The following is a 71,410-nucleotide window of genomic DNA, read 5'->3' on the forward strand; positions in this document are numbered from 1 at the left end:
GTGGGGTATATCAGTGCTGCAGTGAGGGGTGTTGTGGGGTATATCAGTGTTGCAGTGAGGGGTGTGGGGTATATCAGAGTGTTACAGTGAGGGGTGTGGGGTATATCAGAGTGTTACAGTGAGGGGTGTGGGGTATATCAGTGTGTTACAGTGAGGGGTGTGGGGTATATCAGAGTGTTACAGTGAGGGGTGTGGGGTATATCAGAGTGTTACAGTGAGGGGTGTGGGGTATATCAGAGTGTTACAGTGAGGGGTGTGGGGTATATCAGTGTGTTGCAGTGAGGGGTGTGGGGTATATCAGTGTTACAGTGAGGGGTGTGGGGTATATCAGAGTGTTACAGTGAGGGGTGTGGGGTATATCAGAGTGTTACAGTGAGGGGTGTGGGTTATATCAGTGTTACAGTGAGGTGTGAGGGGTATATCAGAGTGTTACAGTGAGGGGTGTGGGGTATATCAGTGTTGCAGTGAGGGTGTGGGGTATATCAGTGTTGCAGTGAGGGGTGTGGGGTATATCAGTGTTGCAGTGAGGTGTGAGGGGTATATCAGTGTTGCAGTGAGGGGTGTGGGGTATATCAGTGTTGCAGTGAGGGGTGTGGGGTATATCAGTGTTACAGTGAGGGGTGTGGGGTATATCAGTGTGTTACAGTGAGGGTGTGGGGTATATCAGAGTGTTACAGTGAGGGGTGTGGGGTATATCAGAGTGTTACAGTGAGGGGTGTGGGGTATATCAGAGTGTTACAGTGAGGGGTGTGGGGTATATCAGTGTGTTGCAGTGAGGGGTGTGGGGTATATCAGTGTTACAGTGAGGGGTGTGGGGTATATCAGAGTGTTACAGTGAGGGGTGTGGGGTATATCAGAGTGTTACAGTGAGGGGTGTGGGGTATATCAGAGTGTTACAGTGAGGTGTGTGGGGTATATCAGAGTGTTACAGTGAGGGGTGTGGGGTATATCAGTGTGTTACAGTGAGGGGTGTGGGGTATATCAGAGTGTTACAGTGAGGGGTGAGAGGTATATCAGAGTGTTACAGTGAGGGGTGTGGGGTAAATCAGTGTTGCAGTGAGGGGTGTGGGGTATATCAGAGTGTTACAGTGAGGGGTGTGGGGTATATCAGAGTGTTACAGTGAGGGGTGTGGGGTATATCAGAGTGTTACAGTGAGGGGTGTGGGGTATATCAGTGTTACAGTGAGGGGTGTGGGGTATATCAGAGTGTTACAGTGAGGTGTGTGGGGTATATCACAGTGTTACAGTGAGGGGTGTGGGGTATATCAGAGTGTTACAGTGAGGTGTGAGGGGTATATCAGAGTGTTACAGTGAGGGGTGTGGGGTATATCAGTGTGTTACAGTGAGGTGTGTGGGGTATATCAGAGTGTTACAGTGAGGGGTGTGGGGTATATCAATGTGTTACAGTGAGGGGTGTGGGGTATATCAGTGTTACAGTGAGGGGTGTGGGGTATATCAGTGTTGCAGTGAGGGGTGTGGGGTATATCAGAGTGTTACAGTGAGGGGTGTGGGGTATATCAATGTGTTACAGTGAGGGGTGTGGGGTAAATCAGTGTTACAGTGAGGGGTGTGGGGTATATCAGAGTGTTACAATGAGGGCTGTGGGGTATATCAGAGTGTTACAGTGAGGGGTGTGGGGTATATCAATGTGTTACAGTGAGGGGTGTGGGGTATATCAGTGTTACAGTGAGGGGTGTGGGGTATATCAGTGTTACAGTGAGGGGTGTGGGGTATATCAGAGTGTTACAGTGAGGGGTGTGGGGTATATCAATGTGTTACAGTGAGGGGTGTGGGGTAAATCAGTGTTACAGTGAGGGGTGTGGGGTATATCAGAGTGTTACAATGAGGGCTGTGGGGTATATCAGTGTTGCAGTGAGGGGTGTGGGGTATATCAATGTGTTACAGTGAGGGGTGTGGGGTAAATCAGTGTTACAGTGAGGGGTGTGGGGTATATCAGAGTGTTACAGTGAGGGGTGTGGGGTAAATCAGTGTTACAGTGAGGGGTGTGGGGTATATCAATGTGTTACAGTGAGGGGTGTGGGGTAAATCAGTGTTACAGTGAGGGGTGTGGGGTACATCAGAGTGTTACAATGAGGGGTGTGGGGTATATCTGTGTTACAGTGAGGTGTGTGGGGTACATCAGAGTGTTACAATGAGGGGTGTGGGGTATATCAGTGTTACAGTGAGGGGTGTGGGGTATATCAGTGTTGCAGTGAGGGGTGTGGGGTATATCAGAGTGTTACAGTGAGGGGTGTGGGGTATATCAATGTGTTACAGTGAGGGGTGTGGGGTAAATCAGTGTTACAGTGAGGGGTGTGGGGTATATCAGAGTGTTACAATGAGGGCTGTGGGGTATATCAGTGTTGCAGTGAGGGGTGTGGGGTATATCAGTGTGTTACAGTGAGGGGTGTGGGGTATATCAGTGTTACAATGAGGGCTGTGGGGTATATCAGTGTTGCAGTGAGGGGTGTGGGGTATATCAGAGTGTTACAGTGAGGGGTGTGGGGTATATCAGTGTTACAGTGAGGGGTGTGGGGTATATCAGAGTGTTACAGTGAGGGGTGTGGGGTATATCAATGTGTTACAGTGAGGGGTGTGGGGTATATCAGTGTTACAGTGAGGGGTGTGGGGTATATCAGTGTTACAGTGAGGGGTGTGGGGTATATCAATGTGTTACAGTGAGGGGTGTGGGGTAAATCAGTGTTACAGTGAGGGGTGTGGGGTATATCAGAGTGTTACAGTGAGGGGTGTGGGGTATATCAATGTGTTACAGTGAGGGGTGTGGGGTAAATCAGTGTTACAGTGAGGGTGTGGGGTATATCAGAGTGTTACAATGAGGGCTGTGGGGTATATCAGTGTTGCAGTGAGGGGTGTGGGGTATATCAATGTGTTACAGTGAGGGGTGTGGGGTAAATCAGTGTTACAGTGAGGGGTGTGGGGTATATCAGAGTGTTACAGTGAGGGGTGTGGGGTAAATCAGTGTTACAGTGAGGGGTGTGGGGTATATCAATGTGTTACAGTGAGGGGTGTGGGGTAAATCAGTGTTACAGTGAGGGGTGTGGGGTATATCAGAGTGTTACAATGAGGGCTGTGGGGTATATCAGTGTTGCAGTGAGGGGTGTGGGGTATATCAGTGTGTTACAATGAGGGGTGTGGGGTATATCTGTGTTGCAGTGAGGGGTGTGGGTACATCAGAGTGTTACAATGAGGGGTGTGGGGTATATCTGTGTTACAGTGAGGTGTGTGGGGTACATCAGAGTGTTACAATGAGGGTGTGGGGTATATCTGTGTTACAGTGAGGGGTGTGGGGTATATCAGTGTTACAATGAGGGGTGTGGGGTATATCAGTGTTGCAGTGAGGGGTGTGGGGTATATCAGTGTTGCAGTGAGGGGTGTGGGGTTATATCAGTGTTGCAGTGAGGGTGTGGGGTATATCAGTGTTGCAGTGAGGGGTGTGGGGTATATCAGTGTGTTACAGTGAGGGGTGTGGGGTATATCAGAGTGTTACAGTGAGGGGTGTGGGGTATATCAGTGTTACAGTGAGGGGTGTGGGGTATATCAGTGTTACAGTGAGGGGTGTGGGGTATATCAGTGTTGCAGTGAGGGTGTGGGGTATATCTGTGTTACAGTGAGGGGTGTGGGTATATCAGTGTTACAGTGAGGGGTGTGGGGTATATCTGTGTTGCAGTGAGGGCTGTGGGGTAAATCAGTTTTACAGTGAGGGTGTGGGGTATATCAGTGTTGCAGTGAGGGGTGTGGGTATATCTGTGTTACAGTGAGGGGTGTGGGGTATATCAGTGTTGCAGTGAGGGGTGTGGGGTATATCAGTGTTGCAGTGAGGGCTGTGGGGTAAATCAGTGTTACAGTGAGGGGTGTGGGGTAAATCAGTGTTACAGTGAGGGGTGTGGGGTATATCAGTGTTGCAGTGAGGGGTGTGGGGTAAATCAGTGTTACAGTGAGGGGTGTGGGGTAAATCAGTGTTACAGTGAGGGGTGTGGGGTATATCAGTGTTACAGTGAGGGGTGTGGGGTAAATCAGTGTTACAGTGAGGGGTGTGGGGTATATCAGTGTTGCAGTGAGGGCTGTGGGGTAAATCAGTGTTACAGTGAGGGGTGTGGGGTAAATCAGTGTTACAGTGAGGGGTGTGGGGTATATCAGTGTTGCAGTGAGGGCTGTGGGGTAAATCAGTGTTACAGTGAGGGGTGTGGGGTAAATCAGTGTTACAGTGAGGGGTGTGGGGTAAATCAGTGTTGCAGTGAGGGGTGTGGGGTATATCAGAGTGTTACAGTGAGGGGTGTGGGGTATATCAGAGTGTTACAGTGAGGGGTGTGGGGTATATCAGTGTTGCAGTGAGGGGTGTGGGGTATATCAGAGTGTTACAGTGAGGGGTGTGGGGTATATCAGTGTTACAGTGAGGGGTGTGGGGTATATCAGTGTTGCAGTGAGGGGTGTGGGGTATATCAGAGTGTTACAGTGAGGGGTGTGGGGTATATCAGTGTTACAGTGAGGGGTGTGGGGTATATCAAAGTGTTACAGTGAGGGGTGTGGGGTATATCAGTGTTGCAGTGAGGGGTGTGGGGTAAATCAGTGTTACAGTGAGGGGTGTGGGGTATATCAGAGTGTTACAATGAGGGCTGTGGGGTATATCAGTGTTGCAGTGAGGGGTGTGGGGTATATCAATGTGTTACAGTGAGGGGTGTGGGGTAAATCAGTGTTACAGTGAGGGGTGTGGGGTATATCAGAGTGTTACAGTGAGGGGTGTGGGGTAAATCAGTGTTACAGTGAGGGGTGTGGGGTATATCAATGTGTTACAGTGAGGGGTGTGGGGTAAATCAGTGTTACAGTGAGGGGTGTGGGGTATATCAGAGTGTTACAATGAGGGCTGTGGGGTATATCAGTGTTGCAGTGAGGGGTGTGGGGTATATCAGTGTGTTACAATGAGGGGTGTGGGGTATATCTGTGTTGCAGTGAGGGGTGTGGGGTACATCAGAGTGTTACAGTGAGGGGTGTGGGGTATATCTGTGTTACAGTGAGGTGTGTGGGGTACATCAGTGTGTTACAATGAGGGGTGTGGGGTATATCTGTGTTACAGTGAGGGGTGTGGGGTATATCAGTGTTACAATGAGGGGTGTGGGGTATATCAGTGTTGCAGTGAGGGGTGTGGGGTATATCAGTGTTGCAGTGAGGGGTGTGGGGTATATCAGTGTTGCAGTGAGGGGTGTGGGGTATATCAGTGTTGCAGTGAGGGGTGTGGGGTATATCAGTGTGTTACAGTGAGGGGTGTGGGGTATATCAGAGTGTTACAGTGAGGGGTGTGGGGTATATCAGTGTTACAGTGAGGGGTGTGGGGTATATCAGTGTTACAGTGAGGGGTGTGGGGTATATCAGTGTTGCAGTGAGGGGTGTGGGGTATATCTGTGTTACAGTGAGGGGTGTGGGGTATATCAGTGTTACAGTGAGGGATGTGGGGTATATCTGTGTTGCAGTGAGGGCTGTGGGGTAAATCAGTGTTACAGTGAGGGGTGTGGGGTATATCAGTGTTGCAGTGAGGGGTGTGGGGTATATCTGTGTTACAGTGAGGGGTGTGGGGTATATCAGTGTTGCAGTGAGGGGTGTGGGGTATATCAGTTTTGCAGTGAGGGCTGTGGGGTAAATCAGTGTTACAGTGAGGGGTGTGGGGTAAATCAGTGTTACAGTGAGGGGTGTGGGGTATATCAGTGTTGCAGTGAGGGGTGTGGGGTAAATCAGTGTTACAGTGAGGGGTGTGGGGTAAATCAGTGTTACAGTGAGGGGTGTGGGGTATATCAGTGTTACAGTGAGGGGTGTGGGGTATATCAGTGTTGCAGTGAGGGGTGTGGGGTAAATCAGTGTTACAGTGAGGGGTGTGGGGTATATCAGTGTTGCAGTGAGGGCTGTGGGGTAAATCAGTGTTACAGTGAGGGGTGTGGGGTATATCAGTGTTGCAGTGAGGGCTGTGGGGTAAATCAGTGTTACAGTGAGGGCTGTGGGGTATATCAGTGTTACAGTGAGGGGTGTGGGGTATATCAGTGTTGCAGTGAGGGGTGTGGGGTAAATCAGTGTTACAGTGAGGGGTGTGGGGTAAATCAGTGTTACAGTGAGGGGTGTGGGGTATATCAGTGTTACAGTGAGGGGTGTGGGGTATATCAGTGTTGCAGTGAGGGGTGTGGGGTAAATCAGTGTTACAGTGAGGGGTGTGGGGTATATCAGTGTTGCAGTGAGGGCTGTGGGGTAAATCAGTGTTACAGTGAGGGGTGTGGGGTATATCAGTGTTGCAGTGAGGGCTGTGGGGTAAATCAGTGTTACAGTGAGGGGTGTGGGGTAAATCAGTGTTACAGTGAGGGGTGTGGGGTAAATCAGTGTTGCAGTGAGGGGTGTGGGGTATATCAGTGTTACAGTGAGGGGTGTGGGGTATATCAGAGTGTTACAGTGAGGGGTGTGGGGTAAATCAGAGTGTTACAGTGAGGGGTGTGGGGTATATCAGAGTGTTACAGTGAGGGGTGTGGGGTATATCAGTGTTGCAGTGAGGGGTGTGGGGTATATCAGAGTGTTACAGTGAGGGGTGTGGGGTATATCAGAGTGTTACAGTGAGGGGTGTGGGGTATATCAGAGTGTTACAGTGAGGGGTGTGGGGTATATCAGTGTTGCAGTGAGGGGTGTGGGGTATATCAGAGTGTTACAGTGAGGGGTGTGGGGTATATCAGAGTGTTACAGTGAGGGGTGTGGGGTATATCAGTGTTGCAGTGAGGGGTGTGGGGTATATCAGAGTGTTACAGTGAGGGGTGTGGGGTATATCAGTGTTGCAGTGAGGGGTGTGGGGTATATCAGTGTTGCAGTGAGGGGTGTGGGGTATATCAGAGTGTTACAGTGAGGGGTGTGGGGTATATCAGAGTGTTACAGTGAGGGGTGTGGGGTATATCAGTGTTGCAGTGAGGGGTGTGGGGTATATCAGAGTGTTACAGTGAGGTGTGTGGGGTATATCAGAGTGTTACAGTGAGGGGTGTGGGGTATATCAGAGTGTTACAGTGAGGGGTGTGGGGTATATCAGAGTTACAGTGAGGGGTGTGGGGTATATCAGAGTGTTACAGTGAGGGGTGTGGGGTATATCAGTTTTACAGTGAGGGGTGTGGGGTATATCAGAGTGTTACAATGAGGGCTGTGGGGTATATCAGTGTTACAGTGAGGGGTGTGGGGTATATCAGTGTGTTACAGTGAGGGGTGTGGGGTATATCAGAGTGTTACAGTGAGGGGTGTGGGGTATATCAGTGTGTTACAGTGAGGGGTGTGGGGTATATCAGAGTGTTACAGTGAGGGGTGTGGGGTATATCAGTGTGTTACAGTGAGGGGTGTGGGGTATATCAGAGTGTTACAGTGAGAGGTGTGGGGTATATCAGAGTGTTACAATGAGGGCTGTGGGGTAAATCAGTGTTACAGTGAGGGGTGTGGGGTATATCAGAGTGTTACAGTGAGGGGTGTGGGGTATATCAGTGTTACAGTGAGGGGTGTGGGGTATATCAGTGTTACAGTGAGGGGTGTGGGGTATATCAGTGTTACAGTGAGGGGTGTGGGGTAAATCAGTGTTACAGTGAGGGGTGTGGGGTATATCAGTGTTGCAGTGAGGGGTGTGGGGTATATCAGTGTTACAGTGAGGTGTGTGGGGTATATCAGAGTGTTACAGTGAGGGGTGTGGGGTATATCAGTGTTACAGTGAGGTGTGAGGGGTATATCAGAGTGTTACAGTGAGGGGTGTGGGGTATATCAGTGTTACAGTGAGGGGTGTGGGGTATATCAGTGTTACAGTGAGGTGTGAGGGGTATATCAGAGTGTTACAGTGAGGGGTGTGGGGTATATCAGTGTTACAGTGAGGGGTGTGGGGTATATCAGTGTTACAGTGAGGGGTGTGGGGTATATCAGTGTTACAGTGAGGGGTGTGGGGTATATCAGAGTGTTACAGTGAGGGGTGTGGGGTAAATCAGTGTTACAGTGAGGGGTGGGGTATATCAGTGTTACAGTGAGGGGTGTGGGTTATATCAGTGTTACAGTGAGGGGTGTGGGGTATATCAGTGTGTTACAGTGAGGGGTGTGGGGTAAATCAGTGTTACAGTGAGGGGTGTGGGGTAAATCAGTGTTACAGTGAGGGGTGTGGGGTATATCAGTGTTACAGTGAGGGGTGTGGGGTATATCAGTGTGTTACAGTGAGGGGTGTGGGGTATATCAGTGTTACAGTGAGGGGTGTGGTGTATATCAGAGTGTTACAGTGAGGGGTGTGGGGTATATCAGTGTTACAGTGAGGGGTGTGGGGTATATCAGTGTGTTACAGTGAGGGGTGTGGGGTATATCAGTGTGTTACAGTGAGGGGTGTGGGGTATATCAGTGTGTTACAGTGAGGGGTGTGGGGTATATCAGTGTGTTACAGTGAGGGGTGTGGGGTATATCAGTGTTACAGTGAGGGGTGTGGGGTATATCAGTGTTACAGTGAGGGGTGTGGGGTATATCAGTGTTACAGTGAGGGGTGTGGGGTATATCAGAGTGTTACAGTGACAGGTGTGGGGTATATCAGTGTGTTACAGTGAGGGATGTGGGGTATATCAGAGTGTTACAGTGAGGGGTGTGGGGTAAATCAGTGTTGCAGTGAGGGGTGTGGGTTATATCAGTGTTGCAGTGAGGGGTGTGGGGTATATCAGTGTTACAGTGAGGGGTGTGGGGTATATCAGAGTGTTACAGTGAGGGGTGTGGGGTAAATCAGTGTTGCAGTGAGGGGTGTGGGGTAAATCAGTGTTACAGTGAGGGGTGTGGGGTATATCAGTGTTACAGTGAGGGGTGTGGGTATATCAGTGTTACAGTGAGGGGTGTGGGGTATATCAGAGTGTTACAGTGAGGGGTGTGGGGTAAATCAGTGTTGCAGTGAGGGGTGTGGGGTAAATCAGTGTTACAGTGAGGGGTGTGGGGTAAATCAGTGTTACAGTGAGGGGTGTGGGGTATATCAGTGTTGCAGTGAGGGGTGTGGGGTATATCAGTGTTACAGTGAGGGGTTTGTATAAGTTTGTTTTTATCTGTAAGTTTGTTTGTGTGTTTGTGTGTTTATACAATTAGCTTAACATCCATGGTAGGAAAGAAAATGGAATCCTTACTCAAAGATTCAAAGTAACATTCGCTCCACACAAGTGCCAGGCAATGACAATCCCCAACAAGCGAGACTCTAACCATCTCCCCTTGACATTCAATGGCATTAGCATCAGTGAATCCCCCACTATCAACATCCTGGGGGTTACCATTGATCAGAAACTGAACTGGACCAGCCATATAAATACTGTGGCTACAAGAGCAGGCCAGAGGCTGGGAATTCTGCGGCGAGTGTCTCACCTCCTGACTCCCCAAAGCCTTTCCACCATCTACAAGGCACAAGTTAGGAGTGTGATGATATACTTTCCACTTGCCTGGATGAGTGCAGCTCCAACAACACTCAAGAAGCTCGACACCATTCAGGATAAAGCAGCCCACTTGATTGGCACCCCATCCACCACCTTAAACATTCACTCCCTCCACCACCGGCGCACCGTGGCTGCAGTGTGTACCATCTACAAGATACACTGCAGCAACTCACCAAGGCTTCTTCGGCAGCACCTCCCAAACCCGCGACCTCTACCACTTAGAAGGACAAGGGCAGCAGACGCATGGGAACACCACCACCTCCAAGTTCCCCTCCAAGCCACACACCATCCTGACTTGGACCTGTATCGCCGTTCCTTCACTGTCGTTGGGCCAAAACCCTGGAACTCCCTTCCTAACAGCATTGTGGGTGTACCTACACCATATGGACTGCAGCGGTTCAAGAAGGCGGCTCACCACCATCCTCTCAAGGGCAATTAGGGATGGGCACTAAATGCAGGTCTAGCCAGCCAGCGACGCCCACATCCCATCAATGAATTTAAAAAAAAGATGAAATAGAGAAACATCTGGAAACTAAAAATATAATAGAGTAGTCAGCATGGATTCCAAAAGGGAAGGTTATGTTAGATCAACCTTACTGAATTCTTTGGAAGAAGTAACAGATAGGGTAGAAATGGGTAACACAGTCGACATAATATGGGACACCTGGGAATCCCTGGTCCAAGACCGCACAAAGTGGAGGAGAAGCATCCAGGAACATGCCGAACACCTCGAGTCTCTTTGCCGGGAGCAAGCGGAAGCCAAGCGCAAGGAGCGCACGTCAACCCAAGCACCCCGCCCACCCGCCCCTTCAACCACCGGCTGCCCCACCTGTGACAGAGACTGTAGGTCCCACATTGGACTCATCAGTCACCTGAGAACTCATTTTTAGTGCGGAATCAAGTCATCCTCGGTTCCGAGGGACTGCCTGATATATGGTTGGATTTCCACATGGCCTTCGACAAGGTACCGCACAGTCGACTCACGACTAAGGTCAGAACGTGTGGAGTCAGGGGACAAGTAGCAGAGTGGATAGCGAGCTGGCTACAGAACAGAGAGTATAGGTAAGCATTCGGATTGGCAGGCGGTGGGAAGTGGTGTTCCACAGGGATCGGTGCTGGGACGAATGCCGTTCGCCATTTTTGCTTAAACGATTTGGACCCGGGCATCGGAATTACGATTTCAAAATTTGCGGGCGGCACTGAACCAGGAAGGTGTCGTTAATACAGAGGAGGATGGCGGCCAAATACAGGAAGACATTAATACACTTGCAGAAGGCGCGGGTAATTGGCAAATGAACTCCACTCTGATAAGTGTGAGGTGGGACATTTTGGTTGGAAGTATAAGGAGGCCACCTGCTCCTTGGAAAATAAGGAGGTGAAATTGGGTGCCTTTGCGCCTCCCGTTTGCGCCCCCAGTGCTTTGCGACCTTCGTCCGGAGATCGTAACGTCGCCAGCGCGATTTAGTGCTCCACTTCCTTCTTGGGGCGCTAAAACTCAGTTTTGCGGCCGCCGGTGATAATTAGCACCGAGCGCTAAAGTTAGCGCCCAGGCGATGTTAGTGCCCCAAAATGGTCGATGCCGAACTTTTCCCCCTAAGTGGCTAAATAGGATAGAGGAACAGAGGAATCTGGGGGTACAGCTACACAAATTACTCAAAGTAGCGCTGCCGGTTAATAAAGCCATTACAAAAGACAAACCAAGCATTGGGGTTCATTTAAAATAACCACAGAAAACGCTGGAGACACTCAGCAGGCCAGGCAACATCCGTGGAGAGAGGAACAGAGTTAACGCTTCAGGTCGAAGACCCTTCGTCAGAACTGAGAAAAAAGCAGGAAATGAAACGGATGAAAAAGCAAGTTTGGGGGCTGGGAAATGGGGGAGGGGATGAAAGAACAAAAGGGAAGGTCTGGGAGGGGTGAAGAGATATTAATTGGCCCAGAACTTCGGGTCTCCACGGGTGAGTACACACGGGGTACTCACCCGTAAGCCCAATGGAAGTGACGGTTTCGTGCATGCACTGCGCATGCCCGGGAAACCGGCACTTCCGTTCCCTTGAAAGAAGGGGTTCAGAGGTCGAACACGTGCGCCGGAGAGGCTGCGCGTGCGCATCGAACTTACGTTTTTTTTCCAGGTTTTCCCGGGAGGGTAAGTCTCCAGGAGTTACACATATAAAAAGCAGGAGCAAGGCCTGCTTTTAACAAGGTAAGTGGTGAATTAATTAAAATTAACACATTTTTTCCACAGGTTTATTATTTTTAAATACTTTAAAGAAAGGTAAGTTTATTTTTAGCCCCGTTAGAAAATGTAATTAATTTTTTCAAAAATTTTAATTATTGTTTAAAATAGTTATTTTATATAATTTATAGTTATTTTAAAAATGTGATTTAAAAAAAATGTATTTGAAGTTTTAGTGATGTTTTGGGGCTTATAGTATTTATGGTTTTGACAGCTCTTCCTGTCAAACTTATGAATGGGCATTTCAATTCAATTCAATTCAATTCAATTTTATTTGTCATATATATGCAGCAGACGTGTGTACTGCACAATGAAATGTTGATTTTTACGAGTCCTCCCAACATTGGAATAAATGTCACGCTACATGTAACCCCACCTGACGTAGAGTCACCCAGACTCGAGTCGTCGTTGGCTTGTTCTCTCTACACAGATGCGGCCGGACCTGCTGTGATTTCCAGCAAAGAAAATGTTTTTTGGTCTGTTTTTTGTTTTTCATACAGACTCCAGCATCTGCAACATTTGACCCCTTGTGACCCCACCTCATTGTTTTCCTGACTGACCTGTTTGGACACCATTCACACCTTTGATTGCTGTGATTATCTCTCTGCCGAGGTGTGATAAATGGCAGTTAGAAAGATTACCTGTAATCATCTGGCATTATTCACTGACTATATAATCTGTGTCTTTATGCATCTCTCCACTTCACCTGACGAAGGAGCAGCGCTCCGAAAGCTTGTGATTTCAAATAAAACTGTTGGATTATAACCTGGTGTTGTGTGATTTCTTACATTTGTCCACCCCAGTCCAACACCGGCATCTCCACACCATGGAATAAATATGGCATAGCAATGATAAAAATACTAATAGAAATACAGTAATAATAAATAAAACAACAGTAATAAATAATAATAAATTATTTGTTCATGAGTCTTATGGCCTGGGGGTAGAAGCTGTTTCGAAACCTGCTGGTACGAGACCGTATGCTTCGGTATCTCTTACCGGACGGGAGCAGGGCGAAGAGGTTGTGGCTGGGGTGGCTCGCGTCCTTGATGATTCTCAGGGCCTTCCCCCGGCACCTCTCGGGGTAGATATCCTGCACAGCAGGTAGTTTAATTCCTATAGTATGTTGTGCAGCTTTCATTTCCCTGCTACCATTGGCTCTCCATGGCCCACGTGATCCCAGGGGACGCATCGAACTAACTGCGCCCCTGGGATATGCAAGCACTGTGCGCCGGCAGTTGGAGCGGGCCCAGGATTGGAATCGCACGCGGGCCCACAGCTCAACAGCCGGCGCACTAGGTAAGTGCAGGTTGGAGGCTTGCACCCGCGGGAAGCCCCCGACCCGAATTTCTGGGCCATTAAGAGATATTCAAGGCGAGACGAGATGGTAATAGGGCAGGTGAAGAAACAAAGGATGGCTCTCGATGAAATATGAAATGCTCTGGCAGAATGAGAGACAGCTGCCATGTGGGAGAGAAAAAAAAGGAAAAGGAAAGTGTGGATAAAAAATATATAAAAATATGATAGGGGCCGAGGTTATGATCAGAAATTGTTGAATTCGATATTGAGTCCGGAAGTGCCTAATCAAAAGATGAGGTGCTGTTCCTCGAGCGTACGCTGAACTTCCGTGGAACAATGCAAGAGGCCGAGGACGGTGAGGTCCGAGTGGGAATGGAGCGGTGAATTGAAATGACAGGCGACCGGAAGCTCGGGGTCCCCCTTACGGACTGAACGGAGATGTTCTGCAAAGCGGTCATTTCTTCTTCTTCTTCTTAGGCAGTCCCTCGGAACCGAGGATGACTTGCTTCCACATTAAAAATGAGTTCTCAGGTGACTGATGAGTCCAATGCGGGACCTACAGTCTCTGTCGCGGACGGTGGTTGAAGGGGCGGGTGGGTGGGGTGCTTGGGTTGATGTGCGCTCCTTCCACTGTTTGCACTTGGCTTCCGCTTGCTCCCGGCGAAGAGACTCGAGGTGTTCGGCGCCTTCCCGGATGCTTTTCCTCCACTTTGTGTGGTCTTGGGCCAGGGATTCCCAGGTGTCGGTGGGGATGTTGCACTTTTTCAAGGAGGCTTTGAGGGTGTCCTTGAAGCGTTTCCTCTGCCCACCTGGGGCTCTCTTGCCGTGCCGGAGCTCCGAGTAGAGCGCTTGTTTTGGGAGTCTCGTATCGGGCATGCGGATGATGTGACCCGTCCATCGGAGCTGATTGAGTGTGGTCAAAGATTCGATGCTGGGGCTATTGGCCTGAGCAAGAACACTGATGTTGGTGCGCCTATCCTGCCAATGGATTTGCAGGATCTTGCGGAGGCAGCGTTGGTGGTACCTCTCCAGTGCTTTGAGGTGCCTGCTGTACATGGTCCAAGCATCTGAGACATACAGCAGGGCAGGTATCACTGCTGCTCTGTAGACCATGGGCTTAGTGCCGGGTTGGAAGACCAGGTTCATTTCAGAGAAGTTATGTTAACCTTGTATCGAACCTTGGTTAGACCACACTTGGAGCACTGTACGCAGTTCTAGTCTCCATATGCCTTGGTCAAGGCACACTTGGAGCACTGTGCACAGTTCTGGTCTCCATATGCCTTGGTTAGACCACACTTGGAGCACTGTGTACAGTTCTGGTCTCCCTATATCTTGGTTAGGCCGTACTTGGAGCACTGTGCACAGTTCTGTTCTCTTACCTTGGTTAGGCCGTACTTGGAGCACTGTGCACAGTTCTGTTCTCCATATACCTTGGTTAGGCTGTACTTGGTGCACTGTGCACAGTTCTGGTCTCCATATACCTTGGTTAGTCCACACTTGGAGCACTGTGCACAGTTCTGGTCTCCACATAACTTGGTTAGACTGCACTTGGAGCACTGTGCACAGTTCTGGTCTCCATATACCTTGGTTAGACCACACTTGGAACACTGTGCACAGTTCTGGTCTCCACCTACCTTGGTTAGACCACACTTGGGGCACTGTGCACAGTTCTGGTCTCCATATACCTTGGTTAGGCCGTACTTGGTGCACTGTGCACAGTTCTGGTCTCCATATACCTTGGTTAGACTGCACTTGGAGCACTGTGCACAGTTCTGTTCTCCATATACCTTGGTTAGGCCGTACTTGGAGCACTGTGCACAGTTCTGGTCTCCATATACCTTGGTTAGACCACACTTGGAGCACTGTGCACAGTTCTGGTCTCCATATACCTTGGTTAGTCCACACTTGGAGCACTGTGCACAGTTCTGTTCTCCATATACCTTGGTTAGGCCGTACTTGGAGCACTGTGCACAGTTCTGGTCTCCATATACCTTGGTTAGACCACACATGGAGCACTGTGCACAGTTCTGGTCTCCATGTACCTTGGGTAGACCACACTTGGAGCACTGTGCACAGTTCTGGTCTCCATATACCTTGGTTAGACCACACTTGGAGCACTGTGCACAGTTCTGGTCTCCATATACCTTGGTTAGACCACACTTGGAGCACTGTGCACAGTTCTAGTCTCCATATTATATAAAGGACATAGAGAAGGTGCATAAAATATTTACTAGAATGATACCAGACTGAGAGGTTATAGCTATCGGGAAAGATTGAACAGGCTGGGGCTCTTTTCTCTAGAAAAGAGAACACTGAGGGGTGACCTGGTCGAGGTCTTTAGGATGATGAAATGTTTCGATGGGGTAGACGTAGAGAAGATGTTTCCACTTGTGGGGGAGACCAGAACTAGGGGCCATCAATATAAGATAGTCACTAATAAATCCAATAGGGAATTCAGGAGAAACTTCTTTACCCAGAGAGTGGTGAGAACGTGGAACTCGCTACCACAGGGAGTTGAGGCGAATAGTATCGATTCATTTCAGGGGAAGCTAGATAAACACACGAGGGAGAAAGGAATAGAAGGTTATGTTGACGGGGTGGGAGGAGGCTGGTGTGGAGCAGAAACACTGGCACAGACACGTTGGGCTGATTGGTCAGTTTCTGTGGGGTACATTATATGTGATACTATGTGTGTGTCTGTGTAAGTGTGTCTGTGTGTGTGTATGTCTGTGTGTGTGTGTCTGTCTGTCTGTGTGTCTGTGTGTGCCTGTCTGTGTGTGTGTGTGTCTGTGTGTGTGTGTCTGTGTGTGTGTCTGTCTGTGTGTCTGTGTGTCTGTATGTGTGTGTCTGTGTGAGTGTCTGTGTGTGTGTATGTCTGTGTCTGTCTGTCTGTGTGTCTGTCTGTGTGTCTGTATTTGTGTCTGTCTGTGTGTCTGTGTGAGTGTCTGTCTGTGTGTCTGTCTGTGTGTGTCTGTCTGTGTCTGTGTGTCTGTATGTGTGTGTCTGTGTGAGTGTCTGTGTGTGTGTGTCTGTGTCTGTGTCTGTGTGTCTGTGTGTGGGTCATGAAGTGAGGTTGGGATTTGGGTTGCTGTACCTGGAATCCTGGTTCACTTTAAGAAAGTCCCTGCGGGCTGTGACGTCGCTCTCGGAAGCCCTGAGCCTCCCCTTTCATGGGATTTCAGTCTTGTTCCTCCCCCGCACTCACATCAGCTGTAGAGAGAAAGCAGTCGGCTGGCTGAGTCACCAGTTAGTCCGAGACACAGAGCCGGCGAGCAAGCGGGACCGAGAGCGAGAGCAAGACAGAGAGAGACAGACAGAGAAAGAAAGAGAGACAGAGCGTGAGAGACAGAGTGTGAGACAGAGAGAGAAAGAGAGAAAGAGAGAGAGTGTGAGACACAGAGAGCGAGAAAGAGAGAGAGAGACAGAGAGCGAGAGAGAGTGAGACAGACAGAGAGAGAGAGTGTGTGAGAGACAGAGGGTGAGACAGACAGAGAGAGAGAGAGAGTGTGTGCGAGCCAGAGAGGGAGTGTGTGAGAGACAGAGAGTGAGACAAAGAGAGAGAGAGAGAGAGAGCGAGAGTGTGTGAGAGACAGAGAGTGAGACAGACAGAAAGAGAGAGAGTGAGACAGAGAGAGAGAGAGAGAGACTGTACAACTCCGCTATACTGGGATAGGGAAAGTGTGGGAGAGAGGCAGAAAGAGAGAGAGAGAGAGAGAGAGAGCGAGCACGGGAGGTCTCCGACACTGGCGACTGAAAGACAAACGAACCTGACCTACAAACCGGGGTGACCAAGTGGTGGAGAGCGAGAGCGGACAGAGGGAAGGAGGCGGAGGTGGCGATGAAGAGCGAGCTGTCTACCGTCCTGGCCCTCGGCCTGATTCTGTGCCTGTCTGGCGCCCCCGTCCTGCGGAGCGAGCGAGAAGCCTCCTCGAGTAAGTACCACCAGTCCGCGCTCCCCCCAACGTCCCCCTCCCCACGCTCCCCCCCCCCGAGAACTGTCACCCGTCTGCTCCTTCCTGATTGACAGCTCCCAGACATCGCCAGAGGGAGGAGAGAGAGAAGGAGAGAAAGAGAGAGAGAGACGGGGAAAGAGAGGGGAAATAGAGAGAGCGAGGAGAGAGAGAGAGAGAAGGAGAGAGAGGGAGGAGAGAGAGAAGAGGGAGATTGAGGGGAAGACGGTGAGGGAGAGATGGGTGGAGAGAGGAAGGGGAGAGAAGGAGTGAGACAGGGAGAAAGAGAGAGAGAGAGAGAGAGGCCGGGTAGAGAGAGAGAGACAGGGGAGAGAGAGAGAGAGAGAAGGAGAGAGAGAGACAGGGAGAGAGACAAGGAGAGAGGGAGAGAGAGAGACAGGGAGAGAGACAGGGAGAGAGAGAGAGAGAGACAGGGAGAGAGACAGAGACAGGGAGAGAGACAGAGAGAGAGAGAGGGAGAGAGACAGGGAGAGAGAGAGGGAGAGAGACAGAGAGAGAGCGACAGAGAGTGAGAGAGAGAGATAGACTGTACACCTCTTCTACTGGGATAGAGAGAGTGTGAAAAAGAGAGAGAGATTGTACTTCTCAATTATACTGGGATAGAGAGAGTGTCTGAGAGAGAGAGAGAGAGTCTGTACACCTCTCTGATATTGGGATAGAGAAAGTGTGTGAGAGAGAGAGAGACTGTACATCTTTCTGATACTGGGGTAGAGAGAGTGTGTGAGAGAGAGAGAGACTGTACATCTTTCTGATACTGGGGTAGAGAGAGTGTGTGAGAGAGAGAGAGACTGTAGACCTCTCTGATACTGGGATAGAGAGAGTGTGAGAGAGAGAGAGAGACTGTACACCTCTCTGATACTGGGATAGACAGAGTGTGAGAGAGAGAGAGAGACTGTACACCTCTCTGATATTGGGATAGAGAGAGTGTGTGAGAGAGAGAGAGAGACTGCACACCTCTCTGATACTGGGATAGAGAGAGTGTGAGAGGGAGAGAGAGACTGCACACCTCTCTGATACTGGGATAGAGAGAGTGTGTGAGAGAGAGAGAGACTGTACATCTTTCTGATACTGGGGTAGAGAGAGTGTGTGAGAGAGAGAGAGAGACTGTACACCTCTCTGATACTGGGATAGAGAGAGTGTGAGAGGGAGAGAGAGACTGCACACCTCTCTGATACTGGGGTAGAGAGAGTGTGTGAGAGAGAGAGAGACTGTAGACCTCTCTGATACTGGGATAGAGAGAGTGTGAGAGAGAGAGAGAGAGACTGTACATCTTTCTGATACTGGGGTAGAGAGAGTGTGTGAGAGAGAGAGAGACTGTACACCTCTCTGATTCTGGGATAGAGAGAGTGTGAGAGGGAGAGAGAGACTGCACACCTCTCTGATACTGGGGTAGAGAGAGTGTGAGAGGGAGAGAGAGACTGCACACCTCTCTGATACTGGGGTAGAGAGAGTGTGTGAGAGAGAGAGAGAGACTGTACATCTTTCTGATACTGGGGTAGAGAGAGTGTGTGAGAGAGAGAGAGACTGTAGACCTCTCTGATACTGGGATAGAGAGAGTGTGAGAGGGAGAGAGAGACTGTAGACCTCTCTGATACTGGGATAGAGAGAGTGTGTGAGAGAGAGAGAGACTGCACACCTCTCTGATACTGGGATAGAGAGAGTGTGAGAGGGAGAGAGAGACTGTAGACCTCTCTGATACTGGGATAGAGAGAGTGTGAGAGGGAGAGAGAGACTGTACATCTTTCTGATACTGGGGTAGAGAGAGTGTGTGAGAGAGAGAGAGACTGTAGACCTCTCTGATACTGGGATAGAGAGAGTGTGAGAGGGAGAGAGAGACTGTACACCTCTCTGATACTGGGATAGAGAGAGTGTGTGAGAGAGAGAGAGACTGTACACCTCTCTGATACTGGGATAGAGAGAGTGTGAGAGGGAGAGAGAGAATGCACACCTCTCTGATACTGGGATAGAGAGAGTGTGTGAGAGGGAGAGAGAGACTGCACACCTCTCTGATACTGGGATAGAGAGAGTGTGTGAGAGAGAGAGAGACTGTAGACCTCTCTGATACTGGGATAGAGAGAGTGTGTGAGAGAGAGAGAGACTGCACACCTCTCTGATACTGGGATAGAGAGAGTGTGAGAGGGAGAGAGAGACTGTAGACCTCTCTGATACTGGGATAGAGAGAGTGTGTGAGAGAGAGAGAGACTGTAGACCTCTCTGATACTGGGATAGAGAGAGTGTGTGAGAGAGAGAGAGACTGTAGACCTCTCTGATACTGGGATAGAGAGAGTGTGAGAGGGAGAGAGAGACTGTACACCTCTGGTACACTTGTGCTCAGTCTCGCGCCAGGTGAGAACAGAGCTAACTGAGAACTAGGCCGGGATGGGACCTGGGCCTTTCCTGCTCTGTGTAAGTGTGAGCTGAGGTCTCGGGGGGTGGGGGGGGGGGGGAGGATTCAATGTAGCCCCCCTCTCTCAGCGAGCAAGTCAGGAGGAAGAGTGTTGACACTCGGTACACAAGAGGTGAGGCCTTGACGGGAATAAAAAGCTGAAGAGGTGAAGCTTTACGGTAAGGGGACAAGAGTTAAATCCCTATGCAAATCAGCTCCTGGAAAAGTGTACCTGCCCTGCTCTGGGTGACAACAAGAACAATTCTTCTAACTCAGGCTTTCCTTGAACTCAACCACCCTGGCAGCAGATCAAAGGCTGACACTGCCAGCATCTGAACAGGTGCCAAGCCACAAAAGAGATATAATCCCAAGGCAAGGAGCCAGAAGGGGTGGGTCCCTGATGGTGAGACTCCCTCTTTAAAAGGGGTCCCTGATGGAGAGACTCGCTCTTTAAAAGGGGTCCCTGATGGTGAGACTCCCTCTTTAAAAGGGGTCCCTGATGGAGAGACTCGCTCTTTAAAAGGGGTCCCTGATGGTGAGACTCCCTCTTTAAAAGGGGTCCCTGATGGAGAGACTCTCTCTTTAAAAGGGGTCCCTGATGGAGAGACTCTCTCTTTAAAAGGGGTCCCTGATGGAGAGACTCTCTCTTTAAAAGGGGTCCCTGATGGAGAGACTCTCTCTTTAAAAGGGGTCCCTGATGGAGAGACTCTCTCTTTAAAAGGGGTCCCTGATGGTGAGACTCTGGGGAAGAAATTCAGTATCGGCCCGTTTGGGACGCAATTATCGGCCGGGCGTAAAGTTTTGCACCTGGCGCTAATTATCGCCACCGACTGCAAACTTGGCTTCTATCGCCCCTGGAGGTGATTGGAGCGCTAAATCAGGCGCTACACACCTGTCTTAAGGCGCTAACGCCGAGGAGCGAGGCGCTACCTCAGAGCGCTGGCGAAGCTCATGTGATGTCAGTAAGCAATGGAACACAGACACACTGGCGCCGGCCAGTTCTTCAAGGGGAGGGTCGATCTTGCTCTCCATCCACACCCTGCTCATTGCAGCCTTGAATCTCAGCCTGGAGAGACCTGTACATCAAATCTGCTGGAAAGAACAATGGAGAGGCCCAGGGAAAGAGCTCAGAGCGCAGCCCCCACAGTCTCCTCTAAATCGATACCAGGAAGGTCAAATCAAAATGAACCTGCAAAGTGCTGCTCAGTACCCAAAACTCCTTCACACACCATTGAATCTCTCCAGAAGTCTCTCTCTCTCTCTCTCTCTCAGAATGCGTGGTGCAAAAATGTCACCGACAAAAAAAGGCAGGAAGTGGTCGCCTTTAAATAGCGCTCCCCCAGTCCCTTTCTGACAGCATAACGCTCCCCTCAACCTGTCATTGCTAGTGGCAGGCGGTAAGGCAGGGGGCGCCACTCAATATCTGGTCCGGGGCACTACCGGTGCATTGCACGCTCGACTGACGTCACGATCTGCGGGCGCAGGAGATCGTGGCGGTAGTGTATAGCGCCGTCGCAAAATGTCTGGTCAATTTCGCGAGCGGCGCGAACATCGCCGCGCCCAGGCGCTAGTCGCTTTGTGCCCCATTAGCGCCATCTTAGGGCGCTAATTGGAGGTGCAAAGCAACCAAATTTTTCCACCTCTCTCTTTAAAAGAGGTCCCTGATGGTGAGACTCTCTCTTTAAAAGGGGTCCCTGATGGTGAGACTCTCTCTTTAAAAGGGGTCCCTGATGGTGAGACTCTCTCTTTAAAAGGGGTCCCTGATGGTGAGACTCTCTCTTTAAAAGGGGTCCCTGATGGTGAGACTCTCTCTTTAAAAGGGGTCCCTGATGGTGAGACTCTCTCCTAAAAAGGGGTCCCTGATGGTGAGACTCTCTCTTTGAAAGGGGTCCCTGATGGTGAGACTCTCTATTTAAAAGGGGTCCCTGATGGTGAGACTCTCTCTTTAAAAGGGGTCCCTGATGGTGAGACTCCCTCTTTAAAAGGGGTCCCTGATGGTGAGACTCCCTCTTTAAAAGGGGTCCCTGATGGAGAGACTCTCTCTTTAAAAGGGGTCCCTGATGGTGAGACTCTCTCTTTAAAAGGGGTCCCTGATGGTGAGACTCTCTCTTTGAAAGGGGTCCCTGATGGTGAGACTCTCTCTTTAAAAGGGGTCCCTGATGGTGAGACTCTCTCTTTGAAAGGGGTCCCTGATGGTGAGACTCTCTCTTTAAAAGGGGTCCCTGATGGTGAGACTCTCTCTTTAAAAGGGGTCCCTGATGGTGAGACTCTCTCTTTAAAAGGGGTCCCTGATGGTGTGACTCTCTCTTTGAAAGGGGTCCCTGATGGTGAGACTCTCTCTTTAAAAGGGGTCCCTGATGGTGAGACTCTCTCTTTAAAAGAGGCCCCTGATGGAGAGACTCTCTCTTTAAAAGGGGTCCCTGATGGTGAGACTCTCTCTTTAAAAGGGGTACCTGATGGTGAGACACTCTCTTTAAAAGGCGTCCCTGATGGTGAGACTGGCTAATCTCTTTGTATCAGTCGAGTAGTTCCGCTCAACTGACTCATCATTTAGATTGTGTGTCAGCGAGGGGAAGTGGCAATCTTCAATCTCTCTCCCTCGCTCCCTCTCTCTCTCTCTCTCTGTTAAATCTAGTCTACAGCACAGAAACAGGCCATTCAGTCCAACTGGTCCATGCCGGTGTTTCTGCTTCACACGAGCCTCCTCCTATCCCTCTTCGACATATCCTTCGATTCCTTTCTCCCTCATGTGCTTGTCTAGCTTCCCCTTAAACGCATCGATACTATTCGCCTCCACCGCTCCCTGTGGTAGCGAGTTCCACGTTCTAACCACTCTCTGGGTAAAGAAGTTTCTCCTGAATTCCCTATTTGATTTATCAGTGACTATCTTTTATTAATGCCCCCTAGTTCTGGTCTCCCCCACAAGTGGAAACATCTTCTCTACGTCTACCCTATCGAAACCTTTCATAATCCTAAAGACCTCGATCAGGTCACCCCTCAGCCTTCTCTTTTCTAGAGAAAAGAGCCCCAGCATGTTCACTCTTTCCCGATAGTTATAACCTCTCAGTCTGGTATCATTCCAGTGAATCTTTTTTTACACCTTCTCCAGTGCCCCAATATCCTTTTTATAATATGGAAACCAGAACTGTGCACAGTGCTCCAAGTGTGGCCTAACCAAGGTATATGGAGACCAGAACTGTGCACAGTGCTCCAAGTGTGGCCTAACCAAGGTATATGGAGACCAGAACTGTGCACAATGCTCCAAGTGTGGTCTAACCAAGGTATATGGAGACCAGAACTCTGCACGGTGCTCCAAGTGTGGTCTAACCCAGGTATATGGAGACCAGAACTGTGCACAGTGCTCCAAGTGTGGTCTAACCAAGTTATATGGAGACCAGAACTGTGCACAGTGCTCCAAGTGTGGTCTAACCAAGGTATATGGAGACCAGAACTGTGCACAGTGCTCCAAGTGTGGCCTAACCAAGGTATATGGAGACCAGAACTGTGCACAGTGCTCCAAGTGTGGTCTAACCAAGTTATATGGAGACCAGAACTGTGCACAGTGCTCCAAGTGTGGCCTAACCAAGGTATATGGAGACCAGAACTGTGCACAGTGCTCCAAGTGTGGCCTAACCAAGGTATATGGAGACTAGAACTGTGCACAGTGCTCCAAGTGCGGTCTAACCAAGGTATATGGAGACTAGAACTGTGCACAGTGCTCCAAGTGTGGTCTAACCAAGGTATATGGAGAGCAGAACTGTGCACAGTGCTCCAAGTGTGGCCTAACCAAGGTATATGGAGACCAGAACTGTGCACAGTGCTCCAAGTGTGGCCTAACCAAGGTATATGGAGACCAGAACTGTGCACAGCGCTCCAAGTGTGGTCTAACCAAGGTATATGGAGACCAGAACTGTGCACAGTGCTCCAAGAGTGTACCTGTAGCCCTAGGTCTCTCTGTTCCTCTACCCCATTCAGACATTGTTTTCGAAGCAGTATGTGGCCTACTTATTCTTTCTACCAAAAGGTACCACCTCACACTTTTCTATATTGAAGTTAATTTGCCAATTACATGCCCATTCTCCAAGTTTATTAATGTCGTCCTGTATTTTATCACTTTCTTCAATTCTATTTAACTACACTTTGTCTCTCGCTCTCTCTTCCTCACTCTCCCTCTCTCTCCCTCACTCCCTCTTCCTCTCCCTTCTTCTCTCTCACTCTCTCTCCCTCTCCCTCTCTCATTCCCTCTCTCAATCCCTCCCCCTCCACCTCTCAATATCTCCCTCTCCATCTTTCTGCCTCTCTATCTACCCAGCCACGCTCTCTCTGCCTCTCGCTCCCTCCCTTTCCCTCTTACTCTCTCTCCCTCCCAATCTCCCTCTCTCTCTTATAGCCTCTCTGCCTCTCGCCCTCTCACCCTCGCTCCTTCTATGTCTCTCTGCCTCTCCCTCTCTCTTCCTCCCTCTCTCTCTCTGGCTCACTGCTGACCTCCCCCTCTCCCTCTCTGCTCTCCCTCCCTACTCTCCCTCTCTCTCTGCCTCTCTGCCAACCTCCCCCTCTCCCTCCGTCCTCTCCCTCTATCTCTCTGCCTCTCTGCCAACCTCCCCCTCTCCCTCTCTGTCTCTCTGCTCTCTCTCCCTCTACCTCTTCCTATCTCTTTCCCTTCTCTCTCGTCCTCTCTCCGTCAATCTAATGACCAGACATTTGAAGGCCATGCCTGTCTGGCAGGATGTGGCTGCCGACTATCGTGCGAGTGTCCACATTCACTGCACCTCCTCGCCATTCAGAACTCTGACTCAGTGAGTTTGATGTCTGCACTAAAGGTTCCGAAATTCAGAGATACGATCTCCAAAGTCTATTCCTTCATGAAGTTGATCTAAATAAAGGCACTGTATCAAACGCACTGTGACACCCGGTCACAGAGGGGGAAAGGACATTGTATCTAACGCACTGTGACACCCAGTCTCAGAGGGGGAAAGGACAGTGTATCTAACGCACTGTGACACCCGGTCCCAGAGGGGGCAAGGACAGTGTATCTAACGCAGTGTGACACCCAGTCTCAGAGGGGGAAAGGACAGTGTATCTAACGCACTGTGACACCCCGTCCCAGAGGGGGCAAGGACAGTGTATCTAACGCACTGTGACACCCGGTCCCAGAGGGGGAAAGGACAGTGTATCTAACGCACTGTGACACCTGGTCCCAGAGGGGGAAAGGACAGTGTATCTAACGCAGTGTGACACCCAGTCTCAGAGGGGGAAAGGACAGTGTATCTAACGCACTGTGACACCCCGTCCCAGAGGGGGCAAGGACAGTGTATCTAACGCACTGTGACACCCGGTCCCAGAGGGGGAAAGGACAGTGTATCTAACACACTGTGACACCCCGTCCCAGAGGGGGAAAGGACAGTGTATCTAACACACTGTGACACCCCGTCCCAGAGGGGGAAAGGACAATTTTGAAAAGTGACTCTCCTTTTCGATCTTTGACCCTTGTTTTGCTGTCCACAGACTGCGCCTCTGACCAGTTTTGGAATGAAGATAATTTGAAGTGTCTCTCTTGCACCATATGCAAGAACCAGTCCAAGACCCCAGGATGTGACACGTGTCCTAAAGGTAAGTCTGATCTCTTCCAATATATATTTTTTTCTGCCATTTCAAAGCCTTGACAAGGTAAAGCGAAAGAAAGGACTTTGCATTCAGCGCCTTTAACAACCTCAGGATGAAGCGCTTTTTGAGGTGTGGTCACTCTTGTAATGTGCAGCCAATTTGCACACAGCAAGCTCCCACAAACAGCACTGAGGTAAATGACCAGGCAATTGAAGCTCGTGGGTTTAAAGGGACAGTGGTAGCAAGGATACCAAATTGGCTCAGGGACAGAAAGCAGAGAGCAGCGGTGAACGGTTGTTTTTCAGACTGGAGGGACGTATACGGTAGTGTTCTGGTACAGGGACCACTGCTCTTTTTGATATATATTAGTGAGCTGGACTTGGGTACACAGGGGCATAATTTCAAAGTTTGCAGACGACACAAAATTCAGAAATGAAGTAAAGTGTGAGGAGGACAGTAACAGACTTCAGGAGGACCCAGGCAGACTGGTGAAATGGGCAGACACAGGGCAGATGCAGTTTAATGCAGAGAAATGTGAAGTGATACATTTTGGTCGGAAGAATTCGGAGAGGCAATATAAACTAAATTTTAAAGAGGGTGCAGGAACAGAGACACCTGGGGGTGTATGAACACAAACCTTTGAAGGTGGCGGGAGAAGTTGAGAAGGAAGTTAAGAAATGCATACGGTATCCTTGGCTTTATGAATAGAGGCATAGGGCTCAAATTTCATTGGGTCATTGAGGCGGGATTGGAGGCGTGAGGGAGGTTAAAATTGCAAAATCAGGGGGGCACGAACCCATCCTGCCCCCAACCCACCTCCATGCCCGTTTCCCAGGAGGCGGGTACCTGACCTGTGCTGGGAGCTGCCTCCCTGAGGCGGGAAGGAGATTAGTGCCAATTAACTGCCTGTTAACAGGTAGTTAACAGGCAGTTTTTGGCCTAATCCCTATTTTTAGCCCTGAAGTGTGGGCTGCCCGATGGCTCCAAACCACGCCAAGTTAGCGAGGCGGACCGTCGGGCTGAGGGACTTGGAGGGTTCGAGATGTCAGTGTTCAGGTGAGTGATGGGTGCATGAGTGCAGAGGTAAGTGTGTTTGGTGTGTGTAAAGTGTTTAAATTAGTTTTACTTACCATTACTTACTAATGCAGGCTTCCTTCCTTCAGGTCTCGGGAGTCCCTCATCTCACCGGCACAGAAAGCAGAATGGCCGCGAGCTGTCAAAAGCTGCAGCCTCGGCTTTCTGTTCTGGAGAGATCTCTAAATCAGCCTGAGAGGAAGGAATTAACTTGGTGTACAGATTATCAGTGTTTGACAGCTTCACAGAGCCATCAACCGCTGATATTTCATCTGTCAAAAGCTCTTGACAGATGAAATGTCAATCTGTGACATCACCTGTTGCCGGGTGGCCCTTAATGGGCCTGCTGAGCCCGCTGGGCGGGTTCAACAAGGTCAATCAACGGAAAATCGAGTGGGTTGGCCACAACTCGATGGAGGCGGGACTACAACCCAAAAAGTAGGAGTCCCGCCTCCTAAACGCCACCATTGATAAAATCCAGCCCATAGAGTACAAAAGCAAGGAAGTTATGCTAAACCCTTTATAAACCACTGGTTAGGGCCCAGCGGGAGTATTGTGTCCAATTCTCGGCATCACACTTTAGGAAGGATGTCAAGGCCTTGGAGAGGGTGAAGGGGAGATTGACCAGAATGGTACCAGGGATGAGGGACTTCAGTTACGTGGAGAGACTGGAGAAGCTGGGATTGTTCTCCTTAGAGCAGAGAAGGTTAAGGGGAGATTGACCAGAATGGTACCAGGGATGAGGGACTTCAGTGATGTGGAGAGACTGGAGAAGCTGGGGTTGTTCTCCTTAGAGCAGAGAAGGTTAAGGAGAGATTGACCAGAATGGTACCGGGGATGAGGGACTTCAGTGATGTGGAGAGACTGGAGAAGCTGGGGTTGTTCTCCTTAGAGCAGAGAAGGTTAAGGGGAGATTGACCAGAATGGTACCAGGGATGAGGGACTTCAGTTACGTGGAGAGACTGGAGAAGCTGGGGTTGTTCTCCTTAGAGCAGAGAAGGTTAAGGGGAGATTGACCAGAATGGTACCAGGGATGAGGGACTTCAGTGATGTGGAGAGACTGGAGAAGCTGGGGTTGTTCTCCTTAGAGCAGAGAAGGTTAAGGGGAGATTGACCAGAATGGTACCAGGGATGAAGGACTTCAGTGATGTTGAGAGACTGGAGAAGCTGGGATTGTTCTCCTTAGAGCAGAGAAGGTTAAGGGGAGATTTGATATCAAAACCATGAAGGATTTTGATAGAGTAAATAAGGAGAAACTGTTTCCAGTGGCAGGAGGGTCGGTAACCAGAGGACACAGATTTAAGGTGATTGGCAAAAGAACCAGAGGGGGAGATGAGGAGAATGTATTTTACGCAGCGAGTTGTTGTGATCTGGAATGCGCTGCCTGAAAGGGCGGTGGGAGCAGATTCAATGGTAACTTTCAAAAGGGAATTGGATAAATACTCGAAGGGGAAAAATTTGCAGGGCTGTGGGGGAAGAGCAGGGAAGTGGGATTAATTGGAGAGCTCGACCAAAGAGCCGGCACAGGCACGATGGGCCGAATGGCCTCCTTCTGTGCTGTATCTTTCTATGATAATCTGTTTTTTTAGTGATCTTGGTTGAGGGACAATCATTGGTCCGAACACTGGGGAGAACTCCTCCCTGCTCTTCCCAGTAGTGATGTGGGATCGTTACATCTACCTGAGAGGTCAGATGGGGCCCTCGGTTTAATGTCTCATCTGAAAGACGGAGATGGGATAGGAGGGCAGAAAATATTCTCCCTGACCTTTAAATGAGTAGGGGGGGGGCGCTACCCTTCCCTTAATGTGGGTAGTTAACCACCCATCCACTGACAAAGCAGCCCGCTTGATTGGCACCCCAACCACCCCTTAAACATTCACTCCCTCCACCACCGGCGCACCGTGGCTGCAGTGTGTACCATCTACAAGATGCACTGCAGCAACTCTGATCAGTGGCATTTAACATTCGTGCCACAGAAGTGCCAGGCAATGACCATCTCCAACAAGCGAGAGTCTAACTACCACCCCATGACATCAACGGCATTACCATTGCCAAATCCCACCACCCCACCATCAACATCCTGGGGGGTCACCATTGACCAGAAACTTAACTGGACCAGCCACATAAATACTGTGGCAACAAGAGCAGGTCAGAGGCTGGGTATTCTGCGGCGAGTGTCTCACCTCCTGACTCCCCAAAGCCTTTCCACCATCTACAAGGCACAAGTCAGGAGTGTGATGGAATACTCTCCACTTGCCTGGATGAGTGCAGCTCCAACAACACTCAAGAATCTCGACACCATACAGGACAAAGCAGCCCGCTTGATTGGCACCCCATAGAAACATAGAAGATAGGAGCAGGAGTAGGCCATTCGGCCCCTCGAGCCTGTTCCGCCATTTAATGAGATCATGGCTGATCATCCAAATTCAGTACCCTGTCCCTGCCTTCTCCCCATATCCCTTGATCCCTTTAGCCTTAAGAAATACACCTAACTCCTTCTTCAATGTATTTAATGAATTGGCCTCAACTGCCTTCTGTGGTAGAGAATTCCACAGGTTCACCACCCTCTGGGTGAAGAAATTCTATCTACCACCTTAAACATTCACTCCCTCCACCACCGGCGCACCGTGGCTGCAGTGTGTACCATCTACAAGATGCACTGCAGCAACTCGCCAAGGCTTCTTCGGCAGCACCTCTCAAACCCGCGACCTCTTCCACCTTGAAGGACAAGGGCAGCAGGCACATGGGAACACCACCACCTCCAAGCTCCCCTCCAAATCACACACCATCCCGACTTAGAAATATATCAGCCGTTCCTTCATCGTCGCTGGGTCAAAATCCTGGAACTCCCTCCCTAACAGCACTGTGGGAGCACCTTCACCACACGGACTGCAGCGGTTCAAGAGGGTGGCTCACCACCACCTTCTCGAGGGCGATTAGAGATGGGCAATAAATGCCAGCCTTGCCAGCAACGCCCACATCCCGTGAATGAATTTTTAAAAATCTGCTATTGATCGGGACTTTTCCCATCCGCAGAAATGGAATGTCTTAACCCCCTCCCAGCAGTCCCTAAGCAGGTAGAGAGAATGATCTTACCGAAGTTTTGAAGAGGATTAAAGGGATTCAATGGAGTATCTCTGGTCAGACCACACCTGGAGTCACTGCCGTCTGTTCCGGGCACCACACCTCGGGAAGGATATATCGGCCTTGCAGGGGGAGCAGCGCAGACTCACCAGACTGATACCCGGGGGCTAAAAGGCTTAAATTACAAGGACAGGTTGCACAGACCAGGCTTGTATTCCCTCGAGTTTAGAAGATTAAGGGGTGATCTAATCGAGGGTTTAAGATGATTAAAAGATTCGATAGAGTAGATCGAGAGAGAGAAGCTATTTCCTCTGGTGGGGGGGAGTCTAGAACAAGGGGGCACAGCCTTAAAATTAGAGCCAGAGGTGATGTCAGGAAGCACTTCTTCACACAAAGGGTGAGTGGAAATCTGGAACTCTCGCCCCCCCCAAAAAGGCTGTTGATGCTGAGGGTCAATTAGAGCTTTCAAGACTGAGATTGTTAGATTGATCGTCTCAGCCACTCCCTCAGTGCGTCTCATCCTCGCCACTGAGTCAGAAAGTCGTGGGTTCAAGTCCCACGCCAGGGACTTGAGCACAAAAATCTAGGCTGACACTCCAGTGCAGTACTGAGGGAGCGCTGCACTGTCGGAGGGGCAGTACTGAGGGAGCGCCGCACTGTCCCAGGGGCAGTACTGAGGGAGTGCTGTACTGTCGGAGGGGCAGTACTGAGGGAGCGCTGCACTGTCGGAGGGGCAGCACTGAGGGAGTGCCGCACTGTCCCAGGGGCAGTACTGAGGGAGCGCCGCACTGTCCCAGGGGCAGTACTGAGGGAGTGCTGCACTGTCGGAGGGGCAGTACTGAGGGAGCGCCGCACTGTCCCAGGGGCAGTACTGAGGGAGCGCCGCACTGTCCCAGGGGCAGTACTGAGGGAGCGCCGCACTGTCCCAGGGGCAGTATTGAGGGAGCGCCGCACTGTCGGAGGGTTAGTACTGAGGGAGCGCCGCACTGTCCCAGGGGCAGTACTGAGGGACCGCCGCACTGTCCCGGGGCAGTGCTGAGGGAGCGCCGCACTGTCGGAGGAGCAGTACTGAGGGAGTGCTGCACTGTGCAGGGGCAGTACTGAGGGAGCGCCGCACTGTCGGAGGGTCAGTACTGAGGGAGCGCCGCACTGTCCCAGGGGCAGTACTGAGGGACCGCCGCACTGTCCCAGGGGCAGTACTGAGGGAGCGCCGCACTGTCCCAGGGGCAGTACTGAGGGAGCGCCGCACTGTCCCAGGGGCAGTACTGAGGGACCGCCGCACTGTCCCAGGGGCAGTACTGAGGGACCGCCGCACTGTCCCAGGGGCAGTACTGAGGGAGCGCCGCACTGTCGGAGGGGCAGTACTGAGGGAACTCCGCACTGTCGGAGAGGCAGTGCTAAGGGATCGCTGCTCTGTCAGAGGGGAAGTGCTTAGGGAACTCCGCACTGTCGGAGGGACAGTACTGAGGGAGCGCTGCACTGTGCAGGGGCAGTACTGAGGGAGTGCTGCACTGTTGGAGGGGCAGTACTAAGGGAGCGCTGCACTGTCGGAGGGGCAGTGCTTAGGGAGCTCCGCACTGTCGGAGGGGCAGTACTGAGGGAGCTCCGCACTGTCGGAGGGGCAGTACTGAGGGACCGCCGCACTGTCCCAGGGGCAGTACTGAGGGAGCGCTGCACTGTCGGAGGGGCATTACTGAGGGAGCGCTGCACTGTCAGAGGGGTAGTACTGAGGGAGCGCTGCACTGTTGGAGGGGCAGTACTAAGGGAGCGCTGCACTGTCGGAGGGGCAGTGCTTAGGGAGCTCCGCACTGTCGGAGGGGCAGTAATGAGGGAGCTCCGCACTGTCGGAGGGGCAGTACTGAGGGAGCGCTGCACTGTCGGAGGGGCAGTACTGAGTGAGCGCTGCACTGTCGGAGATGCCGGCCTAGAAATTCAGTTGCGTTCGCCAGCCGTTAGCGCCATAAGAGGAGTAGATTTCGAGCGCTAGGCACTTTGCGCCCGGGCGCAGAGCGACCTGCGCCCACGCCCAACTTCAGTTGACATTTTGCGCCAGCGCAAAGTGTTTGCGCGCGCTCAGCTGCGCGCGCACCTTATGACGTCATTTCGTCGTGCAACGCCGTTTGTGCGCCCCAAACCGGAACTTCAGTGGCGCCCGCCCAATGTGGGCGTGGCGCTGTTAAGAACTGTGAAGTGGAACGCAGCAGAGGCCCTGCGGGCCTCGGGGAGCGCTAATTAAAGGGCACTTAGACTGAGGTATAAAGGCCAGCCATTTTGCTGCAATGACTTTAGTGCTTTGGATTTCTGGACAGAGACCAAGGAACAGACCTTACTGATTTGGGACAACATACGAGAGGTATTTTTGGCTTCTGGCCAGAGCTTGGAAATTTGACTCATTGTGATTTGACTGTTTGCAAGTATATTATGGGGGCTGCATGGGGTTCCAACCCTCAGTTCCAGCATTATGTGCGAAGGGCTCGCAGACGCTGTGTGAGAGGGGCAGCCATGCCTAGATGCAGAGGGGCCATCAGGCGTCGGCAACGTAGGCCTTACCCACTCAGGGAATACCGCCAGCAGGTGTCCTATCTCACCATGACTGTCGCGCATTGTGTTAAGAGGCTGCGCTTCAGAAGGGAGGTGGTTGCAGAGATCTGCCAGCTGCTTCACAGAGATCTGCGTCCACAGCTGATGTGCAGGACGTCTCTCTCGGTGGAAGTGAAGGTCACGGTGGCTCTGAACTTTTATGCAAGCGGCTCCTTCCAAGCCGCTGCTGGGGACATAGCGAACATCTCCCAGTTCGCCGTGCATCGCTGCATCCGGCAGGCCACCGATGCCCTTTTCGCAAGGAGACACCAATTCATCTCCTTCCCCATGACCCTAGAGAGGCAGGAGCAGCGTGCAGTCGGATTTGCCAGGATCGCCGACTTCCCCATGGTGCAGGGCGCCATTGACTGCACGCATGTGGCTATGCGGGCACCTATCGACAATGCCGAGGATTACCGCAACCGGAAGGGCTACCATTCCCTCAATGTACAGCTGGTGTGTGACCACAGGCAGCGCATCCTAGCTGTCAATGCCCGCTTTCCAGGTAGCAGCCACGATGCATTTATCCTGCGCCAGACTACTGTGGCTGACATGTTCCAGGCACAGCCTCCCCCAAGGGGATGGCTTATCGGGGACAAGGGCTACCCTTTGTGTACATGGCTCATGACCCCGCTCCGCGCGTCCAGGACCCCTGCTGAGGAGGCATACAACGAAAGCCATCAAGCCACAAGGAACATCATAGAGCAAACGATTGGCGTCCTCAAGCAACGGTTCCGCTGCCTGGATCGTTCCGGCGGATCTCTACAGTATTCGCCGGATAGAGTCCCCCAGTTCGTCGTCGTTTGCTGCATGCTGCACAACCTGGCTATCCGCAGGACTCAGGCACTGCCACCTCACGTTGGACCACCACCTCAGGAGGACGAGCAGGAGGACCATGAGGAGGAGGAGGAGGAGGAGGAGGAGTACCAGCCCAGGAGGGAGCCACAAGGTCCAAGGGCCGTCCGCCGGCGGCTTATTGAACGACACTTCTAGGCCCCCTGTCAGGGAATGACTTGTGGCAATGAACGCACCTGAATGCAGCCGCTCCGCAAGCCCTCAGCCGGTTAACGCAACAACCACTTGAAACATGACACATGGACAAGCTGAATAAATAAAAAGCTTTATTTAACAAATTCAGGGCCCTTCCCACATGAAACACAAAAACAGACAAGACCCCCAAAAAACAGTCAAAAACATATCTCACTCCCACAACCTGGGGAGGAATAACAAAACTTGTCCATCCAATTGGCCTTCATCCTCGGCCTTACCAAGACAAACCCCCCCATACAGAACACAAACACCCCCATATAAAAAAACATTTGGCAACACACTCTACTGGGTGTGCCGAGAGGGCGAGTCCTTGTGCAGGCTTCTCCGGCCCCTGCCCGACCTGCTGCTCCGCCTCAACCTGGGCCCTGTGGGTGTTGCAAGGCTGGGGGAAGGCTCCTGAGGGGCACAATGCGTGACGGCAGATGCCCTTGGGGGTCAGCCTAGACGAGGTCCGGCCCTGGAGGGGCCGGCTGCTGGCTGCTGCAGCTGTGGCTGGCCAGCATCAGTCTCTCCAGCAGCTCGTCGCACCTTGGCTGGGGGAGTGGCAGTGGCGGCTGCAGCAATGGGGGCAAGCTGGCTGATGCCAGGCGCTCGCTGGTCGCCAGAGACACTGGCAGTCGGCTGGGCTGGCACTGCAGCAAGCGCAGCAATCTGGTGAAGGCCAGACCGCTGTGCTGCAGCAGCGCGGCGGGTGCCCTGGCGATGCGTCCGTGACACAGTGAGTGTGGCAGCAGTGAGTGCCAGTACTGCCCTGGTCTGTGCCCGCATCAGACCAGCCAGTGTCTGCACGGCACCACTCATGAACTCTCGACTCGCGTCCTGTGCTGCCGCGAGTTGTTCGACACCCCTGGCCTGTGAGTCCCCGAAATCGGCCACACTATGAGCCAGGGACTCAATGGCCTGAGGCAACTGTCCCACAACCCCCATGAACTCGGTGTGGCGCCGCTCCGAATCCGCAGACATTTGATCAAGGAGGCGCACCTCCTGGGCGAGGACCGTCTCCGGACTGGAGGCCGGACTCTCCCTCTGGGGAGAAGGCCGCCGAGCTGGCCGACCCTTCCCGCGTGGCTGGATGCCACTGGGCCCAGCAACTGCCCTCCCCCGCAACACTTCCCCCCTCTGGGGAGAAGGCAGCCGTGCTGCCCGACCCTTCCCGCGTGGTTGCACGCCACTGGGCCCAGCAACTGCCCTCCCCTGCAACACTTCCCCCCTCTGGGGAGAAGGCAGCCATGCTGCCCGACCCTTCCCGCGTGGCTGGACGCCACTGGGCACAGGAGCTACACCCCCCTGCAACACTTCCCCCTGGCTCTCCTCCAGGCAAGACGTGTCCCCTCCATTGCCATCCCCTGGCGCGGATGAGGGTTCCCCCGATGTGCCACCTTCCTCTTGGTCCTCGTCGTCCTCCTCTTCCGAGGGACTGACACTCACGACTTCAGGGACCTCCTCCTCACCAGCTGAAAGCAGGAAGGCGCAAGAGTAGCTTTAGAGTGAGGACAGGGCGTCAGCGAGGGAGGCATGAGTGGTGGCATTATGCGCATTGGTGGGACAGTGGCAAAGGATGTAGATCTGAAGCACAAGGGGAATGAGAGAGGTCCAAACGGTCATGTCCTTACCATTGGGGCCCAGCACAGGGTCGGCATCTCCAATAGCAACGGGGCCAATCACCCGGGCACGCATGAGTCGAGCCACGCGCTCCTCCAGGTCACTGAGCTCCTGGAGCTGGACACGGCCTCCCCCGGTGACAGTCCGGCTCTTCAGATTCTGCGCCAGCTTGGCCTGCAAGAGAAAGGACGGCCTCTAAGTACAGTGTGGTGCCCTGTTGTTGTGTGCACTGCCTCCCATGGTCGAATAGCTTGGCCAGTGTGTCAAGTGCAGAAAGTGCTACTGATGATCATGCCAGTGCCATAGCTGCTGGAGGAGGGCTGGCCATTAGGCCTTTGAGGTCCCTTTGCCCATAATGTGAGGTGCACATGCAAGGATGAGGAGGACACTGGAAAGGGTACTCACCCTGACCAACCGAGTGAGGTCGTTGAACTTCTTGCGGCATTGGTCACCAGTCCTGGGGACATCGCTGTTGGCTGTGACCCTCTGGGCGATTTCCCTCCAGGCTCTCCTGTACAGCCTCTTGGGAGCCTTCTTGCCACTGTCCGGGCACAAGATCTCTCTTTTCTTCTCCAAACCCCTAAGCAGCACCCTCAAAGCATGCTCTGAGAAGCGCTGCGCTCGTTCACGGGCCTTCTGCATGGCTTCAGGCGCTATTTGGGTCCAGCAGCAGTGTTCAGGCCTAGCTGGAGGGCTGCAGTATCCAGGGCGTGGCAGCAGACCAAGTCGACCCTTCCCCCTTTAAGAGCTGGCCGGCGTCAGGGTGTCTGCTGTCAATCAAAACATGACCGCACCTGCGCTGCGCCCGGCCTCGGCGTTATCAGTCCGCACCGCCGGCTTAGCGCCTAAAGATAGGAGTGCAACGCCAGTTTCAGCGCTCGCCCAAACTCCTTGGCCAAAGCTACTGAATATCAGCGAAGTGGCCTCCACTTTCCGGCGGGCGCTAACTTTAGCGCCCGCCCGACTTTACCGCCCCAAAAGTGGCTATACTGAATTTCTAGGCCGCCGTCTTTTGGATGAAGCCTTAAACCAAAGGCCCCTTCTGCTCTCTCGGGTTGACGTTAACGATCCCATGGCACTATTCCGAAAAAGAGCTCGGGGGGAGTTCTCCCCAGTGTGCTGGGGCCAAAATGTATCCCTCAATCAACATCTCTAAAATCAGACGATCTGGTCATTATCACATTGCTGTTTGTGGGAGCTTGCTGTGCGCAAATTGGCTGCCGCGTTTCCCACAGTACAACAGTGTGCACGCTTAAAAAAAAAGTACTTCATTGGCTGCGAAGAGCTTTGGGACCTCCGGGGGTCGTCAAAGGCGCTATAGAAAGGCAGGTCATTCTTTCTTGGATGTTCTTGCCATGGAGGGAGTGCAGCGAAGTTTCACCAGGCTGATACCTGGGATGGCAGGAATGACGTATGAGGAGAGATTGGGTCGATTGGGCTTATATTTGCTGGAGTTTAGAAGAATGAGGGGATCTCATTGAAACTTATAAAATTCTAACAGGACTAGACAGACTAGATGCAGGAAGGATGTTCCCGATGGCGGGGGAGTCCAGAACCAGGGGTCACAGTCTAAGGATAAGGGGTAGGTCATTTAGGACAGAGATGAGGAGGAATTCCTTCACCCGGAGAGTGGTGAACCTGTGGAATTCTCTACCACAGAAGGCAGTTGAGGCCAATTCATTAAATATATTCAAGAAGGAGTTGGATATATTTCTTAAGGCTAAAGGGATCAAGGGATATGGGGAGAAGGCAGGGACAGGGTACTGAATTTGGATGATCAGCCATGATCTCATTGAATGGCGGAGCAGGCTCGAGGGGCCGAATGGCCGACTCCTGCTCCTATCTTCTATGTTTCTATGTTTCTATTGTTGGGTATCACAGGCTATGAAGCAAAGGCAGGTAAATGCAGTTGATCTCTGGAGGGCTACGGGCTCGAGGGGCTGAATGGCCTCCCACCCCCGCACTGTTCACCTGTCCTATTTAGAAAGAGGCGACTGCGCCACCCGTTGGGTGTGCCTAGATACTGCAACTGCCTTCTGCTGTTACTACGCGTTTTTAGCAACCGCAGTATTTTGCTATCATATTAGTGTTCGTTTCACTGCCACCTCTCATCCAGGAATGCCCACCTTGAAGAAGTTCTGCTCTTCTCTCCGACGGGATTTCCGTTTGTCTCTTCAACCTTGTTCTCCTATTGCCTTGAATATCTCTTAATGCCTCTTTCCTTCTCCTGCCTTCCATCCTATCACAGACCATCCCTTTTGTTCTTTCACCCCCTCCCCCATTTCCCAGCCCCCTAAACTTGCTTTTAAATCTGCTCCTTTTCCTGCTTGTTTCCAGTTCTGACGTAAGGTCTTCGGCCTGAAACGTTAAATCTGGGATGGCAGGAATGACGTATGAAGAGAGATTGCATCGATTGGGCTTATACTCGCTGGAGTTTAGAAGGATGAGAGGGGATCTCATTGAAACTTATAAAATTCTAACAGGACTAGACAGACTAGATGCAGGAAGGATGTTCCCGATGGCCGGGGAGTCCAGACCCAGGGGTCATAGTCTAAGGATAAGGGGTAAACCATTTAGGGCAGAGATGAGGAGGAATTTCTTCACCCAGAGAGTGGTGAACCTGTGGAATTCTCTACCACAGAAGGCAGTAGAGGCCAATTCATTAAATATATTCAAGAAGGAGTTGGATATATTTTTTAAGGCTGAAGGGATCAAGGGATATGGGGAGAAAGCAGGGACAGGGTACTGAGTTTGGATGATCAGCCATGATCGCATTGAATGGCGGAGCAGGCTCGAGGGGCCGAATGGCCTACTCCTGCTCCTATCTTCTATGTTTCTATGTTTCTATGTTTCTCTCTCCATGAATGCTGCCTGGCCTGCTGAGTTTTTCCAGCGTTTTCTGTTGTTATTTCAGATTTCCATCCTCCGCAGTATTTTGCTATGATATTGCTATTCAGTTGTCTTGATCTCCCCCACTGTTGGGACTGAGTCCCGCTCATGCATACACAGCAGAAAAGGGCTCGTTCCCCATCGGCACCCCGGCTTCTGAAATCACCTTTTCATTATGTTTTTTCACAGAATGCGAAAAGGGAATGTTCTGGAACTTCGACACCCAGCGTTGCATTTCCTGCGAGATCTGCAAATCAAAACCAAACACGCCTCAGTGTTCCATCTGCCGATTTGAAGGTGAGAGTCCCTGGGAGAGAGAGGGGGACTGAGAGATGCCAGTCAGTGTACAGATATCTCCCTGAGAGAGAGGGGACTGGGAGATACCAGTCAGTGTACTGATATCTCCCTGAGAGAGAGTGACTGAGAGACACCAGTCATTGTACAGATATCTCCCTGAGGGAGAGAGGGCTGAGAGACACCAGTCAGTGTACAGATATCTCCCTGAGAGAGAGTGACTGAGAGACACCAGTCAGTGTACAGATATCTCCCTGAGAGAGAGGGACTGAGAGACACCAGTCAGTGTACAGATATCTCCCTGAGAGAGAGTGACTGAGAGCCACCAGTCAGTGTACAGATATCTGCCTGAGGGAGATGGACTGAGAGACACCAGCCAGTGTACAGATATCTCCCCAAGAGAGAGGGACTGAGAGACACCAGTCATTGTACAGATATCTCCCTGAGGGAGAGAGGGCTGAGAGCCACCAGTCAGTGTACAGATATCTCCCTGAGGGAGAGGGACTGAGAGACACCAGTCAGTGTACAGATATCTCCCTGAGAGAGAGGGGCTGAGAGAAACCAGTCAGTGTACAGATATCTCCCTGAGAGAGAGGGACTGAGAGACACCAGTCAGTGTACAGATATCTCCCTGAGGGAGAGGGGCTGAGAGACACCAGTCAGTGTACAGATATCTCCCTGAGGGAGAGGGGCTGAGAGACACCAGTCAGTGTACAGATATCTCCCTGAGAGAGAGGGGCTGAGAGACACCAGCCAGTGTACAGATATTTCCCTGAGAGAGAGAGGGACTGAGAGACACCAGTCAGTGTACAGGCATATCCCTGAGAGAGAGGGACTGTGAGACACCAGTCAGTGTACTGCCCGACCCCGACATTTGGCCCCATAATCCAAGCCCCACACTCCCTGCTTACCATTACTGTGGGAGTGCAGATCTGTCGGAGGGGCAGTTCTGACGGAGTGCCACACTGTCGGAGGGGCAGTTTTGACAGAGCGCCACACTGTCGGAGGGGCAGTACTAAGGGAGCGCTGCACTGTCGGAGGGGCAGTACAGAGGGAGCGCTGCACTGTCGGAGGGGCAGTACAGTGGGAGCGCTGCACTGTCGGAGGGGCAGTACAGAGGGAGTGCTGCACTGTCAGAGGGGCAGTACTGAGGGTGCGCTGCAATGTCGGAGGGGCAGTTTTGACGGAGCGCCACACTGTCGGAGGGGCAGTACTGAGGGAGCGCCGCACTGTCGGAGGGGCAGTACTGAGGGAGCACTGCACTGTCGGCGGGGCAGTACAGAGGGAGCGCTGCACTGTCAGAGGGGCAGTACTGAGGGAGCGCTGCACTGTCGGAGGGGCAGTACTGAGGGAGCGCTGCACTGTCGGAGGGGCAGTACTGAGGGAGCACCGCAATGTCGGAGGGGCAGTACTGAGGGAGCGCTGCACTGTCGGAGGGGCAGTACTGAGGGAGCGCTGCACTGTCGGAGGGGCAGTACTGAGGGAGCGCTGCACTGTCGGAGGGGCAGTACTGAGGGAGCGCCGCACTGTCGGAGGGGCAGTACTGAGGGAGCGCTGCACTGTCGGAGGGGCAGTACTGAGGGAGTGCCGCACTGTCAGATTAAATTGTACCATTTAGCTTAAGTAGTGCCTTGTTGATTGGTTATTAATTTCTCCTTCAGGAGTTACTTCGACCCCAAAACCTCCCCAGGAAACGGATATTTCAGTGTGGATGTGGGTCCTCATCGCCACGGTGACAGTTATAGTGCCGCTGGCTGTGGGAGTGGCCTGGTACAAATCAAAGGAATTCGAACCGTCCGAGGTGGCAAGTGCGTGATTTACTGATTCGGCCCATGGTTCAAGCCCTGAGTTAATCGCCTTACGAGCCCCTGCCCATCAGGGACCCCTTTTAAAGAGGGAGTCTCACCATCAGGGACCCCTTTTAAAGAGGGAGTCTCACCATCAGGGACCCCTTTTAAAGAGAGAGTCTCACCATCAGGGACTCCTTTTAAAGAGGGAGACTCACCATCAGGGACCCCTTTTAAAGAGGGAGACTCACCATCAGGGACCCCTTTTAAAGAGGGAGACTCACCATCAGGGACCCCTTTTAAAGAGAGAGTCTCACCATCAGGGACCCCACATCAGTTGTGGGCAAAATGATGGAGTCCATCATTAAGGATGAAATAGCGGAGCACTTAGCAAATGGGGACAGGATAGGACAGAGTCAACATGGATTTACAAAGGGTAAATCGTGCTTGACTAATCTATTGGAATTTTTTGAGGGAGTAACTGGTAGAATAGATGGGGGAGAGCCAGTAGATGTGGTGTACCTGGACTTCCAAAAGGCCTTCGATAAGGTCCCACATAAAAGATTAGCATGGAAAATTGAGGCTCATGGGATAAAGGGGAAAGTTTTGGCGTGGATAGGGAACTGGCTGTCAGATAGAAAACAGAGAGTTGGAATAAACGTCTCATTTTCTGAATGGCAGGCAGTAACAAGTGGGGTACCACAGGGATCTGTCCTGGGCCCCCAGCTGTTCACAATTTACATTAATGACCTGGATCAGGGAGTCGGATGCAGCATTTCCAAATTTGCAGACGACACTAAACTAGGAGGTGGGGTGGGCTCAGAGGAAGAGACCAGGAAGCTCCAGAGCGATTTGGACAGACTGGGCGATTGGGCGGATAAATGGCAGATGCACTATAATGTGGACAAGTGCGAAGTTATCCACCTTGGGTGCAGGAACGGGAGGGCAAATTATTATTTAAATGGCAACAGATTGGGAGAGGGGGAAGTACAGAGAGACCTGGGTGTTCTTGTACACCAGTCACTGAAGGCGAGCATGCAGGTGCAACAGGCGGTCAAGAAGGCAAACGGTATGCTGGCCTTCATAGCAAAAGGGTTAGAATACAGGAACAGGGATACCTTGCTGCAGCTGTACAGGGCACTGGTGAGACCACACCTCGAGTACTGTGTACAGTTTTGGTCGCCTCATCTGAGGAAGGATGTTCTTGCCATGGAGGGGGTGCAGCGGCGATTCACCAGGCTGATACCAGGAATGGCGGGAATGACCTATGAGGAGAGACTATGTAGTTTAGGGATGTACACACTGGAGTTTAGAAGATTGAGAGGGGACCTCATAGAAGTGTATAAAATTCTGACAGGTCTAGACAGACTGGATGCAGAAGGAATGTTTCCCTTGGCGGGTGAGAACAGAACTAGAGGACATAATTTAAGGATAAGGGCTAAACCATTTAGGACAGAGATGAGGGGGAATTTCTTCACTCAGAGAGTGGTGAACCTGTGGAACTCATTGCCACAGAGGGCAGTGTACGCCAGCTCATTAAATATATTTAAGAGGGAATTAGATATATTTCTACGGGCAAAAGGGGTTAAGGGTTACGGAGAGAAGGCGGGGACGGGATACTGAATTAAAGGATCAGCCATGATCTCATTAAATGGCGGAGCAGGCACGAAGGGCCGAATGGCCTACTCCTGCTCCTATCTTCTATGTATCTATGTATCTATGTAAAGAGAGAGTCTCACCATCAGAGACCCCCCTTTTAAAAGCGAGAATCTCGGACATTAACCACCTAACGGAGTAATGTTTCTTTGGACCCACAGAGCCCGTGCAGGAGATCGGGATAGGCGAAGTGGCAGAGCACCAGATGCTGACCTCCGACTGACGGTGAGTGACCATTGATGGCCAGGTCGGGGGAGGGGATTGGGGGGGCGGGGGCTGGAAACAGGAACCCGAAAATTTGACTTGTCCCCGATTTCTGCTTTGCCCCGGGGGGTGAGCAGATCTCGGCCTCAGCACCGATTTCGAAAGACTCGCTGCAACAGCTTAAAGAGCCGCAGCAGGCCATCTTTCGAATGAGACGTTAAACCGAGGCCCCGTCTGCCCTCTCAGGTGGACGTAAAAGATCCCACAGCCACTATTTCGAAGAAGAGCCGGTGGAGTTCTCCCCGGTGTCCTGGGGCCAATATTTATCCCTCAACCAACATCAGGAAACCAGATGATCTGGTCATTAGCACGTTGCTGTTTGTGGGAACTTGCTGTGCGCAAATTGGCTGCCGCATTTTCCTGCATCACAACAGTGACTGCACTTCAAAAAGTGCTTCATTGGCTGCGAAGCACTTTTGGATGTCGTGAGGTTATGAAAGGTGCTATACAAATGCGAATTCAAATTCAAATTCTGCTGCTGTTTTTTGCTCCCCAGGACCGAGAGATCTTTCCCAAAGAGATGCTTGAGGGAGCCACGAGGAGTTCAGCGATTCTGGGGCGACTGTAATTTTGGAGAGGTTGACCTTACTGTGGAACGTGACACTAACCGAACCCTGCACTCGGAAATAAGATCGTTCTCATCGACGCCTTGCGGATCAGAGGATTCTACGAACAGTCTGTAGGCATCCAGATCAAGTCATTGGCACTTGGACCTGAACGGTTAAATCATCAGGACTAGAGCATGGACAAGGGACTGTTTCTGCGACCGAGTGTCACAAGTGCGTTAGATACACTGTTATTTCCCCCTCTGAGACCGGGTGTCAATGTGTGTTAGATACAATGTCCTTTCCCCCTCTGGGACCGGGTGTCACAGTGCATTAGATACACTGTCCTTTCCCCCTCTGGGACCGGGTGTCACAGTGCGTTAGATACACTGTCCTTTCCCCCTCTGGGACCGGGTGTCACAGTGTGTTAGATACACTGTCCTTACCCCCTCTGGGACCGGGTGTCACCGTGTGTTAGATACACTGTCCTTTCCCCCTCTGGGACCAGGAGTCACAGTGCGTTAGATACACTGTCCTTTCCCCCTCTGGGACCGGGTGTCACAGTGCGTTAGATTCACTGTCCTTTCCCCCTCTGGGACCAGGAGTCACAGTGCGTTAGATACAATGTCCTTTCCCCTCTGGGACCGGGTGTCACAGTGCGTTAAATACACTGTCCTTTCCCCCTCTGGGACCGGGTGTCTCAGTGCGTTAGATACACTGTCCTTTCCCCCTCTGGAATCGGGTGTCACAGTGCGTTAGGTACACTCTCCTTTCCCCCTTTGGGACCGGGTGTCACAGTGTGTTAGATACACTCTCCTTTCCTCCTCTGTGAGCGGGTGTCCCAGTGCGTTAGATACACTGTCCTTTCCCCCTCTGGGACCGGGTGTCACAAGTGCGTTAGATACACTCTCCTTTCCCCCTCTGGGACCGGGTGTCACAGTGCGTTAGATACACTGTCCTTTCCCCCTCTGGGACCGGGTGTCACAGTGCGTTAGATTCACTGTTGTTTCCACCTCTGGGACCGGGTGTCACAGTGTGTTAGATACACTGTCCTTTCCCCCTCTGGGACCGGGTGTCACAGTGCGTAAGATACACTGTCCTTTCTCCCTCTGGGACCGGGTGTCACAGTGCGTTAGATACACTGTCCTTTCCCCCTCTGGGACTGGGTGTCACAGTGCGTTAGATACACTGTCCTTTCCCCCTCTGGGACCGGGTGTCACAAGTGCCTTAGGTACACTGTCCTTTCTCGCTCTGGGACCGGGTGTCACAGTGTGTTAGATACACTGTCCTTTTCCCTCTGGGACCGGGTGTCACAGTGCGTTAGATACACTGTCCTTTCCCCCTCTGGGACCGGGTGTCACAGAGCGTTAGATACACTGTCCTTTCCCCCTCTGGGACCGGGTGTCACAGTGCGTTAGCTACACTGTCCTTTCCCCCTCTGGGACCGGGTGTCACAGTGCGTTAGATACGCTGTCCTTTCCCTCTCTGGGACCGGGTGTCACGGTGTGTTAGATACAATGTCATTTCCCCCTCTGGGACCGGGTGTCACAGTGCGTTAGATACACTGTCCTTTCCCCCCTCTGGGATCGGGTGTCAAAATGCGTTAGATACACTGTCCTTTCCCCCTCTGGGACTGGGTGTCACAGTGCGTTAGATACACTGTCTTTTCCCTCTCTGGGACCGGATGTTCAGAGTGTTATATACACTGTCCTTTTTCCCTTTGGGATCGGCTGTTACTGTATGTTAAATGTACTGTCCTCACCCATCTTGGAGTGTAGAAAAAGCTTTACGCTGCATCTAACCTCTGCCATATCTCCCCTGGGAATGTTTGACTGGACAGTGTAGAGGGAGCTTTACTCTATCTAACCCCGTGATGTACCTGCCCTGGGAGTGTTTGATGGGACAGTGTAGAGCGAACTTTACTCTGTATCTAACCCAGGCTGTACCTGCTCTGGGAGTGTTTGATGGGACAGTGTAGAGGGAGCTTTACTCTGTATCTAACACCGTGCTGTACCTGCCCTGGGAGTGTTTGATGGGACAGTGTAGAGGGAGCTTTACTCTGTATCTAACCTGTGCTGTACCTGCCCTGGGAGTGTTTGATGGGACAGTGTAGAGCGAACTTTACTCTGTATCTAACCCGTGCTGTACCTGTCCTGGGAGTGTTTGATGGGACAGTGTAGAGCGAACTTTACTCTGTGTCTAACCCAGGCTGTACCTGCCCTGGAAGTGTTTGATGGGACAGTGTAGATGGAGCTTTATTCTGTATCTAACCTGAGCTGTTCCTGCCCTGGGAGTGTTTGATGGGATTGTGTAGAAGGAGCTTTACTCTATATCTAACCAATGCTGTACCTGCCCTAGGAGTGTTTGATGGGACAGTGTAGATGGAGCTTTACTCTGTATCTAACCCGTGCTGTACCTGCCCTGGGAGTGTTTGATGGGACAGTGTAGATGGAGCTTTACTCTGTATCTAACCTGAATTTGGTTTCCCAAGTGTTTGGCCTCATTTTTATATTTTGATGTGTGATAAATGAAGTGTGTTACATGTTGAGATGTTTATTTATAATTTTAAATAAAAACTTTGATGATATACCTTTGTATTTATCTTGCTTAGATGAAAATGAAATTAAATGAGGAGACCAAACGCAAATTGGGTGACCACTTTGCGGAACACCTCCGTTTAGTCCGTAAGGGTGACCCTGGGCTTCCGGTCGCCTGTCATTTTAATTCACCGCTCCACTCCCTCTCAGACCTCACTGTCCTCGGCCTATTACACTGTTCCAACAAAGCTCAACGTAAGCTCGAGGAGCAGCACCTCATCTTTCGATTCGGCACATTACAGCCTCGAGTTCAACAATTTCAGACTTTAACTCTGCCCCTTTCATTTTTTTTCTCTCTCTCACATGGCAGCTGTCGATGATTCTGCCATTGCCATTTACACTTCATCTAGAGTCGTCTTTTGTTTCTTAACTTGTCCCATTACCATCTCCTTTTGCCTCGCACCATCATCCCTTTTGTCTCTTAATCTCTCCTCTTCCACCACATCACAGACCTTCCCTTTTGTTCTTTCCTCCCCTCCCCCCTCTCCCTGCCCCGACACTCGCTTAAATACCTGTTCCATCTCCTGCTTTTTCCAGTTCTGACGAAGGGTCATCGACCTGAAACGTTAACTGTGGTGTCCGTGTGTTGATAAAGACACTGAAGACAGGAGTTGGTTCATAGGTATTTACTAAGCAAGTCTGGGGAGGGGGGTTCTAAAGGATATACACAATACACAGGCTTATATAGCCCAAGTGGCAATTACCGGCATTACGCACACCTGGGGCTCTTAAAGGCACATACACAAGGGGCCAGAAATTCCAGGCCAGAAGCATGAGTACGGTCGGCTTACTCACGCTTCTGGCCGTTGGAAATGCCGGCGTTCAGCATGAACAGCGCATGCGGGGAACGCCGGCATTTCCAGACCTCGAGCGCGTGCGACTGCACAGGCAGCGCTTGCGCAGTGAACTTCGTGGATTTCATTCATGAAATCCGTGAGGTTAAGTCCTTAGAAGTTACACTGAAAAAAAGCAAGTGTAAAGTGGTTCATTGGCTGCGGAGGAAGATATATTTTATCGTGGAGCTTTTGAAATGCAATATTTTTGTTTGGGAAAGGGAGGGAAGTTATTTTAAGAAATTTTAAGTAAGTTTTAAAGTTAAAATTTTTTTTTTTTTTTAAAGGGTTTTCAGAACGGTAGGTAGAAGGAGCAATTGTGGCTGTGTGAATGGAATGTGAGAATGAGTTATGTATGTATGTCCACATATATTCCTTTACGTATATGTATGTATGTTTTATATTCCTTTACTATGAATGTATGTTTTTAATTATGATTTTCCAATAAGTTACTTTCTCTGAAAGTCATAATTAAATAATACATTCATACACATAAGTAAAGGAATATATACATAACACGCAAAGGAATATATACAGACATACATACTTTCAGAAGCTCCACGATAAGAAATATCTTCCTCCGCAGCCTCTGTAGCAACTGTACCCATGCTTTTTTCATGTGTAAGTTGTAATGACTGGACCTCACTGAAAGCATTAATGAAAGCGGCGAATTATACTGCGCACGTGCTGCATGTGCAGTCGCACGCGTTCTGCCTCTGAACCTCTTCGTTCAGAGGACAGGAAATGCCGGTTTTCCCCACATGCACTGTGCATGCTGAAAACCAGCATTTCATCCGGCCAGATGCGTAAGTACCCCGACCATACTAGCGCATTTGGAAGGGAATTATTGGGCCAACATTTTACATGTCAATAAAATAAAAAATTTAACACTTGCACGACTTGCCCCCTCGCATCTGCGACTGAGGGTCCAAGGAGGTGCATTGCGCAAGAGGTCATCATCGGACGTATCCTCACACTGTTCCCTTTGGGGAACTGTATGAAGTGGTGGAAAGATTTATGGCCGTGATTAACGCTCATTCCGTGACCGTAACCATCTTTGAACCAGCCATTAGGGTGGTTAGTCCTATGGCGGGAGGGTTTTACGGGCTCCCACAACCCATCTGAGGCGGGGGGGGCCACCAACACCCACGGACGCAAGTATCCCGCTGGATGTCCACCCAGAATTTAAAGTTGGAGCTCCGACTCCACTTGCCGGGACTGTCTGGAGTGGGGTTCAAAACCCTACTCCTTCTGGCCCAGCGGCGGGGATGCTTACTGCTACGCAAAAGGCCCACTCCGCACAAAAGGTGACACCCATACGTTTCCTGCGCCTTTTCCCTCCCCGTGACTGGAGCCCTATGCTGCCATTTCACGTTGCTAATCGGATTGGGCGTTTGTCATAGCGGTAGGATCCCCGCCGCTGGGCCAGATCAGGGTAGGGTTTCGAACCCCGCTCCAGACAGTCCCGGCAAGTGGAGTCGGAGCTCCGGCTCTAAATTCTGGGTTGACATCCAGTGGGATATTTGCGTCCGTGGGTGTGGGTGGCCCCCCCTCCTTGTATAGCTTGTGGGAGCCCGTAAAACCCTCCCGCCTTAGGACTAACCGCCCTAATGGCTGGTTCAAAGATGGTTACGGTCACGGAATGAGCGTTAATCATGGCCATAAATCCCTCCACCACTTCATACAGTTCCCCAAAGGGAACAGTGTGAAGACACGTATGACGACTGATGTAAGAAAAAGGAGGCTTACCATCAAGTAACTTTAAACTAAGCTTTAAGTAACTTATAAACACACTATATACAAGAGAGGTCTTTACCATGCCTCTGGTAGAAGCCTCTTACAATACTGAACAGACCAGTATTTATACCAGTCCAACAGGAAGTGACACATGACAGGAAGTGAGGTATGTACACAGTTCATAGTTCATAGTTCACAGTTCACAGGAAGTGATGACATAACTTCCCGGAAGTTATTATTTTTATCACATTCTTCCCTCCTGCAGGTTTAGGAGGCTGTGGTCTACCTTTTGGTCCGCAGCCGCCGAACAAGGAAGAGTCGCACCCGTTTGGATTCCCGTCGTAGAGGGTCGCTGGTCCGCTTACATGCGGTTGGCCATTGGCCAGAGTCCATGTGGCCTGGATTGCCCTGTGAAGGGTCGGGGAGATCATGGCTTCGAGTACGAGCCCCAATAGGTTCAAAGTCAGACTGCCTCTGTTCAGAGGGAGGTGCAGAGCTGGTCTGTGGCGGACCAGTACTTTCATGCACGGTACTGGGAGGGTCGCAACCTTGAGCACGGGGTTCTACCGGCACCAAGCTAGTTGGTGTCCGATCAGGATCCTGGAGAGGGGTACCCGATAGGTCCCAAGAGTTTCCTGGTGAAATGCCATCACCCGATGTCCCACTAGGTCCTGGTGGGCAGGGAGCCAGATCCCGTAATGATATGGTAGATTCTCGGCCGTCGGAATATCGTATGTTTGCATAGGTGGGGTTGGCATCGGTTAGTTCGACCTCGTCTACAAGAGGGTCATTTTTAGACGTCCGAACGTATCTTCGGAGTAATACAGGTCCAGGAGTAGTTAGCCATGACGGGAGTGATGTCCCATGAGATGAGCGACGCTGGAATCCAAAGAACCGCTCATGAGGTGTAGTATTTGTGGCTGTAGAAAGCAGGGACCGTATAGAGTGCAATGCATCCGGAAGCACTGTTTCCCATTGCTGGTCTGGTAGGCCCCGAGATCTTAAAGCGAGACGTACGGAATTCCAGATGATACCGTTATACCTCTCTACCTGCCCATTTCCGATGGGATGGTATGGTGTTGTTTTGCTTGTAGCAATTCCCCGTTCTGAGAGGTAGTCCTTGAGTTCCCTCGACATAAAGGATGGACCCCGATCTGAGTGAATATAAGCCGGCATGCCACAGAGAGAAAATACCTGCTCAAGGCAGCAGATTACTGTGGACGCCAGCATATTGGAGCAGGGGAAGGCAAACGGAAAACGTGAATATTCGTCGATCATGGTGAGCAAATATGTGTTCCGAGTTGAAGAGGGCACTGGGCCCTTAAAATCGATGCTAAGTCATTGCATCGGTTGGGTTGCATGTATGAGTATACCATCTGAGGGGCGGAAGAACTGAGGTTTTAATTCCGCACAAAGCCGGCATTCTGAGCATATTTTCTTTACATCTCCAGTGGAAAAAGGGAGATTCCGTGATCGTACGAAATGTAGCATGCGCGTAACGCCAGGATGGCACAAACCATTGTGGACATCCATGAGAGTGGAGGATGACATAGTGGAGCAGAATGCCCGTGTGAGGGTGTCCGGGGCCACATTCTCCTTGCCAGGCCGATAGAGAATGGTATAACCAAAAGAGGCCAGTTCCATCCTCCAAAGTTGTATTTTATTATTCTTAATTTTGGTTCGTTTTCGATTATCGAGCATGAAGGCGACTGATCGTTGGTCCGTGATCAATGTAAAGTGCTGGCGAGCTAGAAAATGGTTCCACTTCCGTACTGCCTCTATGATGGCTGTGGCTTCTTTCTCAACCGGAGGATAATGTAGCTCGGCACCTTGTAAGGTCCTGGACATAAATGCTACAGGACGACCTTCCTGATTCAGAGTAGCCGAGATCGCCACCTCCGAGGCATCACATTCAACCACGAAAGGGAGATTCTCATCAATGGAGTGAAGAGCCGCTTTCTCCAACTGTTTTTTGAGAAGGTTAAAGGCTGCAACAGCCGCTGTTCCCAGTGGAAATGATCTAGCATGCAGCAAGGGTTGGATTTTGTCCGAAAAATGAGGAATCCATTTAGCGTAGTATGCAAACAGACCGAGAGCCCGACGTAAAGAAGCCGGATTCTTAGGTGACGGGAGCTCTTGGAGCGGGCGAAGTCTTTCTGGGTCTGGCTTAATGATACCATTGCCTACGCAGTAGCCAAGGATGTTGATGGTCGGTTGCGACTCAACAGATTTGGATTCATTCAGGGTCAAATTACGGCGATGGAGGGCATCCCGAAATTTTTGGAGGTTGGAGTCGTGTTCCTGTTGATCATGACCTGCAATGGTAATGTTATCAAGATAGGGAAAAGTGTCCCTTAGGTTTTCCTGCTTAACCAGGCCATCCATTGCCCGTTGAAAGACAGCCACTCCATTAGTAACCCCGAATGGGAGGCGACGAAATTGGTACAGCCGTCCATTAGCCTCAAAGGCTGTGGACTGCTTATCTGAGACCTTCAAGGGTAACTGATGATAGGCACTTTTTAAATCGTAAGTTGAGAACACTTTGTATTCGGCCAGTTTATTAACCATATCATCAATGCGTGGCAATGGGTAGGCGTCCAAGTCGGTATATTGATTGATGGTTTGCGAATAATCGATGCATAGTCGCTGTTTGTGAGGTTTTAGAGGGTTCTTGACAATGACGACTTGAGCCCGCCAGGGCGACGAACATGGTTCAATGATATCCTCTGCTAGAAGTCGAGAGATTTCAGCCGCAATAAAAGATTGGTCTTCCTGATTAAAGCGCCGCGATTTCGTTATTATCGGTTGGCATTGAGGCGGAATACTGGCAAATAATGAGGGTTCATCAAGTGAAGCTGCTGATAATGCACAAAATGGTAATTTAGACGGTATATTAGAAATAGTAAGTCCGGGTTTGGATCCACCAAACTCAATGGTGAGTTTCTTATGCTGTTTTTGGAAGTCCAGTCCTAAGAGGAGATCACTACATAAGTCCTTGAGCACCGAAAGTCGGGTGGAGGGATACATATGACCATGAAGTGTCATATCAACAACACAAAAGCCGGAGATTCTGGTATTAAGTGATGACTGGGCCATCGCAATTGCCTGGTCCGATGGGAAGACATGTAGTTTCAATTTCGCAACAATCTGTTCCTTAATGAAACTATCAGTACTTCCTGAGTCAATTAAGGCATCTAAGGTATGCCCTTTAATTGAAACTTTTGTGGCTGCATGAGACAGGTTCTGTGGGCAAGCAGCTGTAATTGGTGTCGTTGCACAGAGAGTGGCTAAAACTCTCGGTGTGCTTCTTCGGGAGAGAGCTCGAGAGGAAGCTTGATAGGTCCTAGCTGGAGCATCTTGATAGGCCCTAATTGGGGCAGTTCGGTAGGCCTTAGCTGGATTGGCCCTCGTAGAGGCCCTTGATAGGCAAACTTTAGCAAAGTGTCCTTTTTTCCCGCAATAACTGCAGATTGCATTGCGAGCAGGGCAGGTTTTCCTAGGGTGAAAAGCATCTCCACAAAAGAAGCATTCCTTCCTAGATTGCCAAGAGGCTGCTAAAGTGGGGTCGTCCTCCTCTTCTTCATCAGAATTATCAGAATTAGATTCCCCCATGATAGGGTTCACCTGAGACCGCTTGAATTGTCTGGTTGCAGCTACGGCAGCAGATCGAGATCTGGGCAGCTGACAGAGGTCTGCATTTCTCTTTGCCAAATCCAGTGAACAAGCTAGGTCAAAAGCTTTTTGTAGTTCAAGTGTTTTACTTTCTAGTAGATGCTGGCGTATAAATGGAGAGGCAATCCCGCAGATGAAAGCATCACGAATCATTTCTTGGCGGTACAGCTCAGCTGAGGCTGCCTGAAAGTTACAATCTACGCTGAGCCTGCGAAGTTCTTGCAGGAATTCGTCAATTGATTCCCCTGGCCCTTGTCGGGCTGTGGCCAGTAGATGTCTAGCATAGACCTCATTTGGGGTCTTGGCATACAGTTTCTTAAGTGCCCGAATCACCTCATCGTAATTATCCCATTCATCAACATATTCGAACACTTTTGAGGTCACATAATTGATAAGTATCTTCAATCTAGCAGGAGCATCCGCTTCACATTCATCCAGAAAATTCTCAAAAGTACAGTACCAATGCTTCCATACCCTGCCAGCTGCTGGTGTATTCGGGTCCAAGTCCAGACGAATAGGTCTAAGGATTTTCTCCATGATGGGTGGTTCCCTGGATCCTTAATTCCGAGCTTGTCCGAAGGTCTAGTATTCGTGAGTGTAAATATTAAGTTACTTAAATTGATGTAAGAAAAAGGAGGCTTACCATCAAGTAACTTTAAAGTAAGCTTTAAGTAACGTATAAACACACTATATACAAGAGAGGTCTTTACCATGCCTCTGGTAGAAGCCTCTTACAATACTGAACAGACCAGTATTTATACCAGTCCAACAGGAAGTGACACATGACAGGAAGTGAGGTATGTACACAGTTCATAGTTCATAGTTCACAGTTCACAGGAAGTGATGACATAACTTCCCGGAAATTATTATTTTTATCACAACGACGACATTGCTAAATAAATAAATGGAATTAAAAAAATTCTTTTAGGGCTTTTAAAAGTCTTTAAATTGCTTTAATTCTCTTTAAAACTACTTCAGATTACTCAAAATAATGTAAACATTTTAAAAAGTTTATAAAAGTTACCAAAATCTTCAAAAAACTTCCAAAAACCTATTTAAACTGCTGCTTTGCATGTAAAAAAGCAAAGCAGCTTGACAGAAACATTGGGGGCGTGTCCAGTGAAACTGAGACCTCAAGGGGCGTGTCTCACTTACACTGCACGCTCCTGGGTCCGTGCTGGCTGCACTCCTGGGCGGCGTGACGTCATACGCTGCCCGGGATTTTTGTTTCAGTTTCTGGAAGTGCAGGCGTCCCTGGAGCTGATCGGCAGGAGCGCGGGGTAAGTGCAAATACGGGGCTTGCACGTGCTGCAAGCCCCATTCTGGAATTTCTGGCCCCATAATTGCTCTTAAAGGCACATACACCACAATTCCTCCCCTTCTAGCTAACTAGTACATCATATTTTAAGTAATTATTAATTACATGTTATATGCAAAATAATATACATTGCTGTATTAATTAATTATAAGTTAGTCTCTCAGGAGGCTTCCTGACTCGGTCCGGATAACGCCTCGGGGGTGTAGTAGTTTCTGGTGGTGTAGTAGGTTCTTCTGGCAAGGCTGATTCGGCTTGAAGGCCAGTGTCGGATTCATCGGGCTCCAGTATCACCGGATCGGAGGTAGATATGGGTATCTCTTCTTCATCGTTAGATGTATAGAGTGGTGGTGTAGGTTGTCCCTTTTCGGATGACTTGATGATTTGGTCAGCATGGCGCCTTATTATGCTGTCTCCGATGTCCACGGTATACATCAGTGGTCCTAGTCGTGTGCAGATAGTTCCAGGCTGCCATTTCTCGGTATGGTAGTCCCGGGCCAAAACCGGTTGGCCTATCTGGAAGGCCCTAGTTGGCCTTTCATTCATGCCCTGAAACTGCCGGTTCTCCACGTCCCTTCGGATGTTGGGCTTGACCAAATCCAGCCGGCATCTTAGGTTTCTATTGTAGAACATCATGGCGGGAGTTTGGTTAGTAACCATATGCGTTGCATTCCTATATGCAAATAAGAAGTTATCCACCTTGTGCTGAAGTTTTATGTCTTCATTACCCATGGCCTTGATGGCCTTCTTGAAGGTCTGGACAAACCTTTCAGCCAATCCATTGGTGGCGGGATGGTATGGGGCGGACGTGTAGTGCTTTACCCCATTGTTCTTTAAGAACTTTCTGAATTCTTCGGACACAAATTGCGGTCCATTATCAGAACATATCTGCTCCGGCAGCCCATTCCTGGCAAATATGGTCCTTAATACTGTGATGGTTTTTTCCGTGGTGGTGGAGGACATCTTTATTACCTCTGGCCACTTGGAGTGTGCATCAACTGCGATTAAGAACATTGAGTCCATAAATGGACCAGCAAAGTCGATGTGCACCCTTTGCCAGGGAGATGAGGGCCACTCCCATGGATGTAGAGGGGCCTGTGGCGGAGCATTTTGGACCTTCTGGCATCCTAGGCAGCTCTTGGTCATGTCTTCGATGTCTCCATCGATACCTGGCCACCATACATACGCCCTAGCTAGGTTCTTCATTTTCACTCCACCCAGATGCCCCTCGTGAAGCTCCTTTAGCACTTTATCCTGGAGTTTGGGTGGAATCACCACTCTGGATCCACACATCAAGGTTCCTCGGCACACTGACAGCTGTTCTCTTCTTTGCGAGAATGCTGGCAACAGTGGTTCGCCATGTGCTGGCCATCCCTTCACTGTTAAATCGTAGACCCGTGAGAGAGTAGGGTCATTTCTTGTCTCCCTTTCAATGGCAGAATTTGTCACCGGTAGACATTCCACTATGGTAGAGTGGAATATCTCTACTGGGTCTACTGTAGGTGCCTCTTCTATCGTTGGCAATGGTAGGCGTGATAAACCGTCAGCATTCCCATGCTGTTTTGACCCTTTGTATTCAATGTTGTATTGGTGTGCCCCTAGAAAAAGGGACCACCTCTGTAGTCTTTGTGCCGTCATAATGGGGACACCTTTTTTAGGGTTGAATATGGAGATGAGGGGTTGATGGTCAGTCAGCAAGGTAAATTTTTGTCCGTGTAGGTAATGGTTGAATTTCTTCACTCCCCATACCAGGCTGAGTGCTTCCCTGTCTATCTGGGCATAGTTACGCTCAGCTGAGTTCAATGAGCATGACGCAAAAGCTATCGGCCGTTCCGAGCCATCAGGGAATCTATGGGACAATACCGCTCCTATGCTGTAAGGGGATGCATCGCACGCCAGTCTGATTGGTAGTGATGGGTTGTAATGAGCCAAAATTTTCTCAGATGTGATTAAGTCTTTACATTTATGGAAGGCACGTTTACAGTCTTCGTTCCATTTCCAAATCATTCCTGTCTGTAGAAGATCATTAAGAGGGTGTAGAAATTGTTGATACCCTGCAGGAGCATTTAAACCCAACACCGCTACTGATAGCGGAACGATTCAAGTTCTTCAAGAGAAATCAACACAAGAATGAAAGTAACGCTGATTACCTAACCGAATTAAGAAAGCTATCAAAGTACTGCCAATTCGGAGCAGGACTATCGGATTATCTTCGAGACAAATTTGTTTGCGGTCTCTTAAGTGAAGGAACACAAAAAAGACTGCTTTCTGAAAAAGATTTAACATTGGACAAAGCTTTCAGTATGGCTGTATCATACGAAGCAGCAGCAAAAGGAGCTGCAGAGATACAACAAGAGACACAGGACTTCGGCACCCATAAAATGACACAGGAGTTCGGAATATGTAGACAAGGAGGCACATACACCACATTAACTCTGCTTCCCTCTCTACAGATGCTGCCCGACCTGCTGAGTGTTTCCAGCAGTTTCTGTTTTTTATTTCAGATTTCCAGCATCCGCAGTATTTTGTTTTTTGTATTAAAGCCTCTGGCTACAGGATGATATAGACGGGATGGGCAGATGGGCAGAACAGTGGCAAATAGAATTTAACCCTGAAAAGTGTGAGGTGATGCATTTTGGGAGGAATAACAAGGCAAGGGAATACACAATGAATGGTAGGATCCTAGGAATGACAGGATCAGAGGGACCTTGGTGTGCGTGTATATAGATCCCTGAAGACAGCAGGACAGGTAGAAAAGGTGGTTAAAAAGGCATATGGGATACTTGCCTTCATTAGCCGAGGCATAGAATATAAGAGCAGGGAGGTTATGATGGAGCAGTACAACTGGAATACTGTGAAACATAGAAACATAGAAACATAGAAGATAGGAGCAGGAGTAGGCCATTCGGCCCTTCGAGCCTGCTCCGCCATTCAATGTGATCATGGCTGATCATCCAAATTCAGTACCCGGTCCCTGCTTTCTCCCCATACCCCTTGATCCCTTTAGCCTTAAGAAATATATCCAACTCCTTCTTGAATATATTTGATGAATTGGCCTCTACTTCCTTCTGTGGTAGAGAATTCTACAGGTTCACCACTCTCTGGGTGAAGAAATTCCTCCTCATTTCTGTTCTAAATGGCCTACCCCTTATCCTTAGACTGTGACCCCTGATTCTGGACTCCCCGGCCATCGGGAACATCCTTCCTGCATCTAGTCTGTCCAGTCCTGTCAGAATTTTATAAGTTTCAATGAGATCCCCTCTCATTCTTCTAAACTCTATAGTAATCTGGGATGTAATGGTTAAGTTATCCACCAGATGGAGCCAAATAGTAAGGGATCATATTCACCAGTGTTTAAGGTAATGTCCTGGTACACCAGTTAGTATGGTAATGTGGCATTGCATTATGGGTATGACTCAGAGGGGTTCTTCCATCTTGCATCGTGCAGTTAGAAAGTGTATGTTTTGCTTGCAGCCTGTAAGAGATGTCTCTCTGCTACACCGTGTAATAAACAGTTGGGTTTTGGTTCCTAATAACTCGCTTATCTCAGTTTCGGACCTTACCACTCGGATATCACATATTGGCGACGAGGATCAACAGATCACATCTTGAAGACGAAAAGGAGCACTGAATAACCGATCATGGCTGCTATGATAGGAAAGATCTCTGCTTTTGATGTTCAGACTCAGACCTGGGATGAGTACTGCAAGGTGCTGATGCATTTCTTTGAAGCAAATGATATAGATGATGTCGGAAAAAGGAGAGCTATTTTGCTCACTTCCGTGGGAAGTCAGACGTATAGTTTAATGAGAAACTTATGCAGTCCTGAAAAGCCGGGAGACGGAACATTTGCTAACTTAGTGGCCTTGCTGAAGGATCATTTCAATCCCAGACCGAGTGAGATTGTACAGCGTTTCAAATTTAATTCACGGAACAGGAAACCGGGAGAGACTGTATTGGATTATGTAGTGGTGTTGAGAAAATTGGCACACAATTGCAATTACGGGAACAACCTGAAAGATATGCTGAGAGATAGGCTTGTTTGCGGGATAATGGATGATCGAATGCAGAGGAGATTATTGTCCGAGACGGGGCTTACGTATGAAAAAGCATTGGAACTTGCTCAAGCCATAGAGACAGCGAACTGAGATGTAAAAGAAATACAAGGTTCAGACTGGTCTACTACAAAGCAAGTTGGAAGTCAGGTTAATGTGCACAAGTTCAATATGCGTCAGAATCCACAACGTGAGCATATAAAGGCATGTTATAGATGCAATGGCGATCACCTGGCGAGGGAATGCAGGGTTCTGGAGGAAAAGTGCCACAAGTGTGGGAAAAAAGGACATATAAAACGTGCATGCAGGGCAAAAGAAATCGTGGAGGAATACAAACCAAAAGGGGGAGGAAAGCAAAACCTAGGAAGAGAAGTGAAAAAACAGGGAGCACATCACATCAGCGGAGAAGCTGAGAAAGAAGACGACATGTTCATAATGCATAGTATGGTAGAGACCATTCCAAAAGTGGATCCTATCACTTTGCAACTGACAGTAAATGGCTCTAAGGTCAACGTTGAAGTGGATACAGGATGTGGCGTAACCATAATGAACAGGGAGGAGTACTCAAAATTGTGGAACCGTGCAAATGTTCCAGATTTAAAGTCTTGCTCTATTTGTCTCAAAACATATACCGGTGAATGAGTGGCGACATTGGGTACAGCTACTGTAACTGTGCAACACAGGGACACCATGGAACGGCTACCTGTAGTTGTAGTACCGGGTTCTGGACCAAACTTGTTAGGTCGGGGCTGGATACAAGAACTTAAATTAGATTGGGGAGCAATAAATCAAATAGAGGGAGGCAAACAATTGTCTTTGCAAGAAGTGTTGATTGAACATGAGAACATGTTCAAGGAAGAACTTGGCACATTTAATGGCCCCCCAGCTAAGATTTATGTAGACAAGGAGGCACTGCCAAGGTTTTTTAAACAACGACCTGTGCCGTATGCCATGAAACCGAAGGTAGAGGCTGAGCTTGACCGTCTTTTGAGAGAGAACATTCTGGAACCCGTGAAATGTTCAGAATGGGCAGCTCCCATTGTACCTGTTTTAAAACCGGACAATTCGGTAAGACTCTGTGGAGATTATAAATTGACAGTAAATAGGGTGTCTAAACTAGAACAGTATCCTATTCCCAAAACAGAGGATCTCTTTGCGAACCTGGCTGGAGGGAAGAAATTCATGAAGCTGGATATGAGTCATGCATACTTGCAGATTACACTAGATGAGGAATCCAAGAAGTATGTAACCATAAATACACACAAGGGTTTGTTTACCTATAACCGCTTACCATTCGGTGTCTCATCTAGTCCAGCTATTTTCCAGAGGACTATCGAGGGTGTACTGCAAAGGATCCCACATGTTTCAATCTATCTGGATGACATTCTGGTGACGGGAAGAACCGACCAGGAGCATCTGAGCACTCTGAGAGAGGTACTACAAAGATTGGATAAGGCTGGGTTACGGCTCAAGAGGAGCAAGTGCACTTTCCTGGGGAATGAGGCCGTGTTCCTGGGACACAGAGTGGATGCCACTGGGCTCCATCCAATCAAGGAGAAGGTAAAAGCACTGCAGGAGGCCCCAGATCCTACCAATGTGACTGAGTTAAAAACTTACCTGGGACTGCTAAACTATTATAACAGATTTTTACCAAATTTGGCAACAGTGTTAGCACCTCTTCACAAACTTCTGCGCAAGGAGACGCAGTGGCAGTGGGAAGAGGAACAGAGGGTTTCATTTGAACAGTCCAAGAAACTGATGCTGTCCTCGGATGTGCTGGTTCACTACAATGCAGAGAAAGACATCATTCTCTCTTGTGATGCTTCACCTTACGGGGTGGGGGCGGTTCTTTCACACAGATTGGAAGATGGAACAGAAAGACCGATAGGGTTTATGTCTCGAAATCTAACACCTGCGGAAAAAAACTATTCCCAGTTAGATAAAGAGGGATTAGCAGTAATGTTTGGGTTACAAAGGTTTCACAAGTACATTTATGGCAGGAAATTCACCATATGCACCGATCATAAACCTCTTCTAACTCTTTTAATGAAATGAAAGCAGTACCACTGATGGGGTCACCCCAGATCCAGAGGTGGGCAGTGACGTTGACGGCATATGAGTATGTCATCGTTTACAAGGCGGGCAAGTACCATGGGAACGCAGATGCCTTGAGCCGTCTTCCACTGCCAGGTACACCTATCCGTGCAGCTCCAGAGGACAGAGTTTTGATGTTGGAGGACACGGACACGGCAATTGTGACCTCGGAACAAGTAAGGACATGGACCGGTAAAGATCCAGTACTGTCTAGAGTCCGAGAATATGTGATGAGGGGTTGGCCACAGCACCCGGAAGGGACTGATTTCACACCTTACAGTGTCAGGAAGACAGAGCTGAGTGTGCAGGATGGTTGCGTGTTGTGGGGAGCAAGAGTGATTATTCCACAGCCAGCACGACAGTCTATCCTAGGGCAACTACATCAGTGTCATCCTGGAGTTTCGCGCATGAAAGCCTTGGCAAGGAGTTACTTGTGGTGGCCAAAGCTAGATGAGGAGATAGAAAATCTAGTCAAGACATGCAGCACTTGTCAAGTACACAGGAAGGCACCAGCAGCGGCTCCTCTCCACCCCTGGGAGTGGCCGGATAAACCATGGAGAAGATTACATGTAGATTATGCGGGTCCATTCATGGGAAAGATGTTCCTCATAATCATTGATGCACATTCCAAATGGATGGATGTGTATCCTGTAAATTCTGCTTCATCTACTGTTACTATAGACTGCATGCATAGGAGTTTTAGTAATCAAGGCCTACTGGAGATTGTAGTAAGTGACAATGCCACGGGTTTTGTGAGTACAGAAACAAAATGATTCATGAGAAACAATGGCATAGTGCACGTGACCTCAGCTCCATATCATCCGTCTTCAAATGGACTTGCGGAGAGAGCCGTACAAACATTTAAGGGGATGATGAAAAAAAGTGCGGAAGGGAGTTTGGCAACCAAGGTGTCACGAGTTCTGTTCAGCTACAGAATAACACCTCAATCTCCCACAGGACTCTCTCCTGCTGAGCTGTTGTTAGGACGTCGACTACGCTCCACTCTTGACCTGGTTCACCCAGATCTAAAAAGGAAGGTGGAAAACCGACAAATCAAACAAAAGGAGAACCATGACAGAAGGACAAAGAGCCGCAGTTTTGGAGAAGGAGATGCGGTCCTTACCAGGAATTTCAGTTATGGTCCAAAATGGGTTCCTGGCATCATAGACTCAATGACCGGTCCAGTATCATATACGGTCATGGTGGGAACTGGTCAGGTAGTACGCAGACATGTAGATCAGATACTGACCAGACAAGGGGAAATCGAACTGGAGGTTCCAGAGGAGATGTCGGAGGACAAGTTGGCCCCCAGTTATCCAAATGCATCGGTGGTACCACCACCACGAACAAAGCCAGTTCCACCTGGACCCCTTCGTCAAGAGGAAACCATCGTAGCAGAGTCAGATACTCTGAGTACTGCTCAGGAGCAGCAGGTGGCTCTACCACAACCAAGCAGGGACTTGACTGTAAGACGTTCACCAAGGGCACACAAGCCACCAGAGAGATTGATAATGACCTGCTAGATTCGTTCAGTATGGACTATCGTTAAAGGAGTTTCCTTATGGGACTTTTTAAGAATGTGGTTAAGAAGTTAATGTAAACTTAAGAGGGGGGGGATATAGTAATCTGGGATGTAATGTTTAAGTTATCCACCAGATGGAGCCAAATAGTAAGGGATTATATTCACCAGTGTTTAAGGTAATGTCCTGGTACACCAGTTAGTATGGTAATGTGGCATTGCATTATGGGTATGACTCAGAGGGGTTCCTCCATCTTGCATCGTGCAGTTAGAAAGTGTGTGTTTTGCTTGCAGCCTGTAAGAGATGTCTCTCTGCTACACCGTGTAATAAACAGTTGGGTTTTGGTTCCTAATAATTCGCTTATCTCAGTTTCGGACCTTACCACTCGGATATCACAACTCCAGTGAGTACAAGCCCAATCGTCCCAATCTCTCCTCATACGTCATTCCTGCCATCCCAGGTATCAGCCTTGTTATGTTCATTAATAACTAGACATTCTTATTATGAACAGCTAGCTTCTAGCTAGTCATTTATTCAGTACACGTTCTCTAGGTACAGCCTCTGTAGAGATTCAGCATGTGTACTTCTGTGTGCAGGCAGCCATCTTGACTACTGCCTTGTGGGTAGCCTATTGCATCGTGGGTAGTGTAGTCTTAAACACATACAACTAAACACACAGCAATATATACAGCTCTACAGCTCTATCGATCTATAGCTCCACCTAGTGTACTATTCTAGAGTGACATGTTATTGATCATTACATCCCCCTTTCTTTGAGGTTAAACAAAATCAACATCAATCAATATCAATCAACTTTCAAGAAAAACGATAAAGATGATATCAGTAACACTTTTGCTAGTGCTCTATAAACATAAACATTTTCACAACAGTCAACACATTTTCAAAGCTTTACTTTATACTCAAAGATTAAGTCTATCAGGCTTTTTTACTTCACATGTGGATCTTCTCAGAATGGGTAAGTCTGATGTGTTTGCATGAGATTGTTCTGGTGGTGATTGACAAGATTCAGTTGCGGCATTGTCATCAATCTGCTCTTGGATAGTTTCTTGTGTCTTCAGGAGGGAACAGCTGTTCCTCCTGAGAATCTGTCCTTCCTCAGTTCTAACAGTGTATGACCTTGGTCGTACTTTCTCAAGAACTGTAGCTTTCCTGTTCCATGCATCTGGATCCTCAATCCTGACAACATCATCCCTTGTCAATGGTTTTAGAGTTTTGGATGACTTGTCATAGTATGATTTCTGTTTCAGCTTTAACAGTTGAAGTCTCTGTCTTAGTTCCTTATTTTGCTTTTCATTTGCACAGCAGGGCAGCATGGTGCGCAACTTGCGACCCATTAGTAGTTCAGCAGGTGAAGAACCAGAGTCTAAAGGTGAGGCTCGGTAGCTCAGCAGGGTGAGATAAGGATCAGACTTGCTTTCTGTCGCTTTCTTCAGTAGCTGCTTGAGAACTTGAACACCTTTCTCTGCCTTACCATTCGACTGAGCATACAGAGGACTGGATGTGATGTGCTGAAAGTCATACTGTGCTGCAAACTGTTGCCACTCCTTACAGTTGAAGCACGGACCATTGTCGCTAACGGCAATCCTGGGAATTCCATGTCTGGCAAAGATGGATTTCACATGCATTATGACACTGCTTGCTGAGGTGCTTGAGAGCAGCGCCATCTCAGGATAGTTAGAAAAGTAGTCAATCACTATTAGATATTCTTTACCATTTAAATGAAAAAGGTCCATACCAACCTTTTGCCATGGTGCTGTTGGTATGTCAGCTACTATCATTGGTTCCTTTGTTTGTTTGTTTTGGTGTTTCTGACATGTCTCACATTTGTCTATCAGGATCTCAATGTCCTTATTTATGACAGGCCAATAAACAGTGTCTCTTGCTCTCCTTTTGCATTTTTCAATTCCGAGGTGTCCCTCATGAATCCTTTTGAGCATGTCTTGACATAGAGCCTGTGGAATGACTATTCTGTTCTGTTTTAGTAATAGTTCACTTGCGACACTCAATTCTGACCTTATGTGATAGTATTTTGGACAGGAACCTTTTGGCCAACCATGATGAATGTTCTCTATTACTGTTTGTAACACTGTATCTTTTACTGTTTCTTCTGTTATTTGCTTTGATTTTGTGTCTGACACGGGCAGCGCAGCAGTAACCATACTCACATGAACATCCACGTCTTCTTCAGTAGAGCTCACATGACTCATTGTGGGTGCTCGGGATAGTGCATCTGCTAACACTATGTATTTGCCTGGTGTGTAGATCAGTTCAAAGTCATATCTTTGCAGCTTCATCATGAGTCGCTGAATCCTTGGAGACATCTCATTCAGATTTTTTTTATGATGGCAACCAGTGGGCTGTGGTCTGTCTCAACTGTGAAGGTGGGAAGTCCATATATGTAGCCATGGAACTTTTCTAATCCAACTACCAAGCCTAGACATTCCTTTTCAATCTGGGCGTATCGACACTCAGAGTCAGTCATAGACCTGGAGGCATAGGCAACAGGCTTCCAATCTTCACCCTCTGCTTGTAGCAAGACCGCGCCTAGGCCATCTTTTGACACTTTGATTCTCTTTGTTGGGTCAAAGAAGGTGAGTACAGGTGTGGTTGTCAGCACTGTTTTGAGATTCATCCACTCTTGTACATGTCTTTCTGTCCATGCGAACTCATTTGTTTTATGTAGCAGGTCTCGCAGACAGGTTGTCTTGGCTGACAAGTTAGGAATGAACTTTCCAATGAAGTTTATCATCCCCATGATGCGTAGCACTCCTTTTTTGTCAGTGGGTCGGGGCATTTTGAGTATGGCGTTTACTTTTTCCATATCTGGCTCTATTCCTTTACCAGATAGAATATCTCCTAGGAAAGTGACTTCCTGGACGCCAAACTGACACTTGGCTTTGTTGTGCTTCAGTCCATTCCGGCGTATGCTCTGTAGCACTTTAGTCAGTCTCTCATTGTGTTCTTTCAGTATGGAGCCCCAGATGATGATGTCATCAACATAGACCCGAACTCCTTCCAGACCTTCAATTATGTGTTCCATTGCTCTATGAAAGATTTCAGATGCAGATATTATCCCGAAAGGCATTCTGAGGAAACAATACCTGCCAAATGGTGTGTTGAAGGTACAGTATTTGGTGCTCTCTTCATCCAGTTTTAGTTGCCAAAATCCTTGTGAGGCATCGAGCTTTGTAAAGTATCTGGCGCCTGACATTTCACTGGTGATTTCTTCTTGCTTGGGAATCTGGTAGTGTTCACGTTTTATGTTTGCATTTAAGTCCTTTGGATCCATGCATATTCTTAGATCATTGTTCTTTTTCTTTACACATACCATGGAGTTAACCCAGTCTGTTGGCTCTTCGACTTTCCTGATGACTCCTAGTGTGGTCATTCTGTCCAGTTCTTTCTTGAGCCAGTCACGCAGGGGTGCTGGAACTCTTCGTGGAACATGTACCATTGGCTGAGCATCCTCCTTTAGCTGGATCTTGTAAGTGAATGGTAGAACTCCAAATCCTTTGAACACATCCTGGAAATTACTCACTACAGAATCCACTGAGTCATCTGGTCTGCTTATGGCACAGTTTATACGGTAGACTCTCTTGACCAGTTCTAAGTCTTCACAAGCTTTGTCACCTGGTAGTGAATCAAGTCCTTCAGCCACAACAGAAAACATGAGATGATGCACTTTGTCTTTGACTGTCACTTTAAGTCTGCATACACCTAAGCTATCTATTTTCTGTCCATTATAGCTCTTCAGTAGTACTGACTTTTTCTGTATTTTGGGCTTTTCTTTCATATTTTTAATGTCACTCATACTGATTAAGTTTGCTTTTGCCCCAGTGTCTAGTTTCAATGTAACTAATGCTCCATTTACCTGCAGTGGGATCATCCATTTGTCCTCTTTTACTGCATTAACTTTATGTTCAGCATTGTTTATTCCTGAGGGCTGCACATTTTCTGTATCCTTTTCTATATTGTCACATGACTCCATTCCTACAAAAAATGTCTCACTTAAATCAGTATCCTCAATCACATTAACTCGTTGCCCTTTCTTAGTTTTTACTTTTGAAAAGCATTGTTTGGCAAAGTGATTCTTTCCATGACATTTTGTGCACATTTTTCCAAATGCTGGGCATTGTTTTTACTGGTGTTTGTAACCACAGCGTTTACAATTAAAAATTTCATCCTCCGATTGCTTTTCATTGCGTTCTGCCCATGTTTCTTCCCCTTGTAGGACACAGCACCGACAGCAGCACTTACTACAATCGCATCATTATTGATTTCACTGAAAGTCTTCGCGTGCTGTCGAGCTAGCTCACTGGCTTGGCATATTTTCACAGCATTTTCCAATGTCAGTTCGGTTTCTCTCAACAGACGTTCCCTAACCTTTTTATCCTGAATACCAAACACAATCTGGTCACGAATCATGGATGCTTTCAGTTCAGAGAAATTACATGTCTGTGCTTTCAGTTTCAGATCGGTCACAAAGCTATCAAAAGTCTCATTTTGCTGCTGTGTCCTTGAACGGAACACGTATCTTTCATAGGTTTCATTCTTTTTGGGAGAACAATGTGTATCAAATTTCTTTAGCACATCATCCAGTTTTTGTCTGTTCTCCTCTGGATTGAATACAAATGTATTAAATACCTCTATCGCCTGTGGGCCTGCAACCGTGAGCAGCAACGCTACCTTCCTTGCATCTGGCTTCGTACCGAACCCGATGGCAGCAATGTAGAGTTCGAATTGTTGTTTGAAATTCCGCCAATTGTAGTCGACATTTCCCGTGAGATTCAAACCTCCTGGTGGCTTCAAAGACTCCATGTCACATTTCACAATGTTTAGCAGATTTTCACAACTCCTGGTACCATGTTATGTTCATTAATAACTATGACATTCTTATTATGAACAGCTAGCTTCTAGCTCGTCATTTATTCAGTACACGTTCTCTAGGTACAGCCTCTGTAGAGATTCAGCATGTGTACTTCTGTGTGCAGGCAGCCATCTTGACTAACTGCCTTGTGGGTAGCCTAGAGCATCATGGGTAGTGTAGTCTTAAACACATACAACTAAACACACAGCAATATATACAGCTCTACAGCTCTATAGCTCTGTAGCTCCACCTAGTGTACTATTCTAGAATGACATGTTATTGATCATTACAAGCCTGGTGAATCTTCGCTGAACTCCTTCCATGGCAAGAACATCCTTCCTCAGATAAGGCGACCAAAACTGCACACAATACTCAAGATGTGTCTCACCAAGGCCCTGTACAACTGCAGCAAGACATCCTTGTTCCTGTACTCAAACCCTCTCGCTACGAAGGCCAACATACCATTTGCCTTCTTAACCGCCTGCTGCACCTGCATGCTTACCTTCAGCGACTGGTGCACAAGGACACCCAGGTCTCGTTGCACTTCCCCTTCGCCCAATCTATTGCCATTCAGATAATAATCTGCCTTCCTGTTTTTGCCACCAAAGTGGATAACCTCACATTTATCCACATTATATTGCATCTGCCATGCTTTTGCCCAATCACCCAACCTGTCCAAATCATCCTGGAGTTTCTCGGCATCCTCCTCACAGCACACACGCCCACCCAGCTTTGTGTCGTCTGCAAATTTGGAGATAGAAAGTAACTGTGTGCAGTTCTGGTCGCCACACTATAGGAAGGATGTGATTGCATTGGAGAGGGTGCAGAAGAGATTCACCAGGATGTTACCTGGGCTGGAGCGCTTCAGCTATGAAGAGAGACTGGACAGGCTGGGGTTGTTTTCCTTAGAGCAGAGAAGGCTGAGGGGGGACCTGTTTGAGGAGTACAAAATTATGAGGGGCATAGATAGGGAAGATAGAAAGTAACTTTTCCCCTTAGTAGAGGGGTCAATAACCAGGGGGCATAGTTTCAAGGTAAGGGGCAGGAGGTTTAGAGGGGATTTGAGGAAAATCTTTTTCACCCAGAGGGTGGTTGGAATCTGGAACTCACTGCCTGAAAGGGTGGTAGAGGCAGGAACCCTCACAACATTCAAGAAGCATTTAGCTGAGCACTTGAAATGCCATAGCATACAAGGCTACGGACCAAGTGCTGGAAAATGGGATTAGAATAGACAGGGCTTGATGGCCGGCGCGGACACGATGGGCCGAAGGGCCTCTTTCTGTGCTGTTGTAGGAATGGCTAGATTCCTAACTAAAGGACTGAGGTCGAGTCAGTCTATCAAACAAACGATGTTTAATACTAATCAACAGAGTTTAAAACAAAAACACAGGAGAACTACATTACAGGTCTGTACTCATTGCTGGCTCCACGAGGACTGACTAGGGCGGCTCCCAGCCTGACGTCATGACCGATGGAGGATCACGTGATCAACGTGATGACGTCATCGCGTTTGGTCTCATTCTTAAAGGGACCGCGCTATGTACATGCAATGATATGAACAAAGATACAGATTCATTCTGTAGCTAATAATTTGTTAAAGATAATTATGTACATAAGATCAGAGTCCCCCTGGTGGCTCCGCCACATGCGCCCCCCCAGACTTATCTTTAACAGTAAAAGTCAATTGACTAGGAGGTCTGACAAGCCTGTCAGAGCGACTCCTGTATTCTTGGAGTGGACGTTGTTGAACAGCGGGCGGGCTGGCAGATGGAAGCCTTCAGTCTGGTGTGGGTGCAGCGGGAGTTTGACCACGTCGTGGTGGCTGTGCAGTCTCCACTGGCCGGTCGATGTCCAGGTGTGCCGGTTTGAGACGGTCAATGGATATGTGGTCGGGTTTACCACCGATGTCTACAGAGAAACTCTTGTCGCCTGTCTCCAGTACGCGAAAAGGGCCTGTGTAAGGGGCCTTGAGCGGATCCCTATGAGCATCATGACGAATGAATACAAATTCAGCATTCTTTAGCTCTGCTGGTACGTGTGAAGATGGAAGGCCGTGATGCGATGTTGGGATACGTGCAAAAGCTCTGGCTGTTTCCCCGTGGCTGCTGAGTTGTTCGGCTGCGGACCACGGCTCAGTTGGAAGTGGCAGGAAATCTCCCAGTACACGGAGTGGCTGGCCGTACACGAGCTCCGCGGCAGATGATTGCAGGTCCTCTTTGGGTGCCGTGCGGAGACACAACATGACCCACGGAAGCTTGTCCACCCATCCGGCGCCTTGGAGGCTGGCCCTCAGCGATGCCTTTAACGATCTGTGGAAACGTTCGCACAAACCGTTTGCTTGCGGGTGATAGGCCATGGTGCGGTGAAGCTTGGTGCCGAGACCCTGGGCCACAGCGTTCCAGAGCTCGGAAGAGAACTTTGGACCGCGGTCTGAAGAAATGTCCGCCGGAACGCCGAAACGTGCGACCCACGAGGAGAGGAATGCTCTGGCGACATTGGCGTACGTAGTAGACGCCAGAGGAACTGCCTCTGGCCATCTAGTAGTACGATCGACCATGGTGAGGATGTGTGTGAACCCCTGCGATGGTGGAAGCAGCCCGACGAGGTCCACGTTGACATGGTCGAATCGACGTACTGGTACTGCGAACATGGTCAATGGGGCCTTAACGTGACGTTGCACCTTAGACATTTGACAGACGACGGTATTAGCCCAGTCGTGGATATCCTTACGCATTCCTCTCCAGACGAACTTAGCCGACATTAATTTTTGAGATGCGTTCACGCCAGGATGCGAAAGCCCATGTATGGCGTCGAAAACTTTGCGGCGCCAGGCGACTGGAACGATCGGGCGGGGATCTCCCATGGATACATCGCAGAGTAACGAGATGCCTGCAGCGTGGAATTGCACATCGGTCGGTTGGAGGCTAGAGATGTCGGTGCGGTACGCCTGTATTTCAGGGTCGGATGCCTGATCAGTAGCCATGAGGGCATAATCGATGCCCAGCTGGACCGCCCGTACAGTCGCGCGAGAAAGGCAATCAGCTACCAAGTTATCCTTGCCAGCTACGTTTTGGACGTCTGTCGTGAATTCCGAAATGAAAGTTAGCTGTCGCTGCTGTCGAGCCGACCACGGTTCGACGGTCTTGGCCATGGTGAAGGTCAGTGGTTTGTGATCTACATACGCAGTGAAGGGACGTCCTTCTAACAAAAAACGGAAATGGCAGATAGCCAGGAACAGCGCCAGCAACTCCCGGTTGAAAGTGCTGTATTTGCGTTCGTTGCGCCGGAGTTAGCGGCTGAAAAATGCCAGTGGTTGCCACGTCCCGTTGACCCACTGTTCCTGCATAACGCCTATGGCATAGTCAGAAGCGTCGGTGGTAAGGGCGATGGTGGCACCTGGCAGAGGGTGCGCCAACATAGTTGCATTGGCTAGAGCGGTTTTTGTGTTGTCGAAAGCGTTGTCCATTTCGACCGTCCAGGCTATTGTATCCTTTCCGGCCTTGCCTTTGAGGGCCTCGTAGAGGGGCTGTATGAGTTGTGCTGCCTTGGGCACAAAGCGGTGGTAGAAATTCACCATGCCCAGGAATTCTTGAAGAGCCTTGGTGGACTGCGGCCTTGGGAATGCCGTAACTGCTTCGACTTTTGACTGCAGCGGAATTGCGCCCTCCGAAGTAATGCGGTGGCCCAAGAAGTCAATCTGTTGTAGGCTGAACTGACACTTGGCCGGGTTGATTATGAGGCCATGTTGGCTGAGGCACCGAAAGAGGGTGCGGAGATGGCAGACGTGTTCCTCTTTGGTAGAGCTGGCTATCAGGATGTGGTCCAGGTAGACAAATAAAAAGGGAAGATCCTGCAGGACCGAGTCCATTAGTCGTTGAAAAGCCTGTGCGGCGTTCTTGAGCCCAAATGGCATCCGTAGAAACTCGAACAGTGCAAAGGGAGTGATGACAGACATTTTCTGGACATCCTGCGGGTGTACGGGAACTTGGTGGTAGCCACGGACGAGGTCGACCTTGGAGAAGATTGAGTTTCCCGCCAAATGGGGGATTGGGTACCGATCGGGAGTAGTGGCGTCATTAAGGCGTCGGTAGTCCCCACATGGCCGCCATCCACCGCCGGGCTTCGGGACAATGTGGAGAGGCGAGGACCAGGGACTATTCGACCGGCGAATAACCCCCAGCCATTCCATCGTGGCAAACTCTGCCTTCGCAGCCGCGAGCTTGCCGGGTTCCAGGCGCCGAGCTCGCGCGTAAACCGGAGAGCCAGTCATAGTAATGTGGTGTTCGACACCATGCTTAGTGGCCGAGGAGGAGAAAGTGAGCTTGGTCAGCTCCGGGAATTCACCTAATAGGCGAGTGAACTCGTCCGGCGAGGACAACACGCAGGAGACAGTGTGCGACATTGCGGAACTGCGGAAACAAGGGATGGAGTGGAAGGTGGCCGCGTTGACCAATCGACGATTTCTTACATCCACCAAGAAGCTGTTGGCGCATAAGAAATCTGCGCCGAGGATGGCTTGCGAAACCTTGGCTGTAATAAATTCCCACTGAAACCGTTGCCCGCCGAAGCACACCTGGACCCGCCGTTTGTCAAAGGAACGAATGGCCCCGCCATTAGCTGCCACGAGGGAGAGGCCGTGCATCCCAAACTGAATATCGAGTGCTGAGGCAGGAAGGATGCTACACTGTGCCCCAGTGTTGCATAAAAAGCGCTGGCCTGAGAGGGAATCTGTAATGTAGAGGAGCTTCCCGGTATTTCCAATCGCCATCGCGGCCGCGGAACGTCCCTCAGACTCGGTCCTCCTTTTCTGGAGTTGCTGCTGATGTTGATGTCGTTTTTTTTTAGGCGCGAAACTGCAGGGAGGGCGGCAGCCTCTGGCTTTCGCGCCGATGCGGGCGTGGTAAAAACACAAGCCGGGGGATGGAGGCGTCGGGGCGGCGTTCGCGGGGGAGGGGTGCCTCGTGGCAGTGCAGAATTGCTGCATGACCGCATAAATCATATCTGCTTCTGCAGCAAGTGCTGCGCAATCTGTGGCTTCCGATCCGGCGAGGGCAGCCTGAACCTGCTTGGGTAGTTGACTCAGGAATAACTCCCGAAAGAGGAAACATTGTGGTTCTGAGCCAAGGAGCGTGAGCATCTGGCTCATTAACTCAGATGGCTTGGAATCGCCAAGCCCGGGCAAAGTGAGTAGCCAGCGGGCACGCTCCACCTTCGTGAGCCCGAAGACCTGTATTAACCGCACTTTAAGAGTATTATACTTGCTGTCAACCGGGGGTTTTCGAGCAGGCTGATGATCCGTGAGGCCGTGGAGCTGTCGAGTGCAGAGACCACGTAAAGGTAATGGGTCTGATCCGCAACGATGTTTCGGAGATCGAATTGTGCTTCTGCTTGGACGAACCAGGAGGCCGCCTGTTGTTCCCAAAACTGTGGGAGCTTCAAAGCCACGGAGTTCGCTTCCATGTTTCGTCGCGCTTCGCTTCTTCCGCGAAAATTGTTCACGAAAATTCGGGGTCACCACTGTAGGAATGGCTAGATTCCTAACTAAAGGACTGAGGTCGAGTCGGTCTATCAAACAAACAATGTTTAATACTAATCAACAGTGTTTAAAACAAAAACACAGGAGAACTACATTACAGGTCTGTACTCTTTGCTGGCTCCACGAGGACTGGCTAGGGCGGCTCCCCAGCCTGACGTCATGATGTCATCACGTTTTCCCGCTGCTGGAGGATCACGTGATCAACGTGATGACGTCATCGCGTTTGGTCTCATTCTTAAAGGGACCGCGCTATGTACATGCAATGATATGAACAAAGATACAGATTCATTCTGTAGCTAATAATTTATTAAAGATAATTATGTACATAAGATCAGAGTCCGCCTGGTGGCTCCGCCACACTGTATAACTCTATGGCTCTATGACTCTAAATGAGATCTCGCTCCTTCATCAAACTTTGTTTCAGACACAATGCTACGGAATCTATAGAATCATAGAATGGCCCAGCACAGGACGAGGCTGTTCGGCCCATCGTGCCTGTGCCGGCTCTTTGGCCGAGCTCTCCAATTAATCCCGCTCCCCTGCTCTTCCCCCATTGCCCTGCAAATTCTTCCCCTCCATCTATTTATCCCATTCTCTTTTGAAAGTTACGATTGAATCTGATTGGACCGCCCTTCCACGCAGCGCATTCCAGATCACAACAGGTTTTGTGATCTCTTATCATCTCAACAACAACAGGGACTTGTATTTCACAGGAGCGTTATAAGAAAAACAATTTGACACCGAGCCACATAAGGAGAAATTAGGGCAGGTGAGCAAAAGCTTGGTCAAAGAGGGAGGTTTTAAGGAGCGTCTTGAAGGAGGAGAGAGAGGTAGCGAGGCAGAGAGGTTTAGGCAGGGAGTCCCAGATATTATGGCCCAGGCAACAAAAGGCACGGCCACCGATGGTTGAGTGATTATAATCAGCGATGCTCAAGCAGGTAGAATTAGAGGAGCGCAGATATCTCGGGGGGTTGTAGGGCTGGAGGAGATTACAGAGATAGGGAGGGAGCGAGGGCCATGGAGGGATTTGAAAACAAGGATGAGAATTTTGAAATCGAGGCGTTGCTTAACCGGGAGCCAGTGTAGGTCAGCGAGCACCGGGGTGAGGGGCGATCGGGACTTGGTGCGAGTTAGGACACGGGCAGCCGAGTTTTGGATGACCTCAGGTTTACGTAGGGTGGAATGTGGGAGGCCAGCCAGGAGTGCGTTGGAATAGTCAAGCCTGGAGGTAACAAAGGCATGGATGAGGGTTTCAGCAGTGGATGAACTGAGGCATTGAAACTTACAAAATTCTAACAGGACGAGACTAGATGCAGGAAGGATGTTCCCGATGGCGGGGGAGTCCAGAACCAGGGGTCACAGTCTAAGGATAAGGGGTAAGCCATTTAGGACT

The 71,410-nt window shown here is 49.7% G+C and overlaps 1 protein-coding gene across 1 annotated transcript; it reads left to right on the forward strand.

Annotated features, from left to right (window-relative positions):
- Positions 1-16,178: 16,178 nt before the first annotated feature.
- Positions 16,179-44,357, forward strand: LOC147094897 (uncharacterized). The gene is made up of 6 exons (XM_085974525.1): positions 16,179-16,916; positions 24,847-24,951; positions 37,414-37,521; positions 39,180-39,326; positions 41,123-41,186; positions 41,722-44,357. The coding sequence occupies exons 1-5, from the start codon at positions 16,823-16,825 to the stop codon at positions 41,182-41,184; spliced, it is 516 nt and encodes a 171-aa protein (XP_085830651.1). The 5' UTR covers positions 16,179-16,822; the 3' UTR covers positions 41,185-41,186; positions 41,722-44,357.
- Positions 44,358-71,410: the final 27,053 nt, after the last annotated feature.

This window comes from Somniosus microcephalus, unplaced genomic scaffold, assembly GCF_052327205.1.
Source record: "Somniosus microcephalus isolate GS21.2 unplaced genomic scaffold, FLI_Smic_1.0 unresolved_chr1, whole genome shotgun sequence".
Classification (NCBI taxonomy): Eukaryota; Metazoa; Chordata; class Chondrichthyes; order Squaliformes; family Somniosidae; genus Somniosus; species Somniosus microcephalus.

What these genes read in the sequence shown, in the direction of transcription:
- LOC147094897 (XM_085974525.1), top strand. Translation starts at nt 16,823, where the DNA reads ATGAAGAGCGAGCTGTCTACCGTCCTGGCCCTCGGCCTGATTCTGTGC. An exon ending in CGAGCGAGAAGCCTCCTCGA is followed by an intron (nt 16,917 to 24,846) that starts GTAAGTACCACC and finishes TGCTGTCCACAG; the next exon opens with ACTGCGCCTCTGACCAGTTT. An exon ending in ATGTGACACGTGTCCTAAAG is followed by an intron (nt 24,952 to 37,413) that starts GTAAGTCTGATC and finishes GTTTTTTCACAG; the next exon opens with AATGCGAAAAGGGAATGTTC.